At 42.0% G+C, this 72,089-nt stretch overlaps 2 long non-coding RNA genes and 1 pseudogene across 2 annotated transcripts in view; 1 reads left to right on the top strand and 2 right to left on the bottom strand.

Moving 5' to 3' along the window:
- The window catches only part of LOC137619631 (uncharacterized), a 33,623-nt gene extending 1,276 nt beyond the window's left edge, over positions 1–32,347 (top strand). Inside the window, exons 2-4 of the long non-coding RNA XR_011039940.1 lie at positions 3,823–3,934; positions 22,653–22,749; positions 30,926–32,347. This is a non-coding gene — a long non-coding RNA (uncharacterized lncRNA). The remainder of the gene's footprint in view (positions 1–3,822; positions 3,935–22,652; positions 22,750–30,925) is intronic.
- Positions 32,348–44,297: 11,950 nt separating this feature from the next.
- Positions 44,298–62,439, bottom strand: LOC137619630 (uncharacterized). The gene is made up of 4 exons (XR_011039939.1): positions 62,167–62,439; positions 61,256–61,530; positions 46,672–48,843; positions 44,298–46,064 (listed from the first exon to the last, which is right to left on the bottom strand). It is a non-coding gene; the product is annotated as an uncharacterized lncRNA (long non-coding RNA).
- LOC137620377 (5S ribosomal RNA) lies at positions 56,269–56,386 on the bottom strand (annotated as a pseudogene).
- Positions 62,440–72,089: the final 9,650 nt, after the last annotated feature.

Genomic DNA, 72,089 nt, shown 5'->3' with positions numbered 1-72,089 from the left:
TATTTCGAAATTTAGTTTAATTTCAAATTTCGTTAATGTTGAAAACTATCCTCGTTCCGTTTACTATTATTGCTCTTCTGAAAGTTTTTATTTTTTTTGCTGGAGTTTCTGCACCCAAAATAGTTTTCCTTCTGGAATGCCCCATATTTTTTTTATAGGGGTGGGGTACAAGAACTCATGAACAGGTGGTTTGCCCAACATTTATGTGGGAAAATGTGGCGTCTTTTTTTTTATTTTTTTTTTGGTGGGTGGGTGGGGTATAAATCATATTTTTTTTCGCTAAATTTTCCTTAATTTGTCGGGATTTTTAATACCTTATTTGTCGGAATTTATTTAGACCCCGATAAAGAATGGGGGACTACAGTGTAAAATCGGAGTTTTTGAAAGCGATAAAACTGTAAAATCAGGAAAGCTGTCTAAACTAACTCGACGGTTCGGGTTGCTTTTATTTAGTTTGACCACCACGCCCTTCCATCTTTTTCCCTTCCCTGCCCTCCACTTAGGGTATCGGCGGCCTCGAAAATAACCATATTTGGTCACACTCCCATTTCCTGATTTCGTCATTTTTACGCTGTAAAAGTTCTGTCCCATTACCAGACGAAAGATTATAACTTAGGTTTCCTTATAGGGTAAAAATTTGATTTTGTCCGCCCATGCACCCAGAATTTCATTATATTGGCAATAGCAACCACTTAAATCATTATTGTATTTCGTGAGACAATTCTTCAATTTTTGTTTATTCAAATTTTGTTTTCCGTACGATACGTTGGGCATCAATAACAATGTGCTAAAGCACTTGGTCATACTTCAGATTAGTAAACAAATATTATCTTTGGTTGTTTATAGCTATCTGTGCTGTTGACATCTAGTTCATTAGTCACTACTGTTATTCATTTGTTTTTGTTCGTTATTCATGTTTCCTACTTCAATCATGTTGAAGGTTTTCAGTGGACTAATTGTCAATGAATTACGTGATGGAGTGTTCAGTAAATCTGAAGAAACATGTGATGTGGTCATCGCAAATCGATACGCAGGCAATGGATACACTACCGGGATAAAGTAATGCCTGCAAGGAAGGATGATTTGGTCTGGTTGGCTGTTATAGGGTCTTTGTTAGGTTGCACAACAGTAAGTGTTTTGATTTCCTCCCTGCTCAAAGGTCCTACCTGCTACTGTGGGTCCCCCATTCTTTCTTCCCTAAAGCGTCCGGTATCTAAATGTATAAATTAGCTATAAAAAGTTAAGGCATTTTATTTATGGACATTAATAATGTAGTGTATTTTAACTTAGTTCACTATGTTAAGGAAGCGTTTTGTTGTATTTCAGCCATTTAGGTGCAGATATATTGACAGGTTAGGTCAGAAAATTAAGGTTAGGTTAGTGCACATCTACAATGTGACGTGCAATAACTGGTCATATAGTGCATTTGTGTGCCATTTTTTCATGTAAAATTCTTGGCTCGGGTTTTCCCATTTCCAGCGTTTTTATGCATTTCGAATTTAGTGTATACCTGTATACCGGTCCATTTTTATGTTTGAGTGTTATATTTAGTTTTTTTCCCTTCATTTTTACCTACTTTGTCTCCCCCACCCAAAACCCCACTTCCCAAGGAGGTTCCCCCAGATTATCTATGGGGGGATTGGTGTTAGAAGGTTAAGTATTCATTTGTGATGGAAATAAACCTGTCATTCTAATCACATAATCATACAACAGTAAAATCTATATTTTATGTTGAAAGCAATTAATGTCCATAAGTAAAATAATACCAAAGTTAACCTAACTGTCCTTGACCTACTTACAAAACTCAAACTGATTGCAAGTAGGTCAAGGACAGTGGCTTCTCAACATCCAGATCTCAGCATAGGTAATGTTTCTTTAACTTTGTAGGATTCTTTTGAAATATCTGATTCTCAACAGTAAATTAACTTTTGAGAAATTAGGTCGCTTCAATTGTACAAAAAAAAATTGTCTTGGGAAAGCCTTAAGATTTTTGGTGATCTGACTATTCTGAAGTTTAATTTTCATTCTACCTTTTTTAGAGTATTGTTTTACTGTGTGGTCTTCAGCTGCTGATTCTAATCTTAACTTTTTGGACAGGAACTTGCAGTCTATCAAATTTCTTATTCCTGATCCTGAGACAGTCGTTCATTAGTTCATTATGCATGTTGCATAAAATTTTTTATAATTCTAACCATCTGTTACATTCCAATAATCTTGGACATTTCCATCCTGTTTGTATTGCTAGGCATGCAGTTAATTCTATTAGCAGGCCTTATCCATCATGAGGCTCAATACTACAGTGTTCTAAGTCTCATTCCAGCTTTGACCAATTTTAGGAATGATCTTCCCAATCTGGTAGCTGAATCAGTAGAACTTCAAAAGTTCAAACTTCTAGCAAATGTTTTAATGTTGAACAGGCTGACTTAATTATTTTTAGTTTATATGAAATCTGTTTGAATATTAGTTTTTGAATTTTTTAATTGTTCATTACTACTACTATAGTTTTATTTCCTTTCCTCATTTGGCTATTTTGCTTGTTGGAGTCCTTGGGCATATAACATTTTGCTTTTCCAATTTGGATTGTAGCTTAGCTAGTAATAATAATGATAATAATAATAAGGTACTGTATCTGAATCTACTAAATTTGCTATAAAAAATATTTTTTCTATGGTCTTAGTGTTAATTGTAAAATTACTAACTGATCTTTTTCAAATGCATGTTTTAGCAATTTTTAAGGAAACTGAATACTAGTTTCATCCTCTCTACCACTTTTCATAATTCAGGAGTTACTCAGAAAACATGTTGGAAAAAATAAAACCTGACAAGCAGTTTGGAGGTATTAAGTACTGTATTAGCGATATGTAATTTATAGTAATCACAGTTAAGAATAAACTAATTTTTTGAATGTAGCAAAGTAAGGGCAATTACATAGTCACATTTTACTTAACCTTTAGGACTGTCCCATCCAGCTTTCAAGGAATGCCCTTCTCATTGTAATCAAAATGTAACATTAACATGGAGGAACAAAACCTATCCAAATTCAATGATGCTCCTAAGCTATTAGTACAGGTACAGAGTATCTAAGTCCTGCTGGGGATGGGTATTGTTCCCAGAAACCTCTATTCTATTGTGTATTTTACAGTGTATAATACATACTAACCTAAGCAGACTCCAGGTCCTACCTGACAAGGAATAAATCCAAATTTAGTGCAGTGCTATTATTTGGAGTGGAATGAACGCCCTAATAACTCTTGCTCAACAAGGTCTAGTGCATTAGATCGTCCAAAGCCAAATTTTTTCATTGACATATACAGTAATGGATTGTAGTCTGGACTAGAAAAGAATTTGAAGGATGGCTATAATCTGTTTTCCACGCATAGAAGATAGTCTTCAGATGAGGGCGTGCCAATTGAGTATGACAGCTTTTGTCCTCTAAGGCCAGGTTGATTATAATAGATGCAATGACTTTATATAACTCCATGCTTTAGAGCTAGTAGAGAGTTGTAATTTGTGCACTGGTTGCAGTAAATTGGGATGGCTTGGAGCATTACAAAGATTGTTTTTAAAGTTCTAATGTAAAATCAAGAAGACCTGGGGCTATTGAAAAGTTAGAAGTACAGTAGTTGAAGTATATTGAAACTATTGCATCAGTGTATGTCCTTACTATACAAAGGGGTGGGGAAGAATTTGCCAGTAGATTGACATTTGATAGGTTAACTAATTAAATAAATTTATTAACTAAGTGAATTAAGGGTTACCTACAGTATTCAAAGTATGTACAGTATAGCACATTTTATATTTAATTTTGAACTTCTTTTGCAGGTATGGCTTGAATTTGCACACAGTACAGTGAAGTGAACTATATACAGTACTGCTGTCATCTAAAGAGGAAAGTCTCAAGAAATACACTTGGTACAAAATGGAAATTCTTAAGGTAAATTGATAATGATAATTTGTAATGAAAAGGATCTAAAGTTTTAAAAGGTGGCTTTACCATAGCTTTAAGATTAATTAATAATGCTTTATATGTTAGAATTTTATGCAAAGCATTCTTTTTTGAAAGATTGTATTACGATAGTGTTAATGATAGTAAATCTTACAAGAGCAAAATTTGTTTTCTGGGCTCAGACCTGTGCCGCCCAGTGAAATGCTCCTTTAGCACCATTTCTAAGGTATATAACTGCTATATATTACCAGAGAAAAAATTGCATAGGAATGCCAGGTTGAACCCAGCTCGCTCACCTATATAAGGTGTCGATATAATACTGGGGCGTGATGATTCACAACCAGAGGTCTCGCACCATTTAGATATCTCTTCAAAACCCCCGCCACAGCGAGGTGCCGATCAACACTACTACCACTAACCTAACCCACGCCAGTGACGTCACTCCTTTCATAGCACTTGCTTTGTGCAGTTCACTTTTCGGTGTGTTTTTTCCCGGATTTACCCAGGATTTATATCATGATGTCGGACTCTACTGTCACTCCGTCGAAATTAAGTACCAGATCTATGAGTTTTGAGTCTTTGGAGGTAGCCTTGCCCTTCGTTGTTATTTTATCAGTTTTTAATTCACGGTTCACGGCCCCACTTCGGGACCGCCATGGCGGCTGGCTACCTCCTCTCTCTCTCTCTCTCTCTCTCTCTCTCTCTCTCTCTCTCTCTCTCTCTCTCTATTCTTAACGCTTTACAATTAGTCTTCCATACTGATTGTTTTTAGTTTTGAACCTCTGGGTAATTCACGGTTCACACCCCGTGTTATTTTATTTTGTTATGGTACTGTACAGTATTTCATTATCCTGTTATTTACGATACAGTTATGGTACTACGGTATCACAGTTCGTGTTAGGTTGGCATGCCTGCTCACCTTCGGGCACTGCTAGTTTTTTGTTACCCCACGTTATTTCGTTATAAGCGGATACGTTACATTATATTTACAACTAGTAGTTGCTTTAGTTTGAGTGGGACTCTCGCGAGGCAGTTTTCATATTTTTATGTCGGCACCTCACAGACTTTGTTGCCCCCCTCCCCCCCCCCCTGCCCAGCTCGGTACTCCCCGCGCTGGAAGGTTCGGCTCTTCCCTGCCTCTCCCCTTGCATCCCTCTTTCTATATTATTCGCATGCTTTCCTACTCATATTTTATACCATATCAATTATATTATATATCATTATATTGTATTATTTTATGTCTATCCGTATTGATCATCCATATGTCGTGGTTCTTCGACCAGGTTGGTACGCCTGGTGTGTCTGTCCACGTGATAGCCTCCCCCCCTCCTACATCTCACTTCAGGGATGCCTCTCGCTCTTCGAGCCTTGGAGTCAGCTGCTTTGTTTTGCGGGTCGAGTCCTCTCGTACCCTTTCACTATCCCCCCCCCCTCCCCGGGGATATCGCCTGGCTCCTTCACAAGCGTTTAAGAGGCTATATGTTATAGTACCCTTCGTAGCCGTTTTCTCCCCGCCGCTCTGATTGGCCATTGGTCGGCGAGAGGGATTTCTGCCATGGTTTGGGTTCCATGTCTTATATATACACAATTATTCCTGGATGCTACCTCCCGGTTCCGCACCCCACGAACCCATTATGGGCTCCCTCCCTTCACCCTCCCCGTGTGGCGTTCCGCACTTCATGGACCCCACTCGATGTTAATAATTTTATCTACGGGATCCCTGTTCGTAGCTTCCGGACTTAGTTATCTAGTAGAGTTTTTGGTTAGGTCCTTGAGCCTGTCGGTGAGTCTCTGACCCCCGATAACCCTTCCCCCATGTCCCGCCAACCCCGGTAGGTTAACACGAGCTCTCTGTTGTCTCTCCGGAGCCAACGTATATCCCTAACCATATTACGATTAATCTTATATTTATATATATATATTTCTTTTACTCGACTGTTCCCCCTTGTATGATCAGTTACGGATTTACTTATTCTGTTACCTAATAGGCTGTTAACTTTAAGTGTTTTATAGCCCATGTTATTATAAGGTAGCATGTTATTATAATCCCTTTTTTATTATATACCTCCCCGGTAGTGACGGGATAGTATATTCCTCGCTATGACAATATTATTTCATTGATAATCTTAACTTATTACAGAATTGTTTCAACAATGTCAGTTAATTTTGATAAGTTTTCCCCCGGTTACTATACCGGTCCGAAACTTTGTTCATAGCCTTTTATCCCGGTTTCATATCGGTCTATTTTAAGAGTCCGGAGCACCCGGATCCTTTTAGGTTACTAATCTATTATGGGATACTAGTGTATCTGTATTTTTATTCTATACTTCCCCAGTAGCGACGGGATAGTATATTTCTTGCTATGACAATATTATTTCATTGATAATTTTAACTTATTACGGAATTGTTTTAACTCAGTTTATTTATGATAAGTTTTTGCCCGGTTACTATACTGGTCCTAGAGTTTTTTTCATAGCCTTTTGTCCCGGTTTCATATCGGTCTATTTTAAGAATTCGGAACACCCGGATCTTTTTAGGTTACTAACCTATTATGGGATACTCGTGTATCTTTATTTTATTCTATACTTCCCAAGTAGCGACGGGATAGTATATTTCTCGCTATGACAATATTATTTCATTGATAATTTTAACTTATTACGGAATTATTTTAACAATGTCAGTTAATTTATGAAAAGTTTTTTCCCTGGTTACTATACCGGTCCGAAATTTTGTTCATAGCCTTTTTGTCCCGTTTTCATGCCGGTCTATTTTAAGAATTCAGAGCACCCGGATCTTTTTGGGTTACTACCCTACTATGGGATACTCTGTAGGTGCTCCTGTTGTTACTATCTATAATTTTAACTTCAGATATAATCTTTTGGGATTTTAATTTTATTTCATTTGTAATTGATCGAATTAAACTTTAATTCTCGTTCTATTTATTTTACATTCCCAACGAAGTTACCTTGTTTATTAGTAATGATACTCTTTCAGAGCTCGCAGTCTTCCAAGACTTCTACCTTGGCGACTCTCTAGATCTGGGTCGGCGGGTTCGCCCGGAGTGTCAGGGCAGAGACCCTGTGTCTTTTCCTTTTAGGGGTTTTCAGGGAAGCACATGGCTGATGTCAGGCCACGTCCTGTTGTCCCTAAAGTTAAAGCTACCCGCCAGCCCCTATCAAAGACTCACAGGTCTTCCAAATCACCAAACCAGTTAAGACTTCGTCTTCCAGAGTCCCCAAAGACTCGGCCGCAGCTGCTGCTTCCTCTCTTGGGTCGAGAGCGAAGCCCGGCCTGAAACCTACGACCCCGGAGGCTCCCTTAGATCAGGCAGCCCTTTCAAGATTTGATGCAATGGCCTCTCGTGGCATGGTTGGTTTCGACCTGACCTTTCATTAGAAGGGGCCAGCGTTCGATCCCAAGTATGAGGCAGAAATTCATTTCTATTTTGAACACGATGTTGTGTTGATATTTATCCATATATATGTCTGTGTATATATATACATATATATATGTATATGTATGTGTAGATATTTATTGCAATGGGTTCCCTTGTTAGCACCCTCACTGAGTGCGCTAAACCAGATAGCCTCGTACAGGGTCTCATTCGTTATGGGCTACCTCAACAGCAACAATATATCATCCCGGATGCCTCTAGGCTCCCGGAATTCGTCGAAAGCAATCCGTGGAAGGTGGCCTTGCACTCTCCCTTGAAGGTGGTATGTTAACCATCGAAGGGTTTGGCACCCGGCCTGTAGAAGATTTTGAATTCTACCTGCCGGGTCTACAGTTCCCTTTCCCTGGTTTTGCACGCCTTACCGAGGAGACACTCGTAAGGTTTGACAAGGTCCCAAAAGAAAACTAAATTTACCCGAAGGGGCATGCTCAGCACACCTGGGTCCGGCCCTTAAACGAGTGGGAATGTGTTAACACTACGTTAACACCACACAAGAGCTCGTACACGATGTTTGTAGTGGATGAGTAAACCCCTAATCCGTGTCTCTAAGATAGTGGACCTTGCTTAGCAGGCAATAAACGAGGACAAGCAGTTACCGCAACTGAAGAAAACGGATCCGACTTCCCTCCTGTTCCCGGGGGATCACGATTGCTGGACTAACGCCCCTGCGGCCTTCACATCGGGTAAATTAAGCGCTGACTGTGCTTCCATTCAGTTCAGGGAGCGGCTACCCAGGCTTCCGGAATCCCTGATATGCCTCTAGTTCAAAGCCTGTATGTACCTGAGTAGATCTATCAACTTGGCTACAATGGCAGAAATGACCTCTTTAATGTATGAAGAGGAACCACTTTTTAAGGTCTTGACGAAGTCATTACTTCAAACCTTTGTCTGATTCCTACCACTTCTTTGCGGCCAGACGTCGTTGCTGTAGGCATGTCTTGTCTGAGACCACTATCAGACATGAGCCTAACAAGCTTATTAAAGCCCCAGTCTGGGGCCCTGACTTATTCCATGAAGGTTTAGTCAACAACGTCCTCAGCAAAGCTGCTAGGGTCAATCAGAGCCTCAAGGTTCGGTGGGGCTTAGCCCCCAAGCGCAACTTCAAACCGGCCAGCAACCAATCTCGAGGTAGAAAGAGTCTGAGACCTTTCCATTCCTTCCAAACCGGCAGTCCCAACAGGTGGTTCAGACCATCCCGGTGGCACAAGGGAGTCAATCTTTCACTTCGAAGGGTCAACCCCAACAGCAATAAGTGCTGGTTCCTCAGTCCCAAGTAGCAACTACCTCCTATGCTACTTCCCCAGCCTTTAACCCCACCTTTGAACTCAGGGTGCTTTCCAGGGTTACCAGAGCGCCAGAGGCACTAGCTCGAGAGGAACCTTTTGCAACAGCTACTCTCGAGGCAGAGAATTCCGCGGAGGCCGAGGAGGTAAATCCGCAGCAAATCATTGGGAGTTCTCGGGTAGGGGGAAGACTTACATCTTTCGGAACCGTTGAACGTTCAACATTTGGGCTTTAAGCATAATTTCCAAAGGTCTGGGGTGGAGTTGGATAGAAGGGCCCCCTCCACCAACCAGTTTTCATCAACATCCAACGGTAGAGCTAGTCTTATATGAAAACGATCTATGTATTGCAAAAGAAGGCAATAAAGGAAGTAAATCGCTTGTAATTCAGGGTCGCTTGTTTAGCGTGCCAAAGACACTCAGAATAGCGAAGAGTAATCCTGGACCTGTCACTTCTGAATTCTTACATTCAATGCGACAAGTTTTACATGCTGACCGTCTCTCAGGTGCGGACCTTGCTTCCCTGTGGGGCCGTCACCGCCTCTATGGATCTTGCAGACGTTTGCTATCATGTTCTGATAGCAAGGCATTTTCGTCCGTTTCTAGGCTTCAACTAGGCAAGAACTGCCTCACAGCAACTACAGAGTGATAATCTCTTACAACAGTTTTGGTTCCAAATCAACTTCGAGAAATCTCGTCTGGTCCCGAAGACAAGTTTCAATGGCTAGGATTCGATGGGTTCTATGCTCCCCCACTCTGTCTCCCCTGACAGCCAAGAGGAAAGATATAGCGAAACACAATACATTTTCTCAGAAAAATTGTCTTCCAGGAGAATAAAGAGAATCCTGGGTGCCCTCCAGTTTGCCTCTGTAACAGATATACTACTGAAGGCCAGACTGAAAGATATAAGCCAAGTATGGCGCTCCAGGGCAAACATGTAATATCGAGACAAAGGGCTCGACTCCAACCAATTTGAGGAAAATACTTCAACCATGGACAAAGGTCAAAATCTGGCAAATCTGTTTCCTTACAATATCCACCCCCAAGCTGGTCATTCACACAGACGCCTCCTTAACAGGCTTGGGGGGGATACTCTCCGTACAAGAAAGTCCGGGGACTATGGTAGACTATATTCCGCCAACTTCATATCAATGTCTTAGAGGCCATGGCGGTATTTTTGACCTTAAAGCAACCGACTTCAGTCAAAAAACCAACATATCAGGTTTGTTCTAGATAGCTAGTGGCGGACGCACTTTCGAGGACAACTCCGCTGGAGTCGGAGTGAACACTAAACCCAAAGTCCTTCAGATGGATTCTTTCTCAGGTTCCGGATCTCCAGATAGATCTGTTTGCAACAGAGTCCAACTACAAACTAGAGTGCTACGTAGCCCCCAACCCGGATCCTCGGGCCTACGCCACAGACGCAATGTCATTAGTCTGGAACACTTGGGAGAGAATTTACCTATTCCCACCAATAAATCTGTTGTGAAAGTTAGACAAGCTCAGGACTTTCAAAGGTTAAGTTGCTTTAGTAGCCCCCATCTGGCCCAAGAGCAATGTGTTTCCCCTTTTGGTGGAACTGGGTCTCCACCTCGACAGATCCCCAATCCAATACTAACACAAGTAGTACAACTCGCAGTGTTAGCTTCCTCAAAATTCAGAATGCCCTAACTTTATGGACTTTATGAAATTTGCAGCTCAAGAGGTGCAGATATTGATCCTCAAATACGATATTTTTAGAATCAGATAAGAGGAAATCCACTCTTCGGTAGTATGATTCGGCTGTTATGAAACTTGCAAGTTTTTAAGGGACTCAAAGGTTGAGAAGATGACTGAATCTGACAGTAACCTTCAGAATTTTATTTGAATCAGGCTTAGTGGCTTGTACTATTACCACAATTAAGTCAGCCTTGAAGATGATTTTCCAAAATGGTTTTAATAATGACCTTACAGATTCATACTTCTCTTCCATCCTGAGAACCTGCGCCAGATTGAAACTATCAACTCACCCTAGCTCAGTTTCCTGGTTTCTGAATGACTTAAGTTGGCTTCAGACACACTTAACGAGACTTGTCATTATATTCCATTGTTAAGTAAATCCTTGTTCTTAATGAACCTGACTTCTGGCACCAGAATATCATAACTTTCAGCCTTGTCTAGAGATCCAGGTCATATTGAATTTCTCTTGTCAGGGGAAGTACTCCTTTCCCCTGACAAAAATTTTTTAACGAAAATGAGGACCCCCAGGACAGACGGTTCCCCTGGAAGATTGTACCACTTCCGCAAGACCCATCTTTGTCCAGTAAACACTCTGAAAGCCTACTTAAACATATCTTCCATTCAGTCCTCGGTGCCCTTATCCATTAGAGAAGATGGAAGAACCTTCTTCCTGAAAGGAATCAGATAGCAGATTCTGTATTTCATTAACGGGCTACCTAGAATCATTCCCACATCACTCCCTCACGTCCATGATATACGAGCTGTAGCTACCTCAGTTAATTACTATGAACTTCGCTGGACTTACTAAATATACAGGCTGGAAGTCTCCAACAGTATTTAAACGCCACTGTTTAAAACCTCTGGAAGCCTTGTATTCGCTACAGTGGCAGCAGGGAACTATGTCTTGCTATCCTCTTACCTGTTATTTTGAATTTTATTTTACTTCCTCAGGTATTGTTCTAAGTTTTGGAACCTTTTCTCTGGTACAATTTCACTGAGCCCAGAAAAGGGATTTTGACGAAGGAAAAATCTATTTCTGGGCGAGAGACCTGTGCCGGCCAGTGAACCCTCCCTTGACTTCCCTCCCAACATGGGCCCCAAACCTTGGGTGCTATGAGGAGTGACATCACTGGCGTGGGTTAGGTTAGTGGTAGTAGTGTTGATCGGCACCTCGCTGTGGCGGGGGTTTTGAAGAGAATCTAAATGGTGCGAGACCTCTGGTTGTGAATCATCACGCCCCAGTATTATATCGACACCTTATATAGGTGAGCGAGCTGGGTTCAACCTGGCATTCCTATGCAATTTTTTCTCTGGTAATATATAGCAGTTATATACCTTAGAAATGGTGCTAAAGGAGCATTTCACTGGGCGGCACAGGTTTCTCGCTAAGAAAGATTTTTCTTTCATCAAAATCCCTTAAATATCCATTTAATTGGTACTATAAATTTTTTTTTTTTCTTAAATATTTGATAAGTTCATAGAATATTAATCACAATTGTCCAAACCCAAGGACAAGTTGACTTAAAGTAACATAATTGCATTTTAAGATAGATGGTTAGGTTTATTATATATATAATTAGATAGGTTGGGTAGAGAATGTTGGGATTTTTGTTAGTGCGTATGGGCTGGGTTGTGAGAGAAGTGATTTAGTGGAATGGTTTCTTGAATGAGTTAACTAGAAGTGTAGAAGGCATTGTGTAGTTGTTAGGCAACTTAAATGCCAGAGTGGGTGTTGGAAAGGTAAATTTCATACTGAAGTATGGTGTACCAGGTAGAAATGAGTGGAGACACTGCTAGATATAAAAATGTATACATGGTTAAGAGTGGTAGGAAGACTGTTAATGGATTGTTTTGATAACTAGAAGGAATGTTTGTAGATTGAAAGAAGTGCATTTAGTGCATTTTTTAGATGAAGCAAATCTAGTAGCAAAAGAATGGGAGAATGGAAAAGGGAGGCCATGAAGGTGGAGGCATTAATAAAACAGGTGAAACATGACTATCAAGAAAGATTGAAAGTGGCATATGACAGAATGAGAGAAACTAGTCATCTAGAAGAGGAATGGAAGTTAGTTAGAAAATTTTGTTGGGCATGCAAGTGATGTAGGTGGTAAGAGCATTGGAGGTAGCATAAGGAAGGGTACAGTAGTGAGTAGTGAAATGGAGTGAAGATGGTGGAAGAGAAAGAAGAGGCATTTGAAGTATGGCTGCAGAGTAACATTATAGAGAATTATGAAAGATAGAGAAAAATGTGGAAGTGAAATGGATGGTGGCTGAGGCAAGGAGGGCAGTTGACTGGAGGTGGGGTCATTGATTGGGTTGTTCGTATGAGGTGAATAAGTAGTTTATGAAAACTAGAAGAATACTAGAAAAGGTGGATTGACGATCGATATTGAATATGAAAGGTTATTAAAAGATAAAGTAAAAAGTGGCCTAAATATTTTGAAAGGTTGCTGAATGTTGAGGATAAAGGAGGCAGATATAATGGCTGTTGCAGGTATTGAAGCACTCAGTGATGGGAGATGAGAATGAAATTACAAGAAAGGAAATAAAGAGCACTAGATGAAACGAGATCAGGAAAGACTCCTGGTATAGATGGTGTAAGGGTGAGGTGTTAAAGAGCATGTGACCTTGAAATGGTGAAAATGTCGAATGCGTTTTGTGCTGTCAACGGTGCCAGTGGACTGGGTGTTCATATATTGTTCCACTACACATAAATAAGAGATGTGTATGCATGATATAATTCTAGGCCCTTTGAGTATAGGTTGTGTGGTTGTAAAAGTGTTACAGTAGGTAAAAATGAGGTAATTTTAGAGGGGCAGGGTGGTTCTAGAAGAGGTAGGGGATATATAGATCAGATTTGTATAGGTAGACAGATATGCAAGAAGTACTTAGCAAAGATAAGGAAGTGTTTATTGTAATCATGAACCTGGAACTTATGATAGTTGATAGGGATACAATGTGAAATGTTATGAGGTTATATGGAATTAGTGGAGGGTTTCAAACCGAAGTTTGTATTGGCAGTAAAGCATGTGTTGGGATATGGATAAATTAGTATCCAGTTAGTGGGGCTGAGACAGGTATGATTGATGTAGCTATGTTTTAAATTTTGTTGACGGAACTGTAAGAGATGAATGAAAGTGCTTGGTTGAGGATTGAAACTGTGTGATCATGAGTGGAAGGTGAATCAGTTGTTTGTGGATGAAAATGTATTGGTTGTTAACTGAGGAGAAATTGGGTCAATTAGTGACAGTTCAGAAGGGTATTTGAGAGAAGTGAGTTGAGTAAATGTGGATAAGAGTAAGGTCATGAGGTGCACAAGTGAGGGTGGTGCTTGATCTAATACCATGTTGAATGGAGTTACATGCAGATCAGCGTAAGTACTTTGGTTCTGTTGCTGCAAATGGAGTTCTAGCAGATGAGTTAATGAAGGATGTAAAGTGCTGGGGGCACTGAAGGGAGTGGTAAAAAATAGGGTTGGGAATTATTGTAGAGAGTTCTGTATGCGAATGATTGTACCATTTGTGACGTATGGATTGGAGTTATGGGGAATGAAAGTGACAGGGACTGAAATTGAATGTTTTGAGATGGTTTCTGAGTAGTATGGTTGGTGTATCTGTTAGTGTTATGAACAAAATACTTGGTGAGATCTGTTGTGCGGAATGAATTAGCAGCTAGAGTGGACATAAGATATGGTTACCAGAAGGAGGGTATTTAAATTTTTGCAGTAATAAATTCAAGAGGCAAGTTTCTATGGCATTCGTGAGCAAATATGCTGCTGTTGATTCCATTGTACCTATGCAAAATTTCCATATTTTATAGCAACACGAAGTAAATAGGCACAGCTATTTATCTTGTTACCGACACTTTTCACTGTTTTACCTTTGGTGTGAGGCATAGTAAAGTGAATTGCTTTGTAATAGTCAATTTAGTTTATCAAATGTTCTTTTCACATTGGATTATTCAGTGGATTGACTTTGGTGGTCTTGACACATTATTTACATAACTTAGTTTTCATATCAAATTTGAACTACTGCAAGGTTCATCATTCTACCATTAAGGAAATTTGTTTATTGGTAATTATCCTCTGTACATGTAACATGCATGATAGGCATGCATACTGTAATTAACTTTATATGATTATCTTGGAAACAATTCAGCGTAGTTTAGCATCTGTTAGAAAAAAAAATTAAAATTTTAAGTATAGGTTAGAGACTGAAGATAGAAAATCTACAAAAAAAGGGAATTTAAGAAGTTTCAAGCATTGAATTAGATTATAAAAATGACATCAAGGGTTATAATTTCTTGTTCTAGTTAGTAATAAGATGTCCTTTCCCTAAATTTTTAGGCAGGAAATATTCTTGAAATGAATTTATGTAAAGTTTCATTATAGTAACCTAATGTTGAAAATTTTATCTTCATTTATGTAATTAGGTTAATCGGGATTTTTTGCTTATTGGTGGAAAATGGAATTTACAAGCAGAAACCATTCTTAGTCATGAAAGTGAATTTGAGATTTGATTTTTTTATTATTTAAATGTAATTTGAAAATCCTATATGACAGTGTCAAGATACTGAAATCTACAGTATTGGGATTAAAAGCCATTATTTCTGGTGTAGGTGGGTTAGCATAGGTGAAGGTGTCTGACTTTATAAAATGAAATAAATGGTGGTTTAATATGCCGTAGTATGTAAAATGAGTCGATAGATTGACGTTCAACTTAACTTTCAACTGATCCCTCTTTCTTCAATGCAAGGTATCCTGCTGTTCCACATGTGCAATAATTGGCCTACTGGGTCCCAGTTACTGACTTTGTGGCCAAAATTTTAAAAATTTGCTATGCCTATAGATATCTTACCTTTTAGGTGTAGAACTTAGTTGCTAAATACTTTAACAGAAATAAAGCTAAAATTAGTGCAATGAAATTAATTGGAGGAATGCAACCCCCTAATAACCCTTGCTCAATGTCTAGTGCGTTAGATCTTCCCCAGCCAGATGTTTTGACATATACTGTACTGTACAGTAGTGACTTGTAGTCTGGACTAGAAAAGAATGAGGCATGGCTATAATCCCTTTTTCAGTCAGAAGATAGTCTTCAGATGAGGGCGTGCTAATATAGCATGACAGCTTTTGTCCTCTGCCAGGTTAGAAAGAACAAAAATTACCTTATACCCAATGATTTTATATAACTTCATGCTTCAGAGCCAGTAGAGGGGGTTCTAATGTGAGCACAAGTTGCAGTAAAATAGGATGGCTTGGAGCATTACAAAGGTTATTTTTAAAGTTCTGTTGTAAAATTAAGAAAACATGGGGCTATTAAAAAAAAATATAGGAAGCACAGTAGTTTGAGTATATCAAAACTGTTGCATCAGTGTCAGTCCTAACTTCTGTATACAAAGGGTGGGGGGAGAAGTCACCAGATTGACATTTGATAGGTCAGCTAATTAAACAAATTTATTAACTAATAGTAAACTAAAGGTTACCTACAGTTTCAATGTTTGTATAGCACATTTTATATTTAATTTCAATTTTTATGAATAGAACTTACCTGGCAGTTATATATACATAGCTAATTATCTCTATTTCGGCAGAATTTTTCTAAAACTAGGCAACCGCCTTGTGGTGGTTGGGTGGTAACACCCGTTAAAGGGTGGTAGGAGGAATCATTCCCGTTTTCTGTTCTTCAGTTCATCTCTGCCGGCCGGATCGATAACACGTTGGTCCGTCATTAAGAGTTTTTCTTCGCTTTCCCTGCTCGGTGTACCAGTCTGCTTTTTTGGTGAAGTACTCTGATTTGGGGTTTTGGCGATCGTTGTATTTTGTTTTCTCTTAGCTTTTTTTTTGCTGTTTTTCATTATGAGTGAAAAGTCATTACCGTATCTGTGCGAATGAGGAATGTAAGGTGAGACTACCCAAAATGGCGGTTGATCCTCACACTGTTTGTTCTCATTGTAGGGGTTTTGTTTGTGCCCTTGATAATAGGTGCGGGGAATGTAAGGTTTTGGATGAGAAAGATTGGTTAATTATGAAGCGCTATGTGCGTAAGCTAGAGCTCGATAGAGTTAGGAGAGCTTCTAGGTCTAAGTCTAAGTCTGTTAGTGGTAAGGAAGACGAACTTAGCGTAGATTTATCTATTGATCCTATTATTGATTCCTCTTTGGAAGTTGATCCTTCCCTTGAGGTAGTAACTCCTGCTCCTCCTACAGGTTCCGTATCTACGGATGACCCTCGGTACGCTAGCCTGGCGGCCGAGTTGAAGGCCATTAAAGAACAGCTGGAGGCCTTTAAAGGTAAGGAAAGTGAAAGTGCTTGTGTTAGTGCAGTGGAGGTGGCGACCGACCGAATCTGTCATACCCCTAGGCCTAGACCTCTACCAAGCTCCCAGGACCAAGGGAGAAGGTACGTCGATGACCGAAAGGGGGTGAGAGGTACGTACCCTCGGTCAGCCGTCGCCTCAGACAGTCCTGTTGTCTATTCCCAGGCTGCTCTTGACCGTCACGGGAATGACGAGTCGGATGTGTTGTTTTCTTCTCCGAATTCGTCCAGACGTAAATGGAAGTATGAAGCTTCAAGACCTACTAAGAGGAGATGGAACCGCGACGAACGGTCTCGTTCTTTCTCTCCCGGTTCTAGCAGTTATGAACCTTGTCCGTCGGAGGATGATTTCGACTCCGTGCCTGTGAAAAGGACGAAGCCTGCTGCCGAAGATACGAGTGTTATTCGTCAGCCCCCCCCTTCGGATCCGCAAGACCCAGCTGATGTTGCTAAATCCTTTATGTCTGTCATGCAGGAACAACTTTTGACTTTAGTACAAGCCTTTAGCCGCCCTCACGCCCAGTCTGACAGACGTAAAGACGACTCGTTGCCGATTAAGAAGTCTGCTTCTAAGAGAGAACGGAGTTCTTCTTTAAAGAGAACTTCTCCCTCTCTACGCCAGGATGAGGAATGTGTGCTTGCGCCAGGCGATACTTCTTCGCGATACCAGGTCGATACGTTTTCTCGTTCTCGATACCGGGACGATACCTTATCGAACGAAGCTGCTTCTCGTTCTCGATACCAAGACGATACCGCCTCCCGTTCGCTTCGACACGACGATACCTCCTCTCGTTCGCTTCGCCACGACGATACCTCCTCTCGTTCGCTTCGCCACGACGATACCTCCTCTCGTTCGCTTCGCCACGACGATACCTCCTCTCGTTCACGACGCCACGACGATACCGACCCTAGTTCTCGACGCCACGACGATACCGACCCTAGTTCTCGACGCCACGACGATACCGCCTCTCGTTCACGACGCCACGACGATACCGCCTCTCATTCTCGCCGCCACGACGATACCGCCTCTCATTCTCGCCGCCATGACGATACCGCCTCTCGCTCTCGACGACAGAACGACTCTGCCTCTCGTTCTCGGTCCCAGGGCGATACCACCCTGCCTCTTCGGGACGATACTGCCTCTCGTTCCAAGGATTCTTCTAGCGCGGGACTCCAGGATGCAACCCGTCTTTTGCAGGATGATGCCTTTGATTTGCCCTTGTCGGGTTCTAAGGATTCTTCTCTTTCGAAGGATATTGCAGATGTGGATCAGGCCCTCGAGGATGTTTCTGATGACGATGATAATCCTGCCGATGCTGTGGGAGATTACAAAGTTCTCTCTCGCTCCCTTCTTGAACTTTTTGGAGAGGAATTCCAACCTGCTGCCCCTCAATCTCCTCAGTCCCAATTTAACAGAAAGAAGGCCAAGAAACAGTCGGCCTTCATCAAGATGAAGCTGTCTATCTCCGCAAAGAAGGCTCTCACGAAGATTGATGACTGGATGATGGAGCGGAGACAAACAGTTAAGACTTCCTTCTCGTTTCCACCAGCTCGTCTTGCTTCAAGAGCGGGTATGTGGTATGCAACTGGAGAACCTTTGGGTCTGGGAGTGCCTTCCTCCTCCAAGGGTGACTTCTCTGGTTTAGTGGACTCTGCTAGAAGGCATGCTCTCAACTCAGCCAAGGTCATGTGGTCAATGTCGGAGCTGGATCATCTCGTCAAAGGTATTTTTAGAGCCTTTGAGGTTTTTAGTTTCCTAGACTGGTCGCTTGGGACTCTCGCAAGGAAAACTGAACAGATGGATGGATCTAGGGACCTTACGAGCATTATGTCCTGTATGGATAAGGCCCTCAGAGATGGGGCGAATGAGTTGGCTGCTCTGTTCTCAGCTGGGGTCCTAAAGAAGAGAGCTCTGCTTTGCTCTTTTGCTTCTAGGTCTGTTACCAATGCTCAAAAGTCTGAGCTTCTTTACGCCCCCCTCTCTCAACATCTTTTTCCCGAGTCTCTGGTTAATGACATTACGCGTTCTCTGGCCCAAAAAGCCACCCAAGACCTTTTATCTCGTTCTGCTCGTAAGCCCTTTGCAGCCCCTCCTTCTTCTTTGAAACGGGAGGAAAGGAGATTCCAGCAGCCCTTTCGGGGCAGGACTACTTCAAGATCAGATTTTAGAGGGAGAAGGCAAGATTCAGGACCAAGATCTACCAGGGGTTCTTTCAGACCTCGCTCCAGGAAATGAAGTTCGTCTCCTCCAGACGGTAGGCGCAAGACTGTCAGGTTTTTGGCAGTCCTGGAAGAGGAGAGGGGCGGACACCTGGTCCCTCTCAGTCATCAAGGAAGGATACAAGATCCCCTTTCTGAAAAAACCTCCTCTCGCAGATGCTCCGCTGGCCTTAGTAGCCCGGTACTCAGATCCTGGGAAACAGAAGGCTCTAGTAGACCTTGTCAACCAAATGCTAGACAAGGGGGCGATAGAACCGGTTCGGGATCTAGTCTCCCCAGGCTTTTACAATCGCCTGTTTCTGGTCCCCAAGAACTCGGGCGGATGGAGACCCGTCCTGGATGTCAGCGCGCTCAACGTATTTGTGGAGAAGACAAAGTTCTCCATGGAGACGACTCAGTCGGTGCTGGCGTCAGTACGTCCAGGGGACTGGATGGTGTCCCTCGACTTGCAGGACGCATATTTCCATGTCCCCATCCATCCGACTTCGAGGAAGTACCTGAGGTTTGTAATGGAGGGCAAGTGCTTCCAATTCAGAGCTCTTTGCTTCGGTCTCAGCACGGCTCCTCAAGTCTTCACCAGGGTAATGGCGAATGTGTCAGGTTGGCTGCATCAGGAAGGGATAAGGATATCCTTCTATCTGGACGATTGGCTGATTCGTTCACGATCGAGGGAGAAATGTCTGGAGGATTTACGGAAGACTTTTATGATGGCTCAGGATCTAGGCCTGGTCATCAACAGGGAGAAGTCTCAGATCAGACCGAATCAGACTATTCTCTATTTGGGGATAGTTCTGAATTCAGTTCTTTTTCGGGCTTCTCCCTCTCAGGAAAGACAGGCCAAGTGTCTCGTAAAAGTCAGAACTTTCCTGGACAAGAAGAGATGCACAGCGAAGGAGTGGATGAGTTTGCTGGGGACTCTGTCCTCCCTCGAACTGTTTGTCTCTCTGGGGAGACTCCACCTAAGGCCTCTTCAGCACTTTCTTTCGAAGACATGGAACAGAAAGATGCAGGAAGACTCCTTTTCCTTCCCCATTCCAATAGAAGTCAAGACTCTTCTGAAGTGGTGGCTGGACCCAACCTTGTTAGGGGAAGGGATCTCCTTACACAAGAAGAACCCAGACCTAGTGTTGTTTTCAGACGCATCAGAGTCAGGCTGGGGGGCAACACTAGGAAGCAAGGAGGTCTCAGGCTATTGGGAAGGAATTCAGCTGGGATGGCACATCAACAACAAGGAGCTGATGGCCATTTTTCTGGGGCTAAAGGCCTTCAAGGACTTGGTGTCTGGGAAGATTGTGGAGGTCAACTCAGACAACACCACAGCTCTTGCTTACATCAGGAAGCAATGAGGGACTCACTCTCTGTCTCTCTTCGAGACAGCAAGAGAGCTCCTTCTTTGGGCGAAGGAGAACAGGATAAGCCTGCTGACGAGGTTTGTTCAGGGACAGAAGAATGTGAGGGCGGACATGCTCAGCAGGAAAGGGCAGGTCCTTCCCACAGAATGGACCCTCAACCAACAGGTCTGTCAGAGTCTCTGGAGGCTGTGGGGGAGACCCCTCATCGATCTTTTCGCCTCCAATTTATCCAAGAGGATCCCCATCTATTGCTCCCTAGTTCCGGACAGAGAGGCAATAGCAGTAGACGCCTTTTTGATGGATTGGACGGGGATGGACACTTATGCTTTTCCCCCGTTCAAGATCATCAATCTGGTAGTCAGGAAATTCGCCCTCCTCGATTCGGGACGGATGATCCTGATAGCTCCGTTCTGGCCGATGAGGGAATGGTTCACGGAGGTGGTGGACTTGTTGATGGACTTTCCAAGAAGCCTCCCTGCAAGTCCAAATCTGCTCAGACAACCCCACTTCGAGAGATATCATCAAAACCCCCTCGCTCTCAATCTGACTGCCTTCAGACTATCGAGAAGCTCGTCAGATCGAGAGGCTTTTCAGCGCAAGCTGCGAAAGCTATCGCCAGAGCGAGGAGGGTCTCTTCGCAGAGGGTCTACCAGTCCAAGTGGGAGACTTTTAGGGCTTGGTGTAGGAAGCACAAGATTTCCTCATCCACTACCTCTGTGAGCCAGATTGCGGATTTCTTGTTGTACCTCAGACAGGACGCTAAGCTAGCTGTGTCCACTATCAAAGGGTACAAAAGTATGCTCTCTTCCGTCTGTCGGCATAGAGGCTTGGACTTGTCTCGTGACAAGGACTTACATGACCTCTTGAAGTCTTTTGAGACGACCAAGCAGACCCAGTTAAAGCCCCCTTCTTGGAACCTTGATGTAGTTCTTAAATTTCTGTGCACCAAGAGATTTGAGCCCATCTCACAGGCTCCCCTTAGGGAGGTTACCAAGAAGACCCTCTTTCTTTTGGCCTTAGCAACAGCTAAAAGAGTTAGTGAAGTCCATGCAATTGAAAAACAGGTAGGCTTCAATCTGAATGGGGCAGTTTGTGCCTTGAGATTAGACTTTCTCGCTAAGAACGAGAACCCTTCTAAGCCCTGGCCGAGGACCTTTGAGGTTCCTAACTTGACCAACCTAGTGGGTCAAGAGCAAGAGAGGCTGCTCTGTCCAGTACGAGCCCTCAAGACCTACTTGTCTCGCACAAAAAGTGTGAGAGGCTCTTCTAGCTCCCTGTGGTGTTCTGTGAAAGATCCTCAAAAGCCCCTTTCCAAGAACGCTTTATCCTTTTTCCTGAGGGAAGTGATAAGAGAAGCGCATCTCTTGTGTGAGGAGGAACACTTCGGACTTTTAAAAGTGCAAGCCCACGAAGTGAGGGCCATTGCGACCTCGCTTGCTTACCGCAAGAACATGTCGCTCCGTCAAATTATGGATGCGACATTCTGGAGGAGCAACTCTGTGTTCGCCTCTCATTACCTCAGAGGTGAGGGTGGATTATGAGAAATGTTATACCTTGGGACCATACGTAGCTACGGCTTCTGTATTAGGCAAAGGAGTTACTACCTCCCCTCAACCTTAGTTTTGTTTACTTGTACATAGGTTGGTGTTTTTTTTATTGGTTGTCTGAGGGCTTCGACTTGTGTACAGTCACCTCAGTCTAGTTAGATTATTTTTATCTACTTTGCAAATGTTAGGTGGTGGGTTTGGTAAAGTTGCGGTTTTTTATTTTGGGCAATAGGTAGTCCTGAAGTCTAGTCAGATTGTTGGTCTCACCCCGTTGACAGACTCGATTGAGTGTTTTTCAGCACTGCAGGTCACATCCTGGCTGACACTCCTAAGGGAAAGCGACTCAAGAGGCAGGAACCTTTGAAGTCAGCTACCTTAGCAGGTAAGGAATCAAGGTGTTTATTTATCCTACAACTTTTTTGGTTTTTTCCCCAACGATGTTACTGTCTATCACCCTCCTCCAAGTGTGTTAATCAGCTATGTATATATAACTGCCAGGTAAGTTCTATTCATAAAAATGGAGTTTTTATGATAAAACAAAGTTTTGTGAATACTTACCTGGCAGTTATATATACATTCGAAGGCCCACCCACCTCCCCTCAGGAGACAGGTCGGGCATAGATGAACTGAAGAACAGAAAACGGGAATGATTCCTCCTACCACCCTTTAACGGGTGTTACCACCCAACCACCACAAGGCGGTTGCCTAGTTTTAGAAAAATTCTGCCGAAATAGAGATAATTAGCTATGTATATATAACTGCCAGGTAAGTATTCACAAAACTTTGTTTTATCATAAAAACTCCATTTTCTATTGCAGGCATGGCTTGAATTTGCTCATGTAACAAACTATATATTTCTGTCGTCTAAAGAGAAGTCTCAAGAAATGCGCTCTGTACAAATTGGAAATTCCTAAGGTAAATTGTTATTAATTTGTAATGAAAAGGATTTGGAAGTTTTAAGAGCTGGCTTTACTCCAGCTCTAAGACTAATAAATAATGATTTATACATTAGAATTTTATGCTAAGCATCCTTTTTTGAAAGATGATTGTATTAAAGATTTTAAGTGTCAAAGATAGCAAATATTACAATAGCAAAATTTGTTAAATTTCAATGTATTTGGTCATATCACAACTTTTGTTTTTTCTTAGATATTTCATAAGTTCATAGAATAGTAATCATTGTCTAAACCCAAGGGCAAGTTGACTTAAGTAACATAATTGGATTTTACAACAGATGGTTAGGTTTGTTATAAATGTTATATAGTGGGTAGGGAATTTTGGGTTTTTTTGTTAGTGTATGGACTGGGTTTTGAGAAGTAAATTAGTGGAATGGTTTCTAGAATGAGTCAACTAGATATTTAGAAGGCTTTATGTAGTTGTTGGGCAACTTAAATGCCAGAGTGGGTGCTGGAAAGGTACATGCCATAGGGAAGTATGGTGTACCAGGTAGCAATGAATGGAGACTGCTAGATATAAGTATACATGGTTAAGAGTGGTAGAAAGACCATTGATGGATTGTGTTAATAACTAGAAGGAATACTGGAAGATTTGAAAGGTGTGCATTTTTTGGTTGAAGCAAAATTAGTTGTAGCAAAAGAATTGGGAAATAGAATGGGAGGATGGAAAAGGGAGCCTGTGAAGGTGGAGGCGTTAAAACACAGGTAAAACAGGAATATAAAGAGGTTGAAAGTGGCATATGAGAGAAACTAGTGATCTAGAGGAGGAATGTTAAGTTAAAAAATTTTGTTGGGCATGCAATTGATGCAGGTGGTAAGAAGATTGTTGGAGGTAGTATAAGGAAGGGTAGTGAGTGGTGAAATGGAGTGAAGATGGTGGAAGAGAAAGAAAGGGCATTTAAAGTATGTCTGCAGACAGAGGATAGAGAAGTATGAAAATTAGAAAAATATGGAAGTAAAATAGGTGGCTAAGGCAAGGAGGGTAGCTGACTGGAGGTGGGGTCATTGATTGGGTTCTTATGAAGTAAATAAATAGTTTTGGAAAGAAGTGGAGAGTACTAGGCAAGGTGGATTGACCAAGTGAAAGATTAATATTAAAGGTTATTTAAAGATGAGGTGAGAAAAAGGTATGCTGAATATTTTGAAAGGTTGCTGAATGTTGAGGATAGGGGTATAATGGCAGGTATTGAGGTGCCAGTGATGGGAGGTGAGGATAAGAGATTACGAGAAAGGAAATAATGCACAATGAAACGAGAGCAGGAAGAACTCCTGGTACGGATGTTGAAAGTGAAATTGTTTGAGTTTTATGCCGTCAATGGTGCCAGTGGACTGGTGCACATGTTTCACTACACAAAGGTAAGGGAGGTGTGTATGAATGTTGTAATTCTAGGGGCATAGGTAGTGTGGGGTTAGAAGTGTATGGTAGTGTTAGTAGTATTAAGGATAAAATTGAATTGCAGGGTGGCTTTAAAAGAGGTAGGGGATGTATAAATTAGATTTTTATCGGTAGGCAGATAAGCTAATGCAAGTAGTATTTAGAAAAGATAGGGAGGTATATTTTGCATTTATGAACCTGGAATTTATGGTAGTTGATAGGGATAAGATGTGGAATGTGATGAGGTTATGTGGTATGGTGGAAGGTTTTTTTCAAACTGAAGTTTATATATAGGCAGTAAAGCATGTGTTTGGATAGAGAGTGAAATTAGTATCCAGTTAGTGGGGCTGAGACAGGTATGATTGATGTAGCTATGTTTTATAATTTTGTTGTCGGAACTGTAAGAGATGAATGAAAGTGCTTGGTTGAGGATTGAAACTGTGTGATCATGAGTGGAAGGTGAATCAGTTGTTTGTGGATGATAATGTATTGGTTGCTGACTGAGGAGAAACTGGGTCAATTAGTGACAAAGTTCAGAAGGTTATTTGATAGAAGGGAGTTGAGTAAATGCGGATGAGTAAGGTTGAGGTGCACAAGTAAGGGTGGTGCTTGATTAAATGCCATGTTGAATGGAGTTGTTTGCAGTAGATTAGTTTAAGTACTTGGTTCTGTTGCTGCAAATGGAGTTTTAGCAGATGATAGTTAGTTAATGATGGATGTAAAGTGTTATGGCCACTGAAGGGAGTGGTAAAAAATAGTTGGGAGTTAATGTAAAGATTTCTGTATGAGAATGTGACTGTACTGTACCATCTTTGACATATGGATTGGAGTTGTGGGGAATGAAAGTGACTGGGACTGAAATTGAATGTTTGTGATCAAGTTTCTGAGTATGGTTGGTGTATCTGTTGGATAGGGTTAGGAAAGAAATACGAAGTGAGAATAGGTGTAAGGAATTAATTAGAAGCTAGAGTGGATATGAATGAATTGAGGTGTGTTGGCCATGTAGTAAGGATGGAAAATGGTACTGTAGTCTCTTGAAGGTGATAAATGAGTTGATGAAAGAAGTTAAAGCCCAAGGTTTAGGTGGGTGGGTGGATGGATTGAGTGAAAAAGCCCTTGGCAATAGCCAGCTTGAGAGGCAGAAGAGCGATTAGGAATAGAAATTAGTCAAGAGCGATTGCGACTCTGTTCCTGTAGCCACTGCTGCTACCTCGAGTCACCTTATAGAGACTGCTTTGTAGTAGCAACAGTAGGGGAGTCAGCATATGAAGCTTAATTTGTGGTGGAAGATTGGGGAGGGTGGGCTGTGGTACCCTAACAGTATCAATCAAACTCGGCTGAATCCCGCTGCAGGCAAGGAGAAACTAAGGGGAAAAAAATCTCCCCTTTGTTCTTTGTTGACTATCCCCTCAAAATTTGGGTTGGTGCCATGGTAGAGGGATATTTTTAAAAACTTTCTAAACTGTTTGGTACCTCACTGAATACAGAAAATTAGTAAGTTTATCAAAAAAATTAAGTACCTTTATACAGTAATAGTATTTCATAAATGGAGTGTAAAATTTATATCTGTTAGTAAAGAGTCCATATAAAGGGGTCAGTCTATTTGTCAGTTGACTGACAACAGTAAAACTAAAGTTAAATCTATACTGAACATATTGAAATCGAATTGGATTTTCAGTATACGTAAAATTGTCATATTAGTTCATTTCTTTTCAACTGAGGATTTTCTAAAGTTTGATATAGCTTATTAATGGACTGATATTGGTTTGTTTCCAATAGATTAGTCAAAGCTCTAATGTAGGATCAGTTAAGTCATTTAAATAAGATTTGTGAAAGGATTTAGTTTCAGCAAGTTAGTTAAGGATTGTAGCAGATGGGTCAGATTTTTAAGTTTGGTAACCATAGTTTGGTTTTCTGAATAACACAAGTTTGGGTAGTCACCAAGAAAGGTTTAGTTTGAGTGTCCAATTGTGTAAGATTTAGGTTTGGTTTGTCAATTGATTAAAACTGGTTCCTGGTTCCTAACTGCTTATTCTGCAAAATAAGTTTGCGGGCGCACTAGCGCCATTTAGATAGGTGCAAAACTTCTAAAGTTCATACATTATTGTAATTAGGCTTTATTTACCTGTACCATAACTTAATGATACAATTCTTAATCTTTACTTTTATCCCATTCTACCTTAAAAGCAGTTGGTTAAAACCTTTGCTATCATTAGTTTTGGCAACCTATTGTGGTCAGATTGGAAGTATTAAAATTCTTTTTCTGGGCTCAACCTGTGCCGGTCAGTGAAATGCTGATATAGCACCATTTCTAAGGAATATAACTGCTAAAAAATTTAAAATTCTTTTTTTCATATGCATTGCCCTTCTTCTGGATGCAACCAGATCCTTGCTCGGTTTTTGGAATATATCTACGCTTATATCTTGTTTTATTGACTGTCCTAATTTTGGGCATGAAAATTAATGTTCTGTAGTATCTTCAGCTTTGCATAGGTCACACACACCATCTTTATATATTCCCCTGAATTTTGCTTGTAACTTGAGCATATTTAACCTTGCCTGCATTACAAGGATTGCCTTTTCCATATCCATTTATCTGATAAAGGCTGTGAGACAAATCCTTCTAAGAATCTAAATTTTTTCATCCCTTTTCTTGAATAGGTTCCTTGCCTTACCTTGTTGCCTTATTTTTTGTTTGGGTTCCCCCAGGTCCCTCAGTGTGAGGCACCTCATATATCCACCAGAGTTGCTAATGCATCTACTGGTGTATTTTGCATCTTCCAGTCTTGGATGGTCTGGGATGCATCTTAGGTATTTATCGAGCTTATTCTTAAACACATCTACGCTCACTCCTGATATGTTTCTTAGATGAGCTGGCAGCACATTAAATAGTCGCTGCATTATCGATGCTGGTGCGTAGTGGATTAATGTCCTGTGCGCCTTTCTTAGTTTACCTGGAATATTTTTTGGCACTATTAATCTACCTCGGCTTGCTCTTTCTGATATTTTAAGCTCCATGATGTTTTCAGTAATTCCTTCTATTTGCTTCCATGCTTGTATTATCATGTAGCGTTCTCTTCTCCTTTCTAGACTATAGTTTTAAAAATTGCAGTCTTTCCAAGTAGTCAAGGTCCTTAACTTCTTCTATTCTAGCAGTATAGGACCTTTGTACACTCTCTATTTGCGCAATATCCTTTTGGTAGTGTGGGTACCATATCACATTGCAGTACTCGAGTGTACTACGTACATAAGTTTTGTAAAGCATAATCATGTGTTCAGCTTTTCTTGTTTTAAAGTGTCTGAATAACATTCCCATTTTTGCTTTACATTTAGCCAACAGTGTTGCTATTTGGTCGTTGCATAACATATTCCTATTTAACATTACACCAAGGTCTTTAATTGCTTCCTTGTTTATGATTCTCATTATTAGGTCCCTTGTATGCATACACCATTCCTTCTGTTTCCATAATTTATTGATTTGAATTTATCGGAGTTAAATACCATCCTATTTATCTCCGCCCATTCATATATTTTGTTTAGATCTCTTTGTAGTGAGTTCCTATCTTCATCACAAGTAGTTTCTCTACTTATTCTTGTGTCATCTGCGAAACTTCTCACTACGGAGTTTTCAACATCAGTCTATGTCTGAGATCATAATAACAAACAGCAGTGCAGCTAATACCGTACCTTGTGGCACACCAGATATTACCTGGGCTTCATCTGATTTCTCGTCATTTGCAACCACTATCTGTTTTCTGTTTTGCAGGATTTCTTTTACCCATTTTCCTATCTTTCCCACAATATTATGCTTTCTCATTTTTTTCTCCAATATGTTATGGTCTACCTTGTCAAAGGCTTTTGCAAAATCTAGATAGATCACATCTGTGTCTTTTTCATTTATCATATTTTTGTATATGTTTTCATAGTGTGCTATCAGTTGGGTCTGTGTACTTTTTCCAGGCACGAAACCGTGTTGACCCATATTAAACAAATTATTTTTAACCAAATGGTTCATTTTCTTTTTTATTACCCTCTCATACACTTTCATAATGTGATGTTAGACTAACAGGTCTATAATTGCTTGCCTCTAGTCTTGATCCACTTTTGAAGATAGGGGTTATATAAGCTAATTTATGTTTAATATATATCTCGCTCATATCTACACTTTATCTTAGCAGTATTGCAAGCGGCTTCGCGAAAGTGTTTGCAGTTTTTTTTAACAAAATCGCTAGAACTCCATCTGGTCCGGCTGCCGATCCATTTTTAATTTCGTTTATAGCCTTGACAATATCTGCTTCATTAATATCTATATCCGTTAGATATTCAACATTTTCTTCTCTCATTTCTGTTTCATTATTCTCATTCGCAATTCTTGGTGTGAACTCACTCTTATATTTTTCTGCTAATATGTTGCATATTTCCTTTTTTTCATTCGTTAGCCGTCCTTCAATTCTTAGAGGGCCTATTTCTACTCTCCCTTTATTCATCTTTTTGCATAGGAGTAAAGTACTTTGGGGTTTCTTTTTATATTTTGAAGTGTTTTCTTCTAAGTCCCTTTTTTCATTTTCTTTCGACTATAATCTTTTGTTCTGCATTTTCTATCTTACATTTTATTTCCCTCATTTTCCACACATTTTTTTCTTTTGCAAGATTTTTCTTCCACTTTCTAATTTTCTGAAATGAGATCCTTCTGTCTCTTGGTATGCACGTCTTTTATTTATTGTTTTTTTTCGGTACATATTTTTCAACAATTTTCTCCAGTATTTTGTACAGTATGTCCGTATTTACCTGTATATTATCACTTACAAATACATTTTTCTATTCTTTATTCAGTTCTTCATTTATTTCTGACCATTTTATATTCTTACTGTAAAAATTATATTTTCCATATCCTTCCCAAAGTTTTGTGCTTTTATTAATTCTGCGATCACTTGCTTTGGAACGGACTATCAATTCTATGACATTGTGGTCTGAAATTCCCGTGTTATACACTATTATTTCTTTAACATAATTCACTTCATTCACAAATACTAGATCTAGGACATTTTCCTTGTTGGAATGTGGTTTTATTTGTTGCATATTTTGTTCGAATAGCATATCTTGAAGCTTTTCAATTTGCCTCTTATCTTCTGCGCTACTATTACTCTCTTTTTTATATGTATACATACAACTTCTTTCTTCTATCCGTTCTTTCCAATCCACTAAAGGAAAGTTAAAATCTCCGGATAGGAGTATATTCCAGTCTTTATGGTTTCTACATATATCTATTTTTTCTATTATGTCAAACTCCTTAGTGTTTGGGGTCTGTAAACTACAATATTCACTAGTTTTTCAAATTCAAATTCTACCGCAATCAATTCACATTGTGTGTTGCTGTATTTTTCACAGACTTTTCCTTGATTTATCTCTTCCATATATTGCGGTTCCCCCTTGATTCCTATTTTTTCTGTCTGATCTATAAGTTTGGAAACCCTTTTTCTGGTCATCACTGCCAGTCTCTTGGGAATACCATGTTTCACTTATATTTAATATATCTATTTTTTCTATTTGGGTTAGTTCTTCTAGGAACTCTATTTTCCTTTTAGTTACTCGTGACTAAACCCTGTGTATTCATCACTATTATGGTTTGTGTTTCATCCCCATTATTTAATATTGGTAATATGGATTCTCCCATGCTTCCTTCCTGTTCTGATATGATGTTCTTTTCTTCATTTCTTAGTCAGGGTAGGGCTGGATAGTAGACAGTAAACTTCAGTTTATTAGTTTTTTCGGGAAATAAGTTATACTGTATCCATATAGTTGTGCAACTGCAAGTCTTAACTAATACTTACCTATCTTGTTCTTGAATTTAACATTCTGCTTTGAAGTGTAAATTATAAAGATTAGTCTTCCCGTTCATTGATTTTTTTCTTTAAATATTGACATTTGGAGACCGTTAATCCTAAGAAAGGTTAGTAAGGAAGGTCAAGTAGATAGATGTAAAAGATAAGAAGTGAGATCTCTTAATTATTTACTGTACTTCTGTTAATTATCTTCAATGATTGATCAAAAGAGACAGGTTAGGAAAACAGGGTAGTCTATGGATTAGATTGGTCATCTTGTGTTATGGTTTGACAACTATATCCAAGGTAACAAGATTTAGTTTAATGTATGAAGAAATCAGGATAGTGACATTGTTCAGTTAACTAATAAAACTGATTAGCTTATTTATTGAAGTCAGGTTTATACTAAATACAGTACAAATAAGTTTGTCTTTGGATGTGAAACTTTATTTTCAAACTGATTTGACTACATACTGTACTGTAAGTTGGTTCAATAAAATAAGGATGAAAGAAATAACTAGATCATAGAATTGCTGTACAGTACTGTTCATTCTAAACATTGGGTTAATACAGGTTACGCAAGTCATTGGAATAAATTTAGTTAATATCAGAATATTTAGTCCATCATTAAGGCGAAGTTTCAATACAGGTTTAGCATATAACTTAATAGCTGTTAGAGCAAGGTAGGATGCACTAGTTCCTGAAACAAGATCTGTTTACTTAATGGTTGTGAAATTAATTTTTAATATTACTGTTAAACTTCTATATTTAGGTAAGGGATACTAAAGGTATCAGGCAATATCTGATTTGACCTTTAAGGTCTGACAATTAATTTCTGCTATATCAAATTTTGTAGGCTAGTTGCTGTCTGTTTAGTGATCTTTAACATGGTAGTCTGTTAATGATTTTGGTTGAATTAAGTCCTTTTATTTTCACAGGAAAGAAATCTGAAGAAAATAGCTCTGGGGTCGAATATGAAATTCTACTATCGAAGAGATCCTGAGCCAAGTTGAATAGCGCGATGGGCTTCTTGAAGATAGAAAAGATGCTGCAGATATCTTCAACTTCAAAACTCTTCGTTGAAGAGTTTCCCTTTAAAAATCTTGTTGAAGAGTTTCCAAGCAAAAGACAACTTGCTTCAAATTATTTAAAAATGTACTTAAGAATTGCAATACTCATAAATCATGGATAGTAATTAAACTGGCAATCTTAATCTGGCTCGTCACTTAAGTGGTGCCGGTTTAGTATGTGGCCTACCTTTCGAATATGGCCTTTGAAATATCTGTTTTAGTATGTGGCCTAACCTTACCTTATCTTACCTTATCTTGCCTGGCGTTACCTTACCTTACCTGGCCTGGCCTGGCTTAACCTTACCTTACCTTACCTAACCTTACCTTACCTAACCTAACCTAACCTAACAAGCTAGGTAGGTCACATACTAAACTGGCACCACGTAAGTCATTTCAGCACTAGTGAATTATCAGCGTTTTCAAATCTTTCTGTTTAAATTTAATCTTTTATATTAGCTATCAATTGGAATTTCTCTTAAAATCTTGGATTAAAATTTAGTACTTCGATGGGGGTCAACATTATGAAAGTCTTAAATTTAGTTTTCCAGGTTTAGATAATTTTTGGGTACTTGTACTTTTTCAATCATTCCTCTTTAATAGTTTCAACTGCCAATAATAGTAAATAGTAAAGTAATTTTAGTAACAATTTCATGGTCTTCAGTGTCCTCTCGGAGGATCTTGGTCAATTTTTTTAAATTCTTTAAAATGTACAGTATATAGTTTAGTTATGGGAAGACTGTACGAGTATATAGCATATTTAAAATTCCTAAGCATTCAAATTTGAGATGACACTTTGTAACCAAATCCCTGTTCAATATTTCAGATTTTAAACCAGGTTACTTAAGAACATTGAATTTACTCAAGCCTCATAGACTGCCAGTTTTGTTAGTAACTATTAACTTTCGTAGACATATCAGTAGCCTTATGTGAAAGCATAAGTTTACTAAAAATAAGTCTATAAAAAAGTATTCCATATAAATAGGACTGATTATTGAGAATTGCAAATTCTATTTGTCTTGGTCATAAGGAAACTGCACGTTAGTCTGGAAAGTGTTAAAAGGCATTCAAGGTTCTATAACCTTTGCTACCTAAACTTTCGTAGTTTTTTCATAATTTGCTTTATTCATTTTGAAGAGTACAGGCGAGTGTTTCCTTAAAGCCTCTAATTAAAAGTTGTGTACATTACTATGAAAAAGTTACTTTACGTTTGACTGTTATGACATTTGTAATCAGCTCATGTGATTGATGCCTAATTTAACATTGTTTACAATATATTGCTATACCATTTCATCTTTCCTTTGATTTCTTTTCACCTCATATTATAGTGCTGCAATATCTCGTGCTACATCTTAAATTTTTTTTTTTCTTATTCCATTGTCAAATATACGTACTTTGGGAAATTTTCCTCTGAATGAAAGTGTATTTGAAATTGGTTTCCATAGTCATTTTAAAGATTTAGAGTAAATTTTGCTCGCTAGCAGCTATATAAGCTAATACTTGCAATACTTTTCTCAATTTATCAAAACTTGGAACGTTAAATTTTGTATTTTAATGTTATATACAGAAAATATTTTCTATAACAAGAACACTTCATGAAGCACAAATAGTTAAATCTTATAACTTCCATTTTTTCAATAATGCTCACAATTTCGTCAAATCTGACACAACACGCTTGTAAATGATCGGTAAAGAACATTAGTTTGTGAAATATGTAATAAGACATTCTAAAGGCAGGCGCTCTCTCTCTCTCTCTCTCTCTCTCTCTCTCCCTCTCTCCCTCTCTCCCTCTCTCTCTCCCTCTCTCCCTCTCTCCCTCTCTCTCTCTCTCTCTCCCTCTCTCCCTCTCTCCCTCTCTCTCTCCCTCTCTCCCTCTCTCCCTCTCTCCCTCTCTCTCTCTCTCTCTGTTTGATAGTATCACTAGAATATTGTTACATAACCTTATTTTAATAAAATCCACAAGTAAATCATCTATTAATTTTTCCTCTGGTGTAAGTGTTTTATCTAAAAGTTAATTTGGAAATTTGATATGGTATAAAGACAATGTAAATTTCACCCTTTTATAAGACAGTTGTCTTTGAGACAGTCACAATGTCCAAGTCTTGTTTAAAGTACACAACTTTCATTATAACAAAACAGTACTGAATGGAGCTACTACCTAGATGATATGCTCTAAAAGGACAAAACTGCTCTGCAGAAGACTCGCCTTTATAAATGTTTTGTCAATTGCTTGAGTGGTCTGTTTAGATACATCGAGATTAAAATATAACCTATTAATAGCTTAGCATAGTTTCTGATGAATGGAAAAGTATTTAAGTAAAAGCTCAAAATAGACGACTGACGAATTCTAAGACCCTTTGCGGCAATAGGTGTAAGAGGAGATAACTATAGTTTATAAATTCCCCATGAAATAACTTAAATGGAGCCCTTAAAAGTAATAGCTTACAGGGGGAAAGTTACAAAATGAATGGTTCACTTTATATAAATATTTTGGATAGTCTTTGAATATATGCAAGTTTAGAAACTGCCCTTTAAGGTTCAGAGAAACGGGAATTTTTGTTCCTAAGGGAACTTAAGTTTGTGTGGAGAATCCTCAAATAGTACAGTATTAGGATTTTATGAAAATTCTCCAAGTAGAATTTTTGAGGAGAGGGTGCTATAATTTTTTTAAATTAAGGCAAATTTTTAAGCAATTTAATGCAAAAGTGTTCGATATATTTTTGAAGGAATCTGTCAGGATATTATTTACATAATTATTTTTTTAGTAAGTTTAGGGAAAGTCTAGTTCAAGGGTAAGATGAGTATAAAACTTCTGGAATTAGTTTTAATTGCTAAACTATTAAGAATTTTTGTAGTCTTTAGTCGTCTTTGTTGGTGCAAGATAGATAAAAGGTCATAACATTCTTTTAGTGAGTATTAGGCTTGGATCAATTTGGGTTTTTCTTATGTTTTGTATGGAAGCAAGTTAGGAAATTAGAAAGACCCTTCAGACACCAAGCAGTGGGACATAGGAAATACTTCAAATTACCATGATAATGAAGCTTCTGCATTTGCGGTTTTGTCTTTCTAAAGTTTCCTTAGAGTAACAATTTGGTACAATTGTGAAGACCTAAATATCCTTATTTGGGGGGGGGGTTGCTTCTCTCACTAAAGAAATATAATGCTCTAAATATAATTTTTGAATGTTCAATGTTTGAGGCTCTTGAATTAGTCAAATTACAGTTTGTTTATAATATCTCTGCTAATCTTATAATTTTTCAAAGACCTTGTTCCAACTAAAGCATTTAAGTCAGTAATGAACTAAATCCAATCTATATCCATACAATTTAAGGGAAGTCAGAAACGATCAGGACATTTAGGTCTTCACAGTTTAGTACACTTTTATGGCATAATGTAATTTTGTCTCAAACTTTAATAATAGCAAAGTTAAAGTATTGAGTGGGTAAACTTTTGCAATGTATAATGTACTATGTGAAAACTGAATCATATCTAAATGCTAAACTTCTCAATAACTTATTATCACTAAGACTGACAAAAATGAAAATAATTGGTTAAATAGTTAAGCATTCATGTATGGCTGTTATGAACCTTAGGAAGGACTGTTGCTCATGTTTTCATTGCGTATATTAGGTTCAGTTGGCTTCATCAATTCATGTATACTTTATGTGATGCTAAGGAGATGTCTGGCGGTTATACATTATACAGTGGTGTAGCAGGTAACGCTGTCTAGCTAAAAAGAAATTGTTGGCACCGCTGCCTTTAAAACAAAGAAGCTGAGCTGTATAAGTGTGATGGAAAGCATTTATATTAATTTTACGAAATACAGTACCTTTAAGGAAATAATCATTTTAAGTATAGTATTTCGTAAAATCAACGTAAATGTGTTCCATCACGGTTACAAGCTCAGCTTCTTTGCTTTAAAGGCAGTGGTACCAACATTTTCCCCTTTAGTAGACACGGCCTTACGTGCTACAGTACAATGTACAGCAGTCAGACATCTCCTTACAGGACGTAAAGTATATCAGACTTAATGAAGCCAGCTGTACCTAACAGGCAATGAAAATATGAGCAATAGGCCTACCTAAGGATCACAAAAGCTATACATGAATGCCTAACTATTTAGCCAATTATTTTCATTTTTGTCAATCTTAGTCATAAATAAGGTATCGAAGTTTAGCGTTTAGATATGACGAGTTTTCACATAGTACATTATACATTGCAAAAGTTTACCTGTTCAATACTCTCACTTTGCAATTACTTTTAAGAAAAAGTTATAAAGACTAAACTTCCTTATCTAAAACTGTCAGCAAATAATTTTGTAACATGGTGTCGAAACAGAATAAATAAAATTACCAACATAAGTTACGTAGTTTTTATTACGTTGATCATAAAATTACATTAAAAAGATTTATATAATAAAAAAATTTATATAAAAAAAAAACCATTATAGAGTATAGAGTATTCTCCTTAGTCAACGTTCATGTGCCAGTGTTCTCCCCACCCGGCCCCCTCCCCCTTCTAGCACCAGCAAATGCCTGTATTCTCTCCAATCAGGGCCAAAGATCCCATAAAATACATCTTGCTTTCAACTCCATAGTAACCCTGTGTTCATTTAGGTTTGCTTCCCATTTTCTCATATATAGAAAACGAGCATTCTATCATTGGTGGTATGAAAGCAGCACTAACAGGCATTTAAGTATATTGGTACTTTGTCAAAATTGGCTTTTGAATGCTGGACAACTCGTCCACTTAGTCAACTATTTGCCTTCAAGTCATATCAGTGATTTTGTCTTGCTATTTCATTGTTTAAGTTGCTTATAAGACTTAAAAAATCTCTATACTTATAAGTTAAAAGTTACTATACTTTGGACGTTAGCATAAACTCTATTTGACTGTGTTTTTCAAATAAAACTTCAAAAAATGGCAGAGGTTAAAACAAAGGAAATATGTCATAATAAATCTTTTATTGTTGAAAATTTGATGTCATACATAAGACAGGTTTTCAGTACATTCGATTTGTTGAAATATGCACATTTGAGACATTGACGAAAATGGATAAGAATTTCTGTGAAAACTTGAAAGCACCCAGTCATGGAATCACAGAAAACGTGATTTCTCTTTTTCTATGATTTATTATCTGGGATACTTTAAAGTTTTCCAGGTGAGGTAAAGTGTCATGACAATGTAAGTGAGTAACACGTTCACCAAAATATAATAAAGTTTTAAAAAAAGAGGAGGAAAAGGAAAGCCCACCAAGGCCAACCCCTTTCCCACCTGGTAACAAGAGACTATCAAAATCTTTTTCTGAACAGGCAAAGTTACCAGGCCCTTGAATGCTTTCCTTTTCCTTCTCTTTTCATTATATACTTTATTATAAATCTTATAAAACAACAATGCATTGGTTATGAAATAAAGGCATCAAGGCTATGAAAATCATTTGAAGTTAATACAACATTTACATTTAGAGCAATTTTATGGTAGATTAATGAGACTACAATTTTTGAATGAGATAAAAATTAGTAAATTCTTAAAAAGTTTTACAATTAAATTGGAGGGAAATATTACATTCTAGTTAAAAAAAAAAAAGCACAAGAAAGGGATGTAGTCATCTTTAGTCATAATTTTAGTAGTATTTCACCAGAATCTTACAATTGAATGGGAGGAAAACATTACATTTTAATTGAAACAAAAAAAGCACAAAAAAGGGTGTAGTGAACTTTAGTCCTACAGACCTACAGCTAAGATCCCACAGTGAGCCAAGATGGTTCTCTGTCTCGTCCCACTTAATGCCCCTGATCGAATTAGGTAAAAAAGAAGAGACGTGCAAGACTACTGCCCTGACCACCATTGCTACTTCCCCCAGCAGACAGACAGATCGGACCGAAGTACACATTCACCTTACACGTGGACAGCCTAGTCAACTAGAGAGCTGTGCAATGAAGTTTTCAAATACAGACCTTTTGGTATGCGAATCTAACACTAATCACTAAAATGAGAGATGCCTATCTGAAGTTATAAGTTACAATTAACTACCTGCATAATCCATGGCCCTAACCGAACAAGGGAAAAATATTTGCATTATGAAGACATTTTCATAAGTGTGAAATTTTATTTCTACTTTTTAATGTAACAAATTTACTAGAAATCTATGTATTGTTTTATTTTCTCTCTTTCACCTTGAAAACAACTATTAAACTCCGTATTAAAGATATGTGGGTGTGTGTAGAGAGAGAGAGAGAGAGAGAGAGAGAGAGAGAGAGAGAGAGAGAGAGAGAGAGAGAGAGAGAGAGATTGAAAATCCAGTTATATATTGTAACGTATATACATTCGATAATTAGTAAATGAAGGTGTTTAAATTTCGTATTTCCGTTGACTAAAGAATTAAATTGAAAATTTTAGCAAATTAATGATTCGTCTACCAAATCCGAATATCAGTAGCTCACCCTAAGAACTGCATTATTACAACTCTATTTAGGGAAACGTAGCAACTAAATTCATCAATATAAATCATTAGTAATAAAACTCTAAGATACGTAGTGCCAAAATCTTAAACTCTCATGATCCTTAATATCCAATTCATCACATTTGAAACTTTGGGAAATGGATAATCTTTCTTAAAATCTCATAGAAATTGATTCCTGGATTTCCTTTTTAACATATTTGATATAACTAAACTAACTTTTCAATAATGAAGGAAAATACGCCCATACTTTTCAAGTTTTGTATAAAAGTTAGCCACTTTATAAATATGAAAAAGGCCACGAAACCAACCGTTTATAAAGTTGTGATACAGAAATTAACTCGATTCTTATGCTTTAGCGCAATATAACCTTTTTTCGAGTAACAAATTTAGGGTTTCACTTATAAACATTTTTCTATGAATAAATTAATCTGGATTTGAATAAATTTTGGTTTACTAATTATCATTATCAGATTACAACTTTTTTCGAGTAGCAAGTCTGGGATTTCCCTTATAAACATTTTACAAAAAATAAATTAATTTGGCTTGAATATATTCTGCTTTACTGATTATCATTAGTTATTAGATTACCTTTTCGAGTAACAAGTCTAGGATTTCCCTTATAAATATTTTACTAAAAATTTATTAATTTTGATTTGAATTAATTCTGGTTTAATTATAATCATTAGTTATTAGACTATATATTCATCGGTCCATATATAAATCTTTAAAATAAGGGAAGAAACACTTAATGATATTATTGAAGAGAAAAAATAAACGAAACTCCAACAGATGTGGCTAAGCTTCGTATTAAATTAAATTAAAAGAGAATAGTCGCAAATATCCATAATGTATACAAAAAGATAAATGAATTAAAATTGTCAAAAACACCAAACGTGAATCAGAGTTTGCCATTAAAAAGTCTTTTGATATCAACATCCTTCGTGGCTAATTCAGAGAATTCATTATTAATAGCCTCGTGATAAGAGTTAAAAACAGCTTCCTCAATGTTATGTGGCGTGAAATTTTCTTTTGAAAACTCAAAATTAATAGTTACACAGTAGAAGTTATTTCTGAAAGTATTTGTTAATATAAGAGAGGGTTGTGAAATGAGCCAAAACATTTCTTGCTCATTGTGACTAGCACAAGCAAATCACAAATTAAATTTATCTTAACTAAAGATGATGATGAACAAAAAAAGAACTACAAATTAACTTTACTTTCACTAAAGGTGATAATGAATAGACATTTCTAGCTTCCTTACCCCTAACGACCCTATGAATTTTCTAATATATAAATTCACTCTCATAACCATAAATTAACTTTACTTTAACTAAAGATGATAAATAAAAATTTCTGGCTTCCTGATCCCTAACGAACCTATGAATTATCTAATATATAAATTCACTACCATAACACAAAGCCAAAACGCAATTCCTTTCATGCTTCTAGAAGATATAACTATACCATCGACAACAAGACCTTGATTTTACATTTGGTAGATGTATAACATAATGTTTACACATGACTATATCCAACTCTATCATTATCACTTTGCTGATGTACAGGGAATAACCATTTGAATTCTAATATAGATCTTATAAAATCCTATGTATTCAGTAACTAAGTCAATTTTTGTGAAAATATTGATATCTGTCCAAACCAACTCCCTGAAGATCTCTGGGACAGTATCACAGCTTGGTAGTGACCAAATTTTTTTTTTCTTTTTAAATTACAGATATACGGTTAGGATCAGAAAAAAATAGTAAAACAAGTGTAGTTTGTATGTCTGCATATTTATGTATGTGTTTGTTTACGAGAGAGAGAGAGAGAGAGAGAGAGAGAGAGAGAGAGAGAGAGAGAGAGAGATCCTAAAAAAAACATTAATGGCCTTTTCAAAGTGATTTTTCAAAAACAATTTTGAGAGAGAGAGAGAGAGAGAGAGAGAGAGAGAGAGAGAGAGAGAGAGAGAGAGAGAGAGAGAGAGAGAGAGAGATGTGTCATCCTAAACAAAACATTAATGGCCTTTTCAAAGTGATTTTTTTCAAAAAACAATTTCAAAAGAGAGAGAGAGAGAGAGAGAGAGAGAGAGAGAGAGAGAGAGAGACCGTTAATGCCTTCTCAAAATAAATTTTTAAAATTATGTTCACCTAAATCTCATATCTTTTCCTTCTTCTTAAACTCTCTTATTATCAAAGCATTTAACAAACATCTGATGGAAATTTAATTATCTGAAATATTAGTCTAGGTTGCACGTTCCCTTGCTAGATTAAATATTCCTCAAGCGTTAACTTAAAAATATATGTCTAGACTTAATCCATGTGGAATTCCTACCTTTCGGCCATCAATCAATATATTTTGGTATTAATTTGTAAAATTATAGGTCTAACAACACAATAATTCTAAGTATAAATATTGGTAATATTCTGATCGTAAAGATATTCAAGTAATTAATTTTTTACAAGAGAATTAGTTCGAACATTTACTTCTTTACCGTGACTGGAAATTTTATAGGAAAAAAAAATCAATAAACAAATCAAAGATTGTATAAAATTCTAAGTGATTTCTTAATTATTCTTAAAAAATGTATGGAATATGTAGGGTGAATATTCCTTTATCTTGTATAGGCCTTAGTAAGTGATTAAATGAAAAATCCTTAAAGTAAAAACCGATTAGTTGAAGAGCAAGAGAGGAAGTGAGACGGGAGCATTGTAGAGGAGTAAAATGTAGGTGCAATTTAAGAGCCAAAGAAATGCTACAAAGAGCTTTCCGTAATGCCTGGCACTGATAGTACAGTATTACCCTCAACGGGACATTTATTATTAAAGAGTAAAGCTTTAATATTTACCAAGCATTTACTATTTAACATTATCAGTTCACACAAGATACTGTTTATCGAGACTAGTATTTGCAGTAGAGAAAATATCCACCTGAACAGTTGACGTTAATCTGCTAACTTCCACATTTGGTATATTCCTGTACATCAGCATTTCTTTTAGTAGGCCTAACTATTTTTAGCATATTTTATAATGTTAAAAGTTGAAGTTAACTTAAGGTCATAGTTTCGACTTAGTAGACTTATTATGATACCATTAGCAAGATAAATAACTCAAACATATTAGAAGGTAAAATTACCCTTTCCTAATAATAACTGATTTAGCCTTCCTTACTGAAAGTGTTCAAACATATTAGAAGGTAAAATTATCCTTTCCTACAGATAACTAAATTATCCTTCCTTACTGAAAGTGCAACACGTTTTTCTAACCATTTCTATTTCACAGTTAAAATTCACTAAAAATTACATAATTTACTATAACCAAAATCAAATTAAAAATAATACCTCAAGTCTGGAGAAGTTTCTACCTTAAAACACTACCTGAAACTCGAGCAATAATCGACATACTAAAACAATTACTTCCTAAGCCAGAAAACCCTTAACCCCTTGGAATAAAATCCTACGCATACACAGCGTCTATGTTTGAAAACTTATTACACAGTTTTTTTAAGATGACTATGGCATTTATTTATCCCAACTCCGCATCAAAGACACACATGGTGGAAATCAGAGACAAGACTGACTAGTGTAATCCCAGCTGGAGCCCTTTTCAGTGAACATAATAATTATATTTACGTTAAAAAAAGTACTGAAATAAGAATGACTCTCTTCAAATTACTTTAAGAACTGAATGTTAAAACACTAAATTAATCACAAACTAACTTTTCTCAAATCTTTACACTGAAGTCTCATCAGATCTACCATAGAGTTTTACTGTAGCTAATCTAGCATTAACTTTTAGAAATTTTCATTTATTCTTGATTGTACTTTAAATCATAATCTTTTCATGTTATTACAATATACATTACTCACATTACACTGTACATGACATTTGACCTTTTGTCAATGAAATTGTGCATACATATTTGAATTAAAATTGTACCAAAACCTGCTCATTTGACATTACAATTTCCAACAATTCAAGAATATTTTGAATTTAAGAAATTTGGAGGGAAATTTTGAAATTACTAAGTATATGACACTAAACTCTAAAACAAAGTTTGACAAATCATCTTTTAAGTTGAAAAATATTAGACTTTTAAGAAACTTTAAACAAAACATGGCAAGACAATCACTGATCTTGACTTGTGTTGTCAAAATAAAAATAACTCTATTTTGACAAGATCTTATGGAAAACCAACTGGACTGAGTTCCCCAACATGGTAACCAATATTTTGACAGGTACAACATACTCAAATGCTCAAAAATACACTGCTCTCATTACACCGATGTTAGAATGAACGACCTCTATACATGAGAATCTGATATACAGCCTAAATGAACAGTGGTTACTGTAGTTAAAAGCAGGATGTACTTTATAGACTCTTTGGCCCTTTCATGGAGAGAAATAAATGGCAAATGCTGATGCTAGAAGAGGGAGGGGGGCGGAGTGGGGAGACCTCAGTCACATGAACGTTGACTGGGGGGGGGGTTAACATTTCCAAATTAGGTAGGGGTAGGATCAAGGAGAGGGAATGGGATGTCTGGAATTGGAATTAAGCATCAGAGGAAAAAGAACTTCTGTAATATTCAATTTCATGGAAAATTCTTAAAACTTTTCATAGATTTTGAATTAAGGTATAAAAAATTTAATGTTCAAAGTTTGAAACTTTTCATAGCTTTTGAATTAGAGTTTAAAAAATTTAACGTTTTAAGTTCAAGGTATGTTCATGTAGCCCTAAAAAGACGTACAGTTACGCAGAATTATAATTCTTCTGAAGAAATTTGCCTATCTTAGAATCAGGCCACAAAAAATCAAATCATAGACGTTTTACTCTACACTACCGCAATTTCCAATCTAGAGCTCTCCATACTTGTATACAATCTACTGCAGGACAAAGGCCTCAGACAATTCAAGTTTGACCAGTTTTCATCACCACGCTGGCCAGTGCGGATTGGTGATGATGGGAGATTTTCGTCTGACTGTTCACAGCAAACCAACCTGGTATGGGTGGCCCTGACTAGTACAGCTTTGCTGATCATAGTGATACGCAAACCCTTTCATCACACATACAACCCAATCCACCCTATGCATACGATAAAAACTCATTTTCTCCTAGCAAAAATAAAAAAAATAAAAAAAAAATAAAAAAAATAACACTTCATTCCAATGATCAAATCATTTTATCCATCCCTATCTGATTCAATACCCCAAACTCACCCTGAGCAAGAGCCTGTTACTATATGCAAGGCGTTCTACATCGAACGAATTAACCCCAAACCCACTTCCTTATTTTATCAATTAGTATTTACTAGACAATTTCCTTTCAGCGACTACTTTAATACTGTGCAAATCTTCAGCTAGTGTTTAATTACCAACAATCCGCCAAAAGGCTTGAAAAATCATTAGGTACTAACACCCAACTAGTTCTTTCATACACCTATACTTAGTCAATATTGATATATCCTACAAAGTTATGAATGATGAAGATAAGGGGCTCTAGTTCTTTCAAACATTTACTGTCTACTTCTCCAATATTGACATACCCTATAAAGTTTTGAATGATAAAGTTAGAGGACTCCAGTACTGTACTTTAACTTACGGATTTCAATACATATGTGAATATTCTAAACTATTACTGTCCCTAAAACCAGACACCGAAAAGGTTATTGGTGTACTGCCCCCCTTAAAAAGTCAATAAAAAACAAGAGAAGCAGTTAACTAGAATTATCTGAAATATGAACGAAATGCAAAATGCTTGTGATAGAGCTGAGTTTTAAAAAGTTTACATGATTTCCAGGAAATTTTGAAATATTATTAAAGGGCTACATGAGAATTATATACCTTGACATAAGAAAATACAGAAGTTCTTTTGTACACACAAAAATAACACTTAAAACTAATCTTAAACTCATTCTCATCAATTGCAAAACACTAAACCTAACTTTTTTTACAGTTTCAAGTACACAATACCAATGTTGGTTTATGAAATTTTCTCAAAACCAAACTTTAAAGACATATTGATGGCATCTAAGAACTAAAAACTTCACTTATCAACTCGGTAAACAATTAAGGTAAATGTCAAATGGAAAAGAATTATTGGCTAATATGAAACTCATCACTAACCATTAAACCTGCTGCCAAATTTAAGATTTAAAATAAAAGTCTGGTATGTTCTTGAATAGTTCTAGAAATTTACTCCGTGTCATCTGGATATATACGATCTAAGATTACTTGTGGATTCAAAGAGTAAAACGTTGATAAAAGATTATAAAGGAAACTGCTCTAAGTGTGACTAAAAAGTTTGTCTGGAAGCATAGACAAAAAGAAAGTCAAGTTATCCTTATAGAAAAACTATCAAGTTAGATGGTGAGGATCATCACATTGAAAAATGAAGTAAAAAAGAAGAAAAGAACAGATTTTGATGTCAAAGGACTGAATCAACTTACAACTTTAAAACCAAATAGATTATTTGATTTCTGAAAAAGCTGGGTTTTCTCGATACTCTGCGATGACGATAACAACCAATAAACCACAAGCTTTGTAAACAAACATCAATAATCATTAAGAAGAAATTTGACTAACTAATCCTTAAGGATTCTGATATCTTGCTTTGCATTACCAATAACAAGGGTTGTGGTATCCTATTGGAAACGTCCCTGCCTTGCAATCTGCTGGACAGGAGTTCGACACCAAATCAAGCTTGATAGTTTCTCGTAGTGTCTGCAACCTCACCATCCTTGTGAGCTAAGGATGGGGAGGGTTTGGGGGAGCCTATAGGTCTACCTGCTGAGTCATTAGCAGCCATTGCCTGGCCCTCCCTGTTCCTAGCTTTGGTGGAACAGGGTGATCATAAACAAAACACAAGAAGGGAAAAGCCAACAAATCCATGGAAATCCATCACAGGCTTTCCATATAATCACCAGAATCAAAAAGACTTGACACTATGCAAGTGTGGGAAGTTGAATTTGGGTGATACTACTAAAACTTGCTAAGTAAGCGACAAAAACTAGGATTAAAGTTCGCCAATTCAAGATTATTTGAGTTGTACTTTTAATAATTACATCTATAGTACCTTCTGAATAGACTAACAAAATCCTCAATAGCATAGAGATCAAATGTAAAGCAAAACTAGTAAAAACCATGTAATAACCACATTAAATAGGGCAGAAATAGTTCAGTAACCAGACTGAAATCTATATCCATGAATGGATATGACTGAAATATTCTGACTACACTGACAAAACCTTCCACAGTAGAATAGCTTCAAATTAAAAGCATTACTAATAACAGCCATGCAGTTATCAGATTATGGTAAATAGGTCATGAAGCCTAATACAATAGAGCAATATTCCTCATGTCAGACTTAAATATCCATAAATTCAGACATTTTTTATCATCAGAAGAAAAACTTAGGGAAGAAAGTTCAACGGAATTACTCCCAAAAGGAGTACAGTAAACTTAAAACAGAAAATTCAACGAGATGAACTCATTAAACCACAACAGACTAAGAACAAAAATCAAAATTAGTAGAAAGCACACTTCCAAGATGTACGACTTAAGAAGACCTATTAGGACAATTATTTTGTAATTTTATCCTATGGGAATAGAAGTTGCATTGAAATTAAAATCAAGTGGAAAGTTCAAGCATTAAACCTTTTGACTGAAAAAAATCATTAACTATCCTAGGAACAATATTCTTGCTAACCAACAAATCAATATTTTAGAATATAAAATTTGTCCTTTTTAAAAATCAAAGCTACTTTATTATTAAGTTTCTATATGAAATTTACAAGAGCTTTTAACTTCGTATAATAAGCCTTTCATTGAATACTTTTCTCCTAAATACCAATGCATTGATGAGAATGAGATATACGGATGAGGCTCTAAGTACAAATGCACAAGATAACAAGACCCAATGTATCAAGTTGTTAGAAGTGAATACAAAACATCAATAAGTGAATTAAAAGGAAATAGCTCAATTTCAAATAATGAATTCTTTAAGAGTAAAATGAAAAATCAATTGGTCTGCAAAATGATTATGATATTACCTTCAAGAATAAGTCTTTAACATTACCTTTAAAAACTGACCTTACTGAAAAGTAAACCAGAAATAAAAATACTTAGAGCCTCATTGTGACATGTTAATACGAAACTACCCTATTCTTAAAATCAAGAAACCATCCCTAAAATCGATTGGATTGCATATTAGAATTTGGGCCAGAGGCCAGGCACCGGAACTGGCACGACAATATAGCCCCTTCCCTACAATCAAAAGTCCGTTTCATAATCATTCTTATGTAAGAGAGTCATCATATGAAACTTCATTTGTGGTGGAAGACAGGAGAGGGTGGGCTCTGGTACCCAAGCAGTACCAGCCAAATTCAACCGGGTCCCTCGTCAGGTAAGGAAGGACAAGGAGGAAAAATATCCCCTTTTGTTTCTTTTTGGATCTCTCATAATGGGAGGAAGTACCATGGTAGATAGATAGAATTGAGTCTCTGATTTCCATCAACGCCCAAATATCCCACTGAATTAGGCCACCATGTTCATCCTGAAAGAAAGTAAAAAAGAAAGTAATAATGTATTCCACCGATAACTCAGAAAAAAATGATATCACATTGAGCAAAAGGTAAGGTATTGAAGGGAATGAAAGGTCATGTTTGGGCTGAAATTTAATCTTGAAAATGCATATAAAAGTTAGCCCAATGAAAATCGAGATTGTTTGTAATGTCGGTTCTAAATGCAGCAAAACTTAAGTAATTTAATTTTGTTTAGATTTATCATTTCTCTCTCTCTCTCTCTCATGAACTTTTACTGCAAAAAATTTCCTCAGAAAATAAAAACATTTGATTACAATTAACTGTTACAGATAGATAAAGGGAGACAAAAAAAATCCAGTCATTGCTATAAAAAGGAAATTTTTTCCCAGTAACTATCTTCGTATGCTTGATATTACCATTGATGGAGAGATGAGACCTACACACTTATTTGAATACACATAACCATGGCATTTGGTGAACCATAAAGTATACGCCATTTAGATTTTAAATTCCTTACTATGGTAAAACCCTGAAATTAACATTAAATTTCTTCTTAAAAGACTATATCTTTAGTCTTTCCAATATCAAGTAGAAGTTTGATACTGAACACTATCTCACCTGTGTTGTATTTTCTGAGAAAGTAGACTTCAAGCTGGAGGACAGCAAACCAAGCAATATCTGCACCAAAAGACTTCAAAGAGGTTCATCATCATCATCATTTAGGTATGCCTTCCTATCACACATCATCCTTGGGCACTGGGAATTCTTGGGACTCCTGAAACCTTTTGCCTTTGCGAACACTGCCCAAAGTAATTACAAAGCCTAGAAATTAAGCTAGATTCTCTCCAAAGAAAAATGTCATGGTTGAGGCGATGCCATCATCATCATCCAGATGCCATATCCCCAAGGACGCCAGCAATCACAGCTTTCCACTCCTCTCTATTTCCAGCTCTCTGCAGCAACTGGGCAGCATAAATTCTTCCTCCAGTCAATCTTACCAATCCATCCATATACATTTGACTAGGTCTTCCTTTCAACCTCCTTCCATCAATTTTACCAGTGAGAGAAAGATATGTTCTAATTCTTGTCTTTTCACTATGTGGCCCACAAACCACACTTGCCTACCACTCACTGAAGCTAAAAGGTCTTTCTCAACTCCCACCCTCTCCAATACCTCCTCATAGTTTTCTTCTCAGTCCATGATATTTTTAGCATTCTTCTCCACAAACACAGTTTTTCAGTCTGTAACCTCTCATTATCTGCTTTCCTCAAGGTGAAAGTTTCACAGTACAAAACATTTCACAAACCTTAAATTCACAGATATTTTCGAGTTGGTGACTAATTTCTTGATTTGGCCAAATACATCTTTAGCCATGGATATTCTCCTCTTAATTTCTATATTTGGATTTTCCATGAATTGTAACAAGCATCCTGAATAATCAAAATGATTCGGTTGTTTGACAGTTGCAGCATTGCTCCTTATATATGTTCATGGGGGGATTTCATCTTTGGTGATAACCATAACTTCTATTTTCTTAATATTTATTGACTAACCTCTTCTGCTTGACTGGTCTAAAGTACTGATTAAAGATTGAAGTTTATCCTGGCAACTCAGCAACAAGTGCTGCATCGTCAGCATATAAGATGTTATAAATATTGACTGCTCCAACCTTAATTCCTTCAATATCTCTCAGATCTTGAGATCAGGTGATAACACATAGCTCTGTCTCACACATCTCTTAATGTGCTGAGTCTCTGATTCACCATTTTCTACTTTCACTGATGCCCCTTGATTCCAATATCACCCACAAACACAAGCCATTGAACAGTTTGAAAGAAGCTGTCCACCAGTGAATCTAACCACAGTAAGATATCATCAACACATTTAGTTAGTCTTGTATGTGAGAGACAATCTCACTGTATCGTCCAGATGCAATGTAGCCTTGTACCAGCACCTTCCCCATGGAGTGATATATGTGGTTAGAAGACAGTACTGAATTAAGCATGAATGTACACACTATGATAGCCATTCCATGCACCAAGGACTATCTTCCTCTTCCCATGAGGCACTGATCTGTTCTGGTAAAGTGGTGACGGAATATGATGAGTTTCCTTCGTGGTGGTGGTGGTGGTGGTGCGTGGGTGTGGGTGTGTGTGTTAAGGGCTGAAAGCCAACCACACGGCATAGCTTTACATTCTTCTTGGTACATATCACCATCTGGTGGCAGCAAGTTACAGATTCTTCAATAGGCAATGGTTCTATCTGAAGTCATCAGTTGTGTATATACACCAAGGGATGAGAAAGAATACAGAAGGCACCTTATAGAAGAAAGGGGGATCGCTTGTCCAGATCAAAGGTCTGTATGACCATTGTCAAATATAATAGTTAAAATCAAAGAGGCCAGTGTACCTATTTAATACTCTTAATTATGAGGGTACACCGGTCTGTTGCAATGCATGATTGCAATGCTAATCTATGTTCTGAGACCCCATACACCAGTGTTGCATTATAAGACTGTAATGTCAAATGTAATGGTCAGGATCATAAACGCTAGTGCGCCAATTTAATAATGCAAGACAAGGTGTAGAGACCTCATTCGAATCTTGCATTGTAAGACTGCAACCGCAACTTAAATGGCCGACTATTTACTTGAGCAGCTAGAATCTCACTTGACTGACCTTCATCACATACATGCCAGGCCTTCAAATCATGGTGATGACTGCTATCATATATTAGAACTCTGTCCATTTGTTCAAACCTCTTAACTGGGGAACAATGACAACGGTCATCTGAAATATGAATAGATAAAATTACTACCATGCGAGTGAAATATAATGTTCAATAAAATGTAAGCTTTGTAATTAAACTGTCATATTCCTTTAACCATTTGGTCCATCTTGTGGGTCTAGTACTTACACTTGATTGTTGTGTGTGTTTCCCACCTTCTTCCGTACAGTTTTTATATAAATATCTTGTTATTTATTTCTTTCTTAGAAGATAGATTATCTCATTTTTTATTTCTTTCTTAGAAAGTAGATTATCTCATTTTTTATTTCTTTCTTAGAAAGTAGATTATCTCATTTTTTATTTCTTTCTTAGAAAGTAGATTATCTCATTTTTTATTTCTTTCTTAGAAAGTAGATTATCTCATTTTTTATTTCTTTCTTAGAAAGTAGATTATCTCATTTCTAAGTATTTGTGCTATACATTTGATGGTTATTATTTCCAATTCTCTTGCAGCTCACCTCCATCACTGTGCCCATGCAACAACAAAATAAAGCACTTAAAACTAATATAATTCTCATTCTCATCAATATCAAAGCACCTAACATAACCTCTTTTACAGTTCCAAGTACATACTACCACTGTTGGTTTATCTAATTTTCTTGACCCTACACTTAATAAACATATTAATAGCATCAAAGAAGGAAAACCTTCACATATCAACTCGGTAAACAATTAAGGTAAATACTAAGTGGGAAAAAGTTATTGGCTTAAGTGACTCATTACTATCTCTAATAAACATGTTGCCATATTAACATTTGAAATTAAACTTTGATATTACCTCAAATAATTGTAGAATCAAGAGATGTCTAAACTATCAAAATTCACCTTAATATTTCTCTTTTACTTCTGAATCCACCATGAAGGCATCTGGGTAAGTGTGATTTAAGATTGAATTAAAAGAATACAACATTGATTATCGATAAGAAAGGAAATTGCCCTCGGTGCAACTAAAACGTTTGCCTGGGAGAAAGGGGAAAAATTGAAGTTAAAATGACAAATTCGGAGATAATTTGTATTTTTCCTAACCATACAAACCTTAGCTATTTACATAGGGGTTTACTTTCGGCGTAGCTGAAATTGACGAGTCATTAGATTTTAACGAGGGTTTACTACCCCACGCTAGTTAGCAGGGGTAGGGGGAGGGGTAGCTTGCTACCCCTCCCCCCCTCACACACCAGTGAAATGTCTCACTTCACTTAGAGGTAGGACTTGACTTGGGGGACAGGGCTGGCAGGCAAATATGTGTAAATAGTTAAGGTTTGTATGGTTAGGAAAAATACAAATTATCTACGAATTTGTCATTTGTTCCGTAACTGAAATACAAACCACGCTATTTACATTGGGTGACTTACCCCTTAGGAAGGATGGAAAGTCCCCAGCCATACTGGCTTTGGCTTTACCCGGGGACTCAAAATCCGAGTGAGTCGCACTCGAGAAAAGGAGTCCCTGCACCTCACAAGTTCCTTGCTCCGCAAGGAAACGTGTGGCCTACATAAGCTTGTGTGTGAAGGAAGAAAGTGTGACCCGTCCTAGGCAGTTGACCTGGAGTTCCAGAAGGAACTCTGGGTTAGGACGGGAGATGCTGGAAAATCGCGCGCGCGCACCCGCGTGGGCGGGGGCGGCCGCAAAGCGATGGCGCGCAGATGAATCAATGGCGCGAGAGCGTGATGGTGAAGGAGTCGGTGTACGACGATCAGGAACCGCCCGAACGCGCGGGTGCGCAGAGGCCTGGTGAGAACTGGAAGGGCGCGATATGACAGGGGCGCCTGTGCGCGTGTCTGGGAGAACTCGCAGCGAAGGCGAACGAACTATAGCAGAATCCCGAGAGACCTGTGGGCGATGGTCAGGAGGGACCGCCCTATTCGCTTGCGAGTTTGTTAACTGCGCTGGCGAATGTTGGCGCGCATAGCGCGCATCCGGAACAGACTGTTTCGGAGGTCGCAGTTGCGAACGGCATGAGGAACGTTCACAGTCGCCTTGAACACAGGCACAGGGCGTGTAGCTGGGACTGGGCGCAACAGATGAGAGTCGCGCGCGACATTGTCGGCAGCAGACTCGCGCGATTCCAGAGGAGGCTGTGAGTGCCTGTGCGCTAACTTAGCCAACCCCGGAGCTACGTGTTGAGTCAGCGCGCCACGCGATCGTGTTGGAGAACGCGCGGAAGCTGGAACAATATCCGTGCGTGAAAGCGCATCGCGAACCTCTTTAACAGCGCGCGATGGAGAGCGCGTCGCGGATGGGATCGCGCGTGAACGCGCGACGCGATCTTCCCCCGTCGGGAGCGACGAGTCCAAAGGAACCTGTGGGCGCCTGTGCGCCGACTCTGGAACCTTGTGGACTGCGCGAAGAGTGACAGGAACCGGGGGCCATCGCGCGCCGCACTTTCCCCCTATAGGACGCGACGAGTCCACGAGAACCTGTGGGCGCCTGTGCGCCAACTCCGGAACCTGTTGGACCGCGTGCGGTGGTGATACAGGAACAGGGGGTGAAGTGAACGCGGGCCGCGTTTTTCCCCCAAAGGGCGCCGCGAGTCCGTAGGAACCTGTGGGCGCCTGTGCGCCAACTCCGGCACCTTTGGAATCGCGCGCAATATAACAGGAACTGGGGGGCGTGGAGGTGCTGGTAAAGGTGGGCGCGCGGGCGCCTTTGAGCGCTTGCGCGCTGCATCAGGAACAGTTGACGATGGGCGTGGGCGCACAGAGGAACCCTGGCGCGTAACAGGATCAGAGGCGCGAACACCTACAGGAGAGCGCCGAAGTGCTTTGTCAGCAACAACAGGAACAACAGCAACGGGCGCAGGCAGAGCCTTACGCTTAGAGACGAGAGGCGCAGTTTTGCACTCAAGTCCCTGAGACCCCGAAGGGCCAGGAGACTGCGCAATGGCAGACTCAGGGGGCGCGTAAAGCGCATCAGCAGCCTTCGAAGTAGATGGTTGAGGAGACCCTTGTCCCGACGGAAGACCATCCTCCAAAGGGGAACGCGAACGATCCCCGGAGAGGTCTAGGGTGGTAGCTGGCAGGACAGGAGAGCGGCGAGTCGTCTCCTCCGCAGAGGATTGTGGGGACGACGAGCCAAAGAGGCACCTCCTAACCCCCTTAAAGGGAGAAGGAAGACCTCTAGGCGAAGTGGAGGGCGAGCCTTCCGCCTTATATGCCCACGAGGGGCCGTGGGATCAGCAAGCTGACCATCGAAGGGGCTCCGAAGAGGCGTCTCTACCAGAGAACTCCCTCGAGAGGGAATCTCAGTGGAAGGAAAGACCGTAGGACTCCGCTCCTCCCTCAAAGTGTGTCCGGAGGGAGAGACAGAGCCTTCAGCTACCTCAGTCACAACAGGTGTTTGGACAGATCCATGGGATGTTTCCGAAACAACTACGTCAACTGCAGACAGAGGATCTATTTCCGCTGTAGTTGACGATTGTTCGGCGGCCGCACCCCGTTTGACCATGTCAAACAAGGCTGCCTTGGAGGGCGAACCCTGTAGCCTCAAGGAAGCCCAAAGCTAAAAAAGATCCTTGTTAGACATAACTACCTCCTCCGAGGGGGGAGGGGCAGCCGCCTCGCTATAGTAGGCAGCGGCCTCTCTCTTACCACGGGATCGGTCAATATCAATATCAATATTACGGTCTACGCTACCGTTCGCCGGCCCCACGGAAGAGGCCGCCCGAGCGGGAGCTTCAGAGGAGGAATGGGCGGCGGGAGAAGAAGACCTAGGATTTTCTCGCCCCCGAGAACTTTCGGAAGGAGAACGATCCCGTTTAGCCTTCTTCTTACGTCGCCGGGCAAACCTCTCCCACTGGGAGGTAGACCACTCCCTACACTCAGTACACAAATTAGCACTATCACACCGTTGGCCCCTACACTGCGGGCATAAGGAGTGTGGATCCGTCTCCACGGCCGACATAAAGGTTCCACAAGGGTGGCCGGAAAGACCGGGGCAAGTGTGCATGATGATAACAGAGGCCAACTTCACACACAAACACTGTAAGAAAAAGCAAACAAAATATTATGGCAGTCAAAGAGAGGAGAGCGCTGACAGGTCTGTCGTCTCTCCGAGCCAAAAGTAAAGTGGCCGAATCACCGGTGTGTGTGAGGGTGGAGGGGTAGCAAGCTACCCCCCGCTAACTAGCGGTGGGGTAGGAGACCCTCGTTAAAACTTTGTGGCTCGTCATCGGCTGCGCCGAAGTAATTACCCCATGTAAATAGCGTGGTTTGTATTCAGTTAAGGAACAAATAAAGAATTTGTACTTTTTCAGAATCAAAACTATTTTGTGATTAAGTTCTTATGCAATTTAAGAGAGCTTTTAACCTTTCATTGAATACTATTTCCTAGATACCAATGCTCTGATGAGAATGAGATTTAAAGACGGGGCTCTAAGTACAAAGGCACAAGATAACAAGAAACATGGGATCAAATTGAACTGATATATCAAATTCTTTAAAAAGTTAAATGGAACATCAAATGGTCAGTAGGATGATTATAGCAATAGTTTTAAGAACTAACCTCTAACATGACAAATTCGGATATAATTTGTATTTTTCCTAACCATACAAACCTTAGCTATTTACATTGGGTTTACCTTTTAGCGTAGCTGAAATGGCGAGCCATTAGAATTTAACGAGGGTGTATTATCCCCGCGCTAGTTAGCGGGGGGGGGGTAGGGGAGTGGTAGCTAGCTACCCCTCCCCCCTCACACACCGGTGAACTGCTTCACTTCACTTAGAGGTAGGACTTGTCTTGGGGGACAGGGCTGGCGGGCAAATATGTGTAAATAGCTAAGGTTTGTATGGTTAGGAAAAATACAAATTATCTCCGAAATTGTCATTTGTTCCGTAACCGAAATACAAACCACGCTATTTACATTGGGTGACTTACCCCTTAGGAAGGGTGGAAAGTCCCCAGCCATACTGGCTTTGGCTTTACCCGGGGACTCAAAACCCGAGTGAGTCGCACTCGAGAAAAGGAATCCCTGCACCTCACAAGTTCCTTGCTCCGCAAGGAAACGTGTGGCCTACATAAGCTTGTGTGTGAAGGAAGAAGTGTGACCCGTCCTAGGCAGTTGACCTGGAGTTCCAGAAGGAACTCTGGGTTAGGACGTTCCCAATACCACCTCGTCAGGGTATGGGGGACACGACAGTATTGACTCAATACTCGGAACACAAGGAAGCATGGTTTACCTGCAGAGGTTTGAGGTCAGCTATGCAGAGACCAGGATGCTGCTTCCCCAGTAGAGGGGACGATGAAGAAAGAAGTAAGGGCCAGACATACTTCTTTCGTTCATGCAGACTAAAACCTGATAACAATGCCCTCAGCCTTCTGCTACCTGTCCAAATAAGGAGCCTGAGGTTAGACCAGCTGTTGTGTAGCCACCACAGAGCGATAGAAACGTATCGATACTCCTGTGGGTCACGTCCTACAGGAAGCGGGCTGCGAAGGTCATTAGACGCTTCCAGAGTCCAGCTTGTAGCACCTGCGTCACAGAGTAATACTACTCGAAGGCGAGGGACGTTGCGATGTATCCGACATCATGCTGTAGGGCGACGTGACGGAGGAGGGTCTGGAGTCAGGTCGAGATGAATGTCCTTGAGTCCGACCTGAAGAGGTATACTGGAGACTCACCCGTGTCCTTCCTGTGCTCCCAACCCGGCTGCACGTGAGGACAAACTGCAGCTGTTCCCAAAGATAACCCCTCGATTCCTTTACTGGCAAGAAGAAGAAAGTTTGGGTCATCTGATACAGAATGGTGACTCGAAATCTTGAAGGAGCTGGACCGAAGGGCCGGGACCCCAAGATTCTGAGTCTAGCAAACAACTCAGGAGCGAACCTGAATGTTGCCTTCCCCTATTCCTTAGAAAGGGCGGAGTCGTACAAGACCAAGAAGATTACTTACACACTGGCCGAGGCCAGAGTGAGCAGGAGCACCGTCCCCCAAGACGGAATACGATCAGGGGCCTGACGTAATGGTTCTTGAGAAGATCTCTTAAGGGACTAAAAGTCCGAACCATGCTCCATGGAGGAGGTCTCACTCCGACTGGGGGCAGGGACGTTCGCAGCTTCGCATGAGCGAAGAAAGGTCCAGCAGGAAGGAAAAAGTCTATTCCTTTCAGCCTGAAGACCACAGAAAGGCTGAGCGACAGGCTTCATTTCCGAGAGCAGAAAGGAGTTTCCTCCCGCCGAAAAGCAATAAGTCCGTTATTGCTGGCGAAGAGGCCTCAAGGGAAGAGGTATCTCTCCCACGACACCAACCACAGAAGACTCTCCACTTCGCCTGGTAGACCCCTGCGGATGACTATCACAGGTGACGCGACCTCCGCTCCGCGACTGTAGCGGGTTGTCTCTTCTTGAGGAGGCGGCGTAGTGTCTCCAGGCGCGAAGCCGAAGCGATGCCACGGCTCGTGAAAGAGGTTGTAGTGTGGTTGTTAGAGTAGTCTGTGCCGTGGGAGAAGCTCTCCCGGGAGTTCCGTCAGGGAAAGCAGAGGGTCCGGAAACCGTTCCGCGTATACAGTAGTCACAGTGGAGCTCTCAGGGCCATTGAAAGGTTGACAGACAACCTGGTCTTGTTGAGACCTATTCTCAACAGACAACAATGGTGGGAAGACGCAGGCGTCGATGTTGTCCCACCATCACCGGAAAGCATTTTGAAAAAGAGTCTTGGGGTCTGAGACTGGGGGGAAGAACAGCGGAAGCTTGAAGTTCCAGGCTGTCGCGATCAGGTCCCCCAGGCCAGGACTTGCTGGCTACTAAAGGCCAAAGACCCCCCGGGAACCCTCTATCTGCGAGGCTCTGCCCAGATAGTCGGAGAGAACATTCTTCTGCCCGGAATGAGCGAGCCGATGGTGGTATAGAGAGGACCTCGGATCATCTCAGTATCTCTACTGCAAGATGCGAAGGTATGAAAATGCGTCCCTTGCTGGTTGGAATACGCCAGTACCATGAAGTCGTTGCGCACGGAGCGACTCGGCAGGAACTGTAGGATCTGTAGAGGGGCCAGACTACGGCCCCTAAGAATGCCTGAATGATGGAGAGGTATCCTTCAGGTCCTGACCATAGGCCTGAACCGGAACATGCACCCCCCCCCCCCCTTTTCTTTGACGAGTCCGAGCACAGCATCAAAATGTGGGGAAAGGACGAGAATATCCACTCCCATCAAGAGGTTCCATAGGTCAACACCCATTGCAGGTCTAAACGTTCCGCTGGTCCCCTAGGGGCCAGAAAGTCCGGTTAATCGTTGCTTTGATACCACCGGAACTTGGGCCGCCCCACAGGGAATTTATTCTGAGGCGACCGATCGGGACTTTAGACGGGTCAATGAGGAAAAGAGACCCAGGAAACGTTCCAAGGTAGGGCTGAAAGCTCTGCTTGAATGAGAACAGGTACTGCGACTCTCCTCAGCCTTGCCACAGTCAACTGAAGGGAAGGCTCGGAGAAGGAGGCAACAGCATCTGGCGTACCCCGGCGGTAACCCATCCAAGTACTGACCAGCCCAACGTTGCTTAACTTCGCTGATCGGACGAGAAGCGGTGTTTCCAACGTGGTAAGGCCGTTGACTCAATATCATGGCTAGATACTGTACCCCAGATGTTGAGGCAAAGTAGAGAAGGCTCCTAGCAAATCACCATGATCCCTCACTCATGGTAAGGAACCGGAAGCTTGTCCCGGCGTTGAAGAAGGTCGAACCCGAGCCTACCGGAGTTGACCAAACCTCCAAAAGGCGAAGGAGGTGGAAGCCTGCTCCTGAGTGGCCATGAGGAAAGCAGGGAGAGTTCTTTTGGGAAAAACCTGCGATGCCGCGGCGGGATCGCCACACCGCATCTTAAGTCTAGGCTGAATTCCAAGAGCTTCCTGGAAGATGGATGGAATGGAAACTGGAAGTACCCGTCCTTCCGATCCAGGGCCTAAGGAGTCCCGCCGCCTCATTACCAGTCTGATCGATTCTGCTGTTCCATGCTGGACGAAGTTTGTTCGACAAACTTGAACAGAGCTGAGAGGTCGACTACGGAATTCCCGTCTCAGAAGCTTTCCTACGAGAAAGGATCGACTGAAGAAGCCGAGGGGTGAAGCCACCGACGATCCTATGGAGGACCTTCTCCTAAGGCATGGATCATTCTGCCCAAACGGGCAAAACTCTTGCTGACCCCATGGCATAGAGGTTCAGTGACACTGAATTCGATGACAGACGGAGAGATGGTAAGAGCAAGGCGCGATATCCTTGGCTGATCACGGAGATCGTGCAGGAATCGGCATCGGGAAGCTGTTATCCGGATGAGTAACCTTAGGCATCCTCCCAGCGTGAGACCTGCAAGGGGGGGTTGCCAATCCTAGAGTTGGTGAACTCTGCCGCTCCCTCTAGGATTATGCCCCCCCAGGAGAGCTTCCCGTGCTACCTGTCCCTGACAGGAGGGAACTGCTATTGGACACCTTGTCTTAGCTGCCGTAGCCGGTCCGATAACTTAGGCCGACGAGGCTGAAAGAAGAGGCACTGGAGGCCTGCAGGGTCTGGAAGAAAGCACCTTGGAGGAGTGAAAACGGAAGTCGACTCCCTCCGCACAACCGCTGTCCATGTCCCTGTCCTTGGGCACAAACAAGCTCTTCCCAAGGATGGAAGTGTGTCTGAGCTTGTCGACATCCACGGAGGAGACACTCGAGAGGAAGCCCTCAGTCACTGCGTCTAGATGATCCAACCTCGAGCTTGCCCGCAAGTTCGAAACTTGGCGATGAAACGCCAAGGTGCTTGAGCCCGAGAGGCGGAAAGTACCCATGACCTTCCTGGAGCTTCCTTGTACAAAACCTCGGGTCGCAACCGAGGAGGGAAAAGACCTGATAAGCCCCTTCCACAAGATGGAGAAGAGGAAGGGCTAAACAAGTCACCCCTTGCCCGACGGAGAAATCTCGAACAGAAAGCTCCCTGGCAAGACCCTTCCAGGGAATGACGAGGAAGGGCTAACCCAGGTTCTGGAAAGAAGAATGCTGCTCAGACCTCCCTGAAGATTCTTCCTGCTCTGCATGAGCCATGCTCTGCGTTTACGGGGTTAAGACCTTGTTCTGGAAATACGATCCAGAAGACTCGCCATGTTGCGAAACCCCGACGGGAATCGCGGTCGCAATCGCCCTGGCGCTCGCGCGATGGTAAATCAACGGTTTGCGCGTGGCCGAACATGGAAGCACCCATGCGCGGGCACACAGGAGCGTAGACAAAAGTGCACGAGGGAGCACAGAAGGAGGGGGAGCGTGGTAGGAAGGGCGAGAGCTGGTGGTCGGAATCCGAAAGTTCACAGGCGAGCGATGATCCGTAGGTGAGCAATGGATACTGCAGGAATCGAGCCGACGTTCGCGCGATGGAACACCGTCGGTTCGCGCGATGGAACACCGTCGGTTCGCGCGACGGAACACCGTCGGTTCTCGCGACGGAACACCGTCGGTTCGCGCGACGGAACACCGTCGGTTCGCGCGACGGAACACCGTCGGTTCGCGCGACGGAACACCGTCGGTTCGCGCGACGGAATACCGTCGGTCCGCGTGATGGAATACCGTTGGTTCACGCGCGGGCGAACATTGGAGCGCATGTGCGCGGGCGAACATTGGAGCGCATGTGCGCGGGCGTGCATGCGCGTAGGCGCGCGAGCACATGGGCGTGCGGTCGCGCGGGTAAGCGCAGGCGGTCGGGAGACCGATGGCGCGTAGGCGGGCGATGGCGCGTTGACGAGTGATGGCGCGTTGGCGAGCGATGGCCCGTAGGTGAGTGAAGGCGAGTTGGCGAGCGATGGCGCGTCGGCAAGCGATGGCGCGTTGGCAAGCGACGGCGCGTTGGCGAGCGGTGGTGCGTTAACAAAACGCTAGCACGCAGGCGAAGAATCGCGCGGGTGCGTAGGCGATCGCTAACGCGTAAGAGACTAAGGATGGTTAGCGCGCATCGCGCTAAACAGAAGGCGTGCAGGTGCATCAGGAAGGTGAGCGCTGAAGCAATCTGTTAATCAGGCGATCCTGGACGGTCAGAAATAACCGTTGGCGCTCATTGGTGCGTGGCAGGAAAGGGCGCGCAGATGTGCGCTGGCGATTGAAGAAAGCTGGCGCACAGAGGGACAGAAGTAAAGGTGAGCGCTGGCGAGCAGGAGGAAGATGTACGGCAAGACTCAGCTACCGGAGATCGTGGTCCACAGCAGGCGAGCGCTAGATCGCTACTGATGGTGTCCAGGGGACCTGACACGCATGGCAGATCGATGGCGATCGTTGACGCGCAGGAGATCGCTGACGAGCAGGCGAACGTTGACGCGTCTGTGGTCGCTGGCGAGCTGGTGATCGCTGGTGAGCAGAAGGCAACGCGTGGAAGCCTGTGCGTAGAAGAAGAGTCCTTGTCCAAGCCCTGAACCGAAGTTCTAGATTACGCGGGCGAACGTGGGCGCACAGGGCGCGTAACAGGAACCAACAGGAACAGAAGTGACGATCATCAGGAGAGCGCTGACGAACAGGAGAGCGCTGGCGAACAGGAGAGCGCTAGCGATCCGGAAAACGCTGATGAGCAGGAGAGCGCCTGTGCGCTGAGCAGGAGAGCGCCTGTGCGCTAACACTGAGCAGGAGAGAACACTGCAGAAGGGCGCGCAGGGGAACACTGACACGCGAGGGAAGCAGCCCCGTGGGAGGCAACCCTTTGCCCCGAAGGGACCGTTGTCCGTCGGAAGACCGATGTCCGTCGGAAGACCGATGTCCGTGGGAAGACCGTTGTCCGTCGGAAGACCGATGTCCGTCGGAAGACCGATGTCCGTCGGAAGACCGTTGTCCGTCGGAAGACCGTTGCCCGACGGAAGACGAGGTCAGACTGCTGTCCATCTGCACCAGGGGCAGAAGGTCAAGAAGAAGGAGTTGCAGGCTGCATACGGAGATTCAAAAAGGCGCCTCTTAGCACCCTTATAGGGAGATGGGAGGCCCTTACGACGTAGCGGACGGTGAGCCTTACGGCGAAGGCGGCCAACAGCAACAACAGCAGAAGAGTCCTCCGAAGAGGAGTCTCTATGAGTGTACTCTCTCGCGAACGAAAGAGAAACACTTCGTAGAAGAGACGGGTCAGCAAGTGACCTAAAAAGAGCAATCCTCCGAAGAGGGGCTCCTGCAGTTGCCCAGCCCCTTGAGCGTAACTGCAGGTGCGACCGCTCAGCACCAAGAGCATAGTCGCACGAAAAAAAAGGCAAGAGAAGAACCCCCCAAAGGGGAAAAAACTCAAGCCTGGACAGGAAACTTCCCTCGGAAGGAAAGCTACCCACCCAAGGAGGCGAGCCTCCTGAGTGTTCTAAAATGAACTGGAGAGCTGTCAATCGTCACGGGAGTACTTCCAGGAGAAGGAGACAAACCCCTGACGATCTATAGAGGAGGCAGCAACAGCCGAATCCCTAGGCCTCAACAAGACAGCTCACTCCATTGTCACATTACAGAAACGAACTAGATCGGTAACTGTGAAAAATAAAAACAAAAATCATTAGTTAACATTCATTCCCCCGGGAAGGCTCCGAAGAGGAATCCCGAGGGAAAGGAACACAAGAATTACACAACAGGCACGTGCCCTCACAACCACTTACACTCATGGAAGGAGATCTGTAACCAACACAGAATTATAACAATTATAATTATGTAACTATGTAATTATATAATTTAAAAATGAATGAACACTAAAGAAAGAACGAAAACCCCGAAAAAGGAATCGTTCTACAAAGCTGAAAAAACAACAAATACAATTAGATTCATAAACTAATTGAGACAAAACGTACGGCGTAGCAACCCCACCCACATGGGAAGGAAGCTACTCAGACATAGTAAAAGTAACGTAGTAAAAGGGTGAACGACCTCAAAGAGAGAGAGAAAGACCGAAGTCAAACTCGACCGCGACCCATGAAATTACACCATGGTGGCCTAACTGCCGAGGGCTCCGCGGAGATATCGTACACTACACACACAAGCACAAACTCTGAAAAGGAAACTTACTGATTTCTATACTCAAATATATACATAAACACAAAAAAATGTTTACATATATATTGAGTAAAAGAAAAGTAAGTGATTAAGTAAAGACAAAACAACAATGGCTGCCAAGCGAGGACAAAGACAGAGACGTCTGTCCAAAAGTGAAGAGAAGCAGTTCACCGGTGTATGAGGGGGGGAGGGGTAGCTTGCTACCACTCCCCTACCCCCCCGCTAACTAGCGCGGGGGTAATACACCCTCGTTAAATTCTAATGGCTCGCCATTTCAGCTACGCTAAAAGGTAAACCCAATGTAAATAGCGTGGTTTGTATTTCGGTTACGGAACAAATTATGTTTAAGAACTAATTTCACTGTAAAGTAAGCCAGAAAAAGATACTTAGAGCCTCATTGCAACATATTACACAACTATTCTTAAAATTAAGAACCATTCCTAAGCTAAATGGGATTACGTTGGATTGCATTTAAGAATTTAGGCTGGAGACCAGGTATCAGGACTGGTGAGATCCCACTGCATCTTCGCCACACTCAAAAGTCTGGGAGGAACGTAGAGAAGAGAGGGCCCCTTTTTTGTTTCATTTGTTTGATATCGGCTACCCTCCAAAATTGGGGAAGTTCCTCAGTATACGTATGTATGATGAGAAAAAATGTTTTTCTTCCAGAAAACCGAGTCTCTGGTATCCATCAATGCTAAAATATTTCACTGAAGTAGGCGACCATGTTCAACCTGAAAGTAAAATAATAAATTAATAATGTATTTCACCGATAACTTAGAAATGTCTAATAAATAACTTTCACTGAGGTTTAGCTTTTACATTTATCAAAGAACTAATGAAAAATGGCAAGAAGTTCTGAATAACTTATTTTCCTTTCTTTATCTAAAATGAATTTTGTTTTTGAAAACTTGATCAGATACAGCTACCAAAGTTGAATTTTTATAACATGAAACTACCTTTACCACATATAAATAATATTACAACCCCATTCTTGTTATCAAATACCCACAGACTTTTTTCTCCTCTGCAAAAGGTAACTAAAAATCAATCACTTATCAATCATGTATATCCACCAATAATAACTAACAGCTATAAATGAGGGACTGGGTAGGAGGAGGCTGGGTGTAGGTATGCAATTTGTAGCTTTCAATAACAGTTTTACCAATCATCAACCCCATGTACAGCTTTAGTTAGCAGCCAAGCATGCAAAAGTCATATTTTGTTAGTGAACACCTGATGGATGCAGAACTCTTATAATTATGAACTTTATGAATCAAAGAGACCTAAACTAAGGTATGTTTATAGTTATTTTCAGATCAACCTTTGTATATGAAGTTAAATAAGAAATACTTTAAATGTACACTAACCCATAAGCAAAATGGTTAAATGTTTCTCCAACATTATCAGCTCCATTTCATTACTGGGCCAACCTTAAGTCTTCAAACCCTTCACACTTTAGGCGTTATCTGCTACAACTTTGTATGGCTATTTCCCTCAGTACTTCCGGTGGCAGAATTGGCTCCTGAGCCATTGGTGTTTGTGCTGCGACAAAGATGTCTCTTATGTCCATTTCCATTCTTGTCCGTCTTGCAGTCAGTGCTTGTTGTTTACAGTGCTGTATGTATTCTGGGAACCAGCCAACTGCTGAAAATAGAAAAATAATTGGATGAAATAAATTTTGCTTAAATCATTTTTTACCGAATAGGTTACAATATATTTAACATGACAAATTCGGAGATAATTTGTATTTTTCCTAACCATACAAACCTTAGCTATTTACATGGGGTATTACTTTCGGCGTAGCTGAAATGACGAGCCATTAGATTTTTAACGAGGGTTCACTACCCTCTCGCTAGTTAGCAAGGGGGTAGGGGAGGTGTAGCTTGCTACCCCTCCCCCCTCACACACCGGTGAACTGATTCACTTCGCTTAGAGGTAGGACTTTACGGGGGACAGGGCTGGCGGGCAAATATGTGTAAATAGCTAAGGTTTGTATGGTTAGGAAAAATACAAATTATCTCCGAATTTGTCATTTGTTCCGTAACCGAAATACAAACCACTCTATTTACATGGGGTGACTTAACCCTTAGGTAGGGTGGAAAGTCCAAGCCTTACTGGCTTTGGCTTTGCCCGGGGACTCAGAATCCGAGTGAGTAGCACTCGAGAAAAGGAGTCCCTGCACCTCGCAAATTCCTTGCTCAGCAAGGAACATGCGGCCTACATAAGCTTGTGTGTGAAGGAATGAAGTGTGACTCGTCCTAGGAAGTTGACCTGAAGTCTTTTAGATGGAATTCTAGGTTAGGATGTTCCCAATACCACCTCGTCAGGGTATGGGGGACGCGACAGTATTATATTAATACTAGGAACACAAGGAAGCATGGTTTACCTGCAGTGGTTTGAGGTCAGCTATGCAGAGAACCCAGGATGCTGCTTTCCCCAAGAGAGGGGAGGATGAAGAAAAGAGTAAGGGTCTTTTCATTCATGCAGTCTAAAACCGGGTAACAATGCCCTCAACCTTCTGCTACCTGTCCATTAAGGAGCCTGAGTTTAGACCAGCTTTTGAGCAGCCACCACAGGGCCGATAGAGAAAGTATCGAGGCTCCTGTGGGTCACGTCCTGCAGGTAGTGGGCTGTGAAGATCGTTTGACGCTTCCACACCCCAGCTTGTAGCACCTGCGTCACAGAGAAGTTTCTCTTGAATGCCAGGGACGTTGCGATGCCTCTGACATCGTGTGCTCTAGGGCGACGTGACGGAGGGGGGTCTGGATTCAGGGCATGATGGATGACCCTTCGAATCCAAGCTGAGATGGTATTCTTGGTGACCCTCCTCTTCGTCCTTCCAGTGCTCACAAACAGGGATTGCACACGAGGACAAACTGCAGCTGTTCTTTTAAGATAACGCCTCAGACTCCTTACTGGGCATAGTAGGAGATGGTCTGGGTCATCTGTTACAGAACGAAGACTCGAAATCCTGAAGGAGTCGAACCGTGGGTCCGGAACTCCAGGATTTTGAGTCTTAGCATCAAACTCAGGGACGAACCTGAACGTTACCTCCCCCCATCCCCTTGAATGGGCGACGTCGTACGAGAGACCATGAAATTCTATGACACGCTTGGCTGAAGCCAGAGCGAGCAGGAACAACGTCTTCCAAGTCAGGTAACGATCAGAAGCCTGGCGTAATGGTTCGAATGGAGGTCTCTTAAGAGCCCTGAGAACCCAAACCACGTTCCATGGAGGAGGTCTCACTTCCGACTGAGGGCAGGTAAGTTCGTAGCTTCGTATTAGCAAAGAAAGTTCCAGCGAGGAAGAAATGTCTATTCCTTTCAGCCTGAAGGCCAGGCTTAAGGCTGAGCGATAGCCTTTCACCGCCGAGACCGAAAGGCGCATTTCCTCCCGCAAATATACAACTCCGCTATTGCTGGAATAGTGGCATCGAGGGGAGAGATACCCGTTGAAGTTCAAGGCTGTCGCCAACAGGTCCACTGTCGGGGAACCCCACAAAGTCAGGACTTTGTTGGCTACTAGAGGATCCAAAGACCACTCGGTACTCACTATCTGTGAAGCTCTGCTCAGACTGTCGGCGAGCACATTCCTTTTGCCTGGAATGAAGTAAGCCAAAAGTGGTATCGAGTGGACTTCGGCCCATCTCAGAATCTCTACTGCAAGATGGGATAGCTGTTGTGAAAAGGTACCTCCCTGCTTGTTGATATAGGCCACTATTGTGGTGTCGTCGCTCATCACCACCACAGAGTGACCCACCAGGGTCTGTTGGAACTGTTGAAGGGCCAGATATACGGCCTTCATTTCTAGCAGATTGATGTGGAGGTACTTTTCTGATTCTGACCATAGGCCTGAGATCCTGTGGTTCAGAACCTGGACCCCCCACCCTTCTTTTGACGCGTCCGAGAACAGCATCAAATCCAGGGGGAGGACGAGAAGATCCACTCCCTTTCGAAGGTTTCCGTCGGTCAACCACCACTGCAGGTCCGTCCGTTCCGCAGGCCCCATAGGGACCGGAATGTCCGGGGGAATCGTAGCCTTGATTCTACCGGGAATTGAGCCGCCATTGCAGGGATCTCATCCTGAGGCGGCCGTTTGAAACTAGACGGGCCAGGGAGGACAGGTGACCTAGGAGACGTAACCAAGATTGGGCTGGAAGCTCTTCTTGTCTGAGGAAAGGCTCTGCGACCCTCCTCAGCCTTGCTATCCTGTCGTCTGATGGGAAGGCTTTGTGGAGATTGGTGTCCAAATATCATGCTTAGATATACCAGTCGTTGAGATGGAAGCAGAGAAGACTTCTCGAGATTTACCATGATCCCTAGATCTTGGCAAAGTCCCAGAAGCTTGTCTCGGTGTCGAAGAAGGGTCGACTCCGAGTCTGCCAGGATCAGCCAGTCGTCCAGATAGCGAAGGAGACGGATGCCGATCCTGTGTGCCCACGAAGATATCAGGGTGAACACTCTGGTGAACACCTGTGGTGCTGTGGAGAGACCGAAACACAGCACCTTGAACTGGTAGATCTTGTTGTCTAGGCTGAATCTCAAGTACTTCCTGGAAGAAGGATGGATTGGGATCTAGAAGTACGCGTCCTTTAGATCCAGTGTGCACATAAAGTCTTGCGGTCTCACTGCAAGTCTGACTGTCTCTGCTGTCTCCATACTGAACGAAGTTTGTTTGACAAACTTGTTCAGGGCTGAGAGGTCGATGACGGGTCTCCAGCCTCCAGACGCCTTCTTTACAAGAAAAGAGTCGACTGAAGAAGCCTGGGGAGCCGTCGACGACCTCTTGGAGAGCATCCTTGTTGAGCATGGTCTCGACTTCTGCCCGAAGGGCTAGCCCCTTTGCCGATCCCATGACATAGGACCTCAACGACACTGGATTCGCTGTCAGGGGAGGTAGAGATGTTATGAACGGGACGCGATATCCTTGGCTGATCACGGAGATCGTCCAGGAATCGGCCCGAGTTGCTGCCACCTGAACGCGCAACTTTGCAAGCATCCCCCCACTGGTGGACATGCAGGGGGATTGCCAATCCTAGTGTTTGCGGCCTCGGCTGCTCCCTCTAGGATTCTTGCCTCCCCTGGAGGACTTTCCACCCTTCCTGTCCTTGACAGGAAAGGGATGCTGTTTGGACATCTTTGCCTTTGCTGCCGGAGCCGGTTTCGATGTCCTAAACTGACGAGGCTGCTGTTGTTGAGGTGCTGGAGGCTTGTAGGGTCTGGATGTAAGAGCTCTTTGGAGGAGAGAATCGTGATTCGATTTCCTCCACCTCTCAGCTGTCCGTTCCACATCTTTGGGCTCAAACAGGCTCTTTCCAAGGATGGAAGAGTGTCTGAGCTTGCAGACATCCACGGCTGGGACCTTCGCATGGAACCTCTCGGTCACCGCATCACGACGCTTCAAGATCGAGTTTGCCCACAAGTTCGAAACTTGGTGAGCTAGAAACTCGATGGTGCGCGTGCCCGAGAGGAGAAAAGTCTCCATGGCCTTCCTGGTGCTCTCCTTGGACAAGTCCACGGATCGCAACAGGATGCCCAGAGACCCCAGCCAGACATCCAGCCACAAAGTGGCCTGCATGGCACACTTTGCGACTTTCTCCTGGCTCAAGATCTCTGTAGCCAAGAATGTCACCTGCCGGGCAGAGAGTTTCTCAAGAGAAATTCCCCTAGAAAGCTCTTCCACAGAATGGTGGAGAGGAAGAGCTAAACAAGACTCCCCCATGATCTCTAAGTACCTCCTCTGTTGTACATGAGGAGGTGGGAGGAGTTTGTTACCGGCAGAGGAACGGCTGGAGGAGGCTAGTTCGGAGAGCTGGCTCTCAACCTTGTCTCTGGCGCTCTTCACCCCCTGGTACCAGGGCAGAGCCGCACTGGCCTTCGGAGGTTTTTGAATGCCGTAGACTTGGTCCAGAACCGTATCCTTGCCTTCGCGAGGGGCGGTCTTCGGATCCTTGAACCTGTTGAGTTGCCTCATCAGATTCAGGACCTGCCAGAAGGCATGCTCCGACTCATGCAGCTCTCCTCCTTGTGGAATGGCAGCAAAGTCTCCTGTCCCCAGCTGCTCTACTTGGGGGGACACGTGGACGTTCTCTGGTCGAATCCGGGAGGAAGACTTTGGGACGGTCTTCGAGTCCTTGGGCTCCCTCCTAGGAGAGATACAGGACTCCAGTAAAGAAGTCTGAGGGCTCCTCTCTGCTCCCACACGAGACGATTCTCCTACTCGAGGTGGGGTTCCTCCCATTGGTGCCATGGGAGAATGTCTCACCTCCCTGGACTCTCCTGAGGACGGAAAGGCTTCGTCCACAGGAGAAGGAGAAAACATCTGAGACAGGGGAAGGGGCCTTCCTGATGGACTTCTTGGGAGCCAGTTTAACCCAAGGAGAAGTAACCACGAAGTCTACTCCTCTCCTTCTCTTCAGCGGAGACGAAGCTGCCGTTGGTTTGAGGCCTAGATCAGCAAGGGCCAGCTTAACAGCCTGGACGACCGCTTTGATCAGAGCCCCAAACCAAGGCTGACGGCTGACGGACGCAGTGTCAGCGACTTCCGCTGGAGGGAAGGGGATCGGGCGATCCTTAGGAGTAGACACCACAGGGCCTGCCTGAAAAGAAGAAGAGTGTTGCCTAGACCTCTCTGAAGATTCTTCCTCCTCCTGCAAGTGCGCTGCTCTGCGCTTACGGGGTGGAGATCGTGAAGACGATGATCTGGAAGTACGAGCTCCAGGAGACTCGCAAGGTTGCCCGTGCTGCGAAACCCAGCGGGAATCGCAGTCGAGATCGCGCTAGTAAAATCGCGGGTTCGCGCCCGGGCGAACGTTGGCGCACATGCGCACGGAGATGAAAGCGCGGGTGCGCGTGGGCGAGAGGGCGCGTTGGCGAGTGAGCGCGTGGGCGCGCAGGTGTAAGTGCGCGTGGACGTGCAGGTGAGGGTGCGCGCGGTTGTAAGCGTGAGCGCTGGCGGCCGGTAGAACGACGGCGCACAGGGGAGCGATGGCGCGTTGGCGAGCGATGGCGCTTTGGCGAGCGATGGCGCTTTGGCAAGCGATGGCGCGTAGGGCGAGAAGGCGACCGCCTGCGCACAGGCAAGTTAGCGCGTAGGAGACCTTCAGCGATCTGAAGTATGGGCGCGCGGGCGCGTAGGAGACCTTTGGCGATCTGAAGTATGGGCGCGCGGGCACGTAGACCTTCGGCGATCTGAAGTATGGGCGCGCGGGAGAGCGCTTGCGCGCAGGCGAAGGATCGCGCGGGAGATCGCTGGCGCGGAGTGGGGCGGTCAGGAGATGTCAGCTGGGACGCAGGAACAGAAGGTGTACAGTAGTGGCGCGCAAAGGCGAACGCTCATGGGCGTGCACAGGAGACTTCTCGTGGGCGCGCAGAGACTCGTACTGGTCTAGAAGTGCGCACAGGTGAGTGCGCGCGATGGCGCGCAGGCGAAGGTTGGCGTGTGGGCGAGGTCTGCGGGCGCGCAGGAGATCGTCGGCGAGGGGGCAAAGGAATAATCTCCTTGCCTGCGCCCAGATCCGGAGATCGTGGGCGCGCGGGCGAACGTTGGCGCGCATCAGGACCAGGACGCGCAGATGTGCGCTGGTGAGTAGGCGATTGTGAGCGCTCAGGAGAACGTGGGCGCGCAAGGCGTGCAGCAGGAACAGGGCGCGCAGATGTGCGCTGGCGAGCAGGAGAGAGCTGGCGCACAGGAGATCCCTGACGAGCAGGAGACTGCTGACGCGCAGGCGAGCAGGAGATCTACGGCGAGATGACATGGCTACAGGAGATCGCTGGCGCGTTGAGTCCGAAGAGATCTGGTCCACAGCTACAGCAGGAGAGCACTTGCGCGCTACTGCGCGCAGATCATTGGCGCGCAGGTAAAACCTGGCGCTTAAGGGACTTACTCACATTGTGAGATACGCCCTCTTGCCCCGAAAGGACCAGTGCCCGTTGGAAAACGGGGTGCGTTGGCGCCCACTGCGCATCTGCGTCCAGGAACGGAGAAGGAAGACTAGCAGGTCTGGCAGGCATGGGAGATCGCGAACCATCAGCTGAGAGGTCTAGTGATGCAACTGCAACGGTCTGCTCACGTCGAGGAGGATCCTCTGCGGGGGACGTCAAAGGCGATGAACCGCAGAGGCACCTCCTAACTCCCTTATAAGGGGAAGGAAGGCCTCTACGGCGAAGAGGAGGGCGAGCCTTACGGCGAAGACGACCTCAAGGAGCAGCAACACCATCGTCGGTTCTCCGAAGAGGAGTCTCCGTCGGTAAACTCCCCCGAGGGGGAGAATCACCCGCAGGAGAGACCGTTGGACCCAGCTCCTCCCTCGAAGGATGTTCGGAGGGGGGAACTGAACCTTCAGCAACATCCGCAACAACAGCAGGGGTTTGACCCGACCCGTCGGAAACCTCTGCCACAACAACGTCGACAATAGACAGAGGATCTACCTCTCCTATTACCGGCGACTGTTTGACAGCTACACCCAACTGGATCAGGTCAAACGGCTTCCCTGGAGGACGAGCCCTTAAGCCCCAAGGAAGCCCAAAGCTGCAAAAGATCATTGTTAGCAACAGAGTCATCAACATCAACATCCTCCCCCGGAGGAGGAGCTGCCTCGCTATGGGGGGCAACTCCCTCTCCCGAACCCCAAGGTTGGTCAACAAAAGAAAGGCCTACGCTACCACTCGACGGCCCCTCGCGAGAGACCGATCGAGTGGGAGCTTCGGAGGAGGTTCGGGCAACAGAAGAAGTGTCTTTGGAACCTTCCTTCTTCAAGGAAGCCCTTGAAGGAGAAAGGTCACGCTTAGACTACTTCTTACATCGCTGGGAAAACCTCTCCCACTGGGAGGTAGACCACTCCCTACACTCACAACAAGTTTTACCCCTATCACACCGTTGACCTCTGCAGTACGGACACAAGGTGTGAGGGTCCGTCTCGACCGCCGACATGAACGTCCCACAATGGCAGTCGGGTGGTCCAGGGCACTTCCGCATGATAGAGAGAGGCCAACTTCCAAACACACGTGCTGTAAGAAAAAGCAAAAAAATTAAGGCTGTCAAAAATGCGAGGGCGAGACAGACAGGTCTGATCATCACCCGAGCCAAAAGTGAAGTGAATCAGTTCACCAGTGTGTGAGGGAGGAGGGGTAGCTAGCTACCCCTGCCCTACCCCCTCGATAACTAGCGAGGGGGTAGTTAACCCTCGTTAAAAATCTAATGGCTCGTCATTTCAGCTACGCCAAAAGTAATACCCCATGTAAATAGCGTGGTTTGTATTTCGGTTACGGAACAACTTAATTTTCAGCCTATGTAACTTATAAAACAAGCAAGTATACTAAACAATATCTATCTATAAAACATAAAACAAATTTTTCTCAAAAAAAGTCAATTAAATTAAATCCATATTCATGGTATAAAATTTCATTAGGCATTCCTATACAGAAAATGACAAATTCGTAGGTAATTTGTATTTTTCAATATTAAACTTAGCCGGTGATCATATAGCTGTCAGCTCTGCTGCCCGACAGAAAAACCTAAGGACAAAATACGCCAGCGATCGCTATACAGGTGGGGGTGTACATCAACAGCGCCATCTGTCGAGCAGGTACTCAAGTACTCCATGTCAACACAGAACCAATTTTCTCTCTGTCGTGCCACTGGCAAGACCTACTAAAATACGCTGTTACTAACTGGATTTTTTTTCACAACTATTTGGTGAAGTACACTATTCTAGTTTTGAGCTTTCGCTATGCAGGGGTTTTATCTTCATCTCAAAACTTGAACTCGTTTTGGATAGATTTAATTGTGGTGACTAAGAGAGTATGGACTCTCTTTCACTTTTAAATGGCCGACCCTTCCCTTAGACGGAAGTGTGTTTAGGTTTTTAGTAATTTTGCTTAACACGTTATAGATCTATATATTTTATATCTCTCCGCCTTTATTAGGCCTCTTCGATTAACTTTCCATTTTATAACATATAAAAAGAAATTTTTATGTTTTGTTTATTTGCGACCTTTCCTGATAGTAGGCGGTCCTAACTTGGAACCGAAGTTAATCAACATTGAGCCCGTTATATCGTATTTAGCCTTTAAAGAATTTAAAACTTTTTAAATTTAATGTTTTATGAAAGAATTTCTTTGATAGTCTTCGTACTGTTTTCAAAGATGAACTAACGTTTAGTTTTTTTAGACTACGCAGTTGTTGACGTTCAGGACGTTCAACATGCGCTCTATCGTTACGATAGAGAGAGAGTGTATCACGGTTTCACTTTGCAGTAAGAGTAAATCGATTCTGACGTTTCGTTCATTCTTTCTTAACTTAAATGGTTTAAATTCTAAATTAAAGGAACTTTTTATTTGGAAAACCTTTCAGTTTTTTCCTTTAGCCATATTACATGTTTTTTTTGACGATATATAATTGGGCTCTTCTCTCAGGTGCGAAATCAAGAGAGAAAGAGAGAGAGAGATAGAAACGGAGGGAGAGAGAGGAGAAAAAACGTTCCGTTCAAGCGGGTAACGTTGTTCTCGTGTCACTCTCCTCCCTAGTCGCTGTACGGGGAAGAAGGTAAAACGTTTCTAGGGTTTTATTCTTGTCCCCAGGCTATGTGCGGTGAGAGATTGTAAACGTAGTTTAATTGAACTAGTGTTTACTGTAGTCTCTTTCCCAGCCACTGAATTCTTTATCTTTATATGTTTTCTGTTTTTGCTAGTATTAATGAGCTGCATTATACGACTGTTTTCGCAATTACTACCTTTTAATGAAGGGTAGAATTGCGTGTTTCAGGTAGAAATCAGTAAAAGTTTCGATTTCAGTGAAATAAGTGCAAAACAGAAAATCGAAGTGATAAAGTGATATGCGCAAAGTGTTACAGTGTTGCGTCCGAGGGTTCGTCTGTTCGTGCCTGTCGTTCACCTAGTCTGGGACCTCTTGCAAGCTCCCAAGCCCAGGGGAGAAGTAATGTCGAACGACTTATGGGTTCGTCAGGCCTTGATCAACGAACAGACGTTTTCCCTCCGTGGTTTCGGGCGTATCTACCCAAGATCGCCCCACCCACACAAAGACGAGAGAGCCCATTTACTTCTCGTCTGCGGAAGAGGTTTCTCGTAAGAAACCTTGGACCAAGGTCTCGCAGCTTATTAAGTGCAAGTCGGTCCCTTCCTCGCAAGTCCAACGGCCCAGGTGTAGCCACTGGGTCAGTTCGGACTCGCTGCAGTCTTCCGACGACTGCTCACCTCCTAAGAGAGGCAAAGCGGTACCGCAACAGGCAGTAACACCGTCTGTTGCCGCACCTGCTACTGTAGACCCTAAG

This window comes from Palaemon carinicauda, chromosome 26 (assembly GCF_036898095.1).
Source record: "Palaemon carinicauda isolate YSFRI2023 chromosome 26, ASM3689809v2, whole genome shotgun sequence".
Lineage (NCBI taxonomy): Eukaryota > Metazoa > Arthropoda > Malacostraca > Decapoda > Palaemonidae > Palaemon > Palaemon carinicauda.
This window is presented reverse-complemented; position numbering and strand designations above follow the sequence as displayed.